Source organism: Homo sapiens, chromosome 8 (genome assembly GCF_000001405.40).
Source record: "Homo sapiens chromosome 8, GRCh38.p14 Primary Assembly".
Taxonomy (NCBI): Eukaryota; Metazoa; Chordata; class Mammalia; order Primates; family Hominidae; genus Homo; species Homo sapiens.
Window position 1 is genome coordinate 126,127,041 of NC_000008.11, and position 72,089 is coordinate 126,199,129.

Here is a 72,089-nt window from a genome sequence, read left to right on the forward strand (position 1 = left end):
CATATACACCATGGAATACCATGCAGCCATAAAAAAGGATGAGTTCATGTCCTTTACAGGGACATGGATGAAGCTGGAAACCATAATTGTCAGCAAACTAACACAGGAACAGAAAACCAAACACCACATGTTCTCACTCATAAGTGGGAGTTGAACAATCAGAACACTGGACACAGAGAGGGGAACATCACACACCAGGGCCTGTCAGCGGGTGGGGGGCTAGGGGAGGGATAGCATTAGGAGAAATACTTAATATAGATGACAGGTTGATGGGCGCAGCAAACCACCATGGCACGTGTATACCTATGTAACAAACCTGCACGTTCTGCACATGTATCCCAAAACTTAAAGTATAATAAAAAATAAAATAAAATTGTAAGCTATTTAAAAGAAGAAGTTAAACTAACTTTATTTGTAGATCACATAATCAGATCTGTAAAAATTTCTAAAGATTCGATCAACAAAATCTTCTAAACTAATAAATGACTCTCTGAAGGCTTCAGGGATATAAAGTCAGTACATAAAAATCAATTATATTTCTATATAATAGCAACAATCAGAAATTGAAATAAAAATTTAAAAGGCCATACGGAATCACATCAAAAATAGAAAATACCTAGGAATAAATTTGGCAGAGGATTTGCAATATGTACACTGAAAAATGACAAAATATTTCTGAGATAAATTAAAGAAGACCTAAGTAAATGGATAAATATGCAGTGTTTATTGATTGAAAGGGTCCTTACTGTTAAGAATGCCAATTATTCCAAAATGGATCTATAGTTTTAAAGCAATCCCAATAAAAATCCAAGAAAACTTTTTATAGAATTTGACCAGCTGATTCTACAATTCACATGGAAGTGTCAAGGCTCTAGATCAGTCAAAACAAGTTGGGGAAGAACAAAGTTGAAGACATTCCACGATCTAATTTCAAGACTTCAAGACTTACTACAGAGCTATAGAAACCAAGACAGTGTAATATTGGAATAAAGGTAGACATGTTTATCAGTGAAACAGAATAGAAAGCCCAGAAATAGCTTCTTTACTACTGAGAGCTGATGCCAGTTGAACATGTGAATCTGAGAATTCCTGTGTTCCCAAGACTGAAATGTCAAAGTCTTTAATCAGAATTTTAGTGATAGATCAAACTCTACCTATAATGTTTTCTTATCTAATGACATTCAGGAGGTGATAACTTGAGTCTCAGAGCTTTCTAAGGAGTTGCCTTTATTAAAGTTATCTGGAAAGATAAGGGGTGGAGACATGTCATGGTAGCTCTGTCCTAGCACCACCACTGCAACTAGAGTAGCTCCATTTTCATCTATTGTATTTAGTGTGTCTCCCCACATGGTTTTGGTAGACATGTCAAAATTTACAATAAAATCTTTTTTTAAAAAATTATTTTAAGACTTCCCTGGACCTGGACAGAATCATTTCTCTTACTAGCTTTTAACCCCTATTATATTATCTTTGAAAGCAATATGTGATGATTGACTTTATGTAATGCCAGGAGAATCTATAATTCTGTACCATCTAGAATTTACAATGCACTTAACTTTTTTTTTTTTTTTGAGATGGAGTCTCACTCTGTTGCCCAGGCTGGAGTGCAGTGGTGTGATCTCACCTCACTGCAAGCTCTGCCTCCTGGGTTCACATGATTCTCCTGCCTCAGCCTCCCGAGTAACTGGGACGACAGGCGCTGGCCACCACGCCCGGCTAATTTTTTGTATTTTTAGTAGAGATGGGGTTTCACCGTGTTAGCCAGGGTGGTCTCGATCTCCTGACCTCGTGATCCACCCGCCTCAGCCTCCCAAAGTGCTGAGATTACAGGCGTGAGCCACCGCTCCCGGCCACTTAACTCTTTTTATAATGCAAACATACCTGTGATGTAGACAATGTAATTAATAGCATTCCTGTTTTTCTATCGAAAAACTGTAAAGAAGTTAGGCTCCAACGAAGTTGTGGTAGAGCTAAGAATCAAACTCAAGTTTTTCTAACTCCAAAGCTAGTATTAGTCTCGGCAACTCTACCTCTAGTGCTTAGTATATTTTATTCTAAGATACTTGAGATGTACTTCCATTTTCTGGTCTGGCATGTAACAAACTCGGAAGTTGCACTCTATCCTAACAAGTAAAAAGCTGACAAACTGAAAAATTGACAACTCTTCTCATATCCTTAAGAGAAGTGAGATCATAGGGCAAAACCCTATTCCCAGAACTGGAGAAACAGACAGGCAAATACAGAGAATGACAACTTACCAAGTAGAAACCCACAAGCAGCACCTCTCCAGGAAACGGTGCTGGGTAGGGAAACCTGAACTTTAATTGAAAATTGCTGGAGACTCAATGTGGACATGTCTGAGAGAGAAAAACTCTAGGGGACCTAGCCACGGGTAGGTGTGTTGGGGCAGGTGTGGGGCGGGATACTTTTGTGAGTTTTACTATCAGGCACTCTATGTGGCCTATCAGTGAATTGGAGAAAATTTCTCTAGTCTTTCCATCCATGGGAGGGGACAGGGGACCATGCGAGAACATTCTGTTCTCAACAAGGTCTGCCCTCAGAAGAAACTATTTAACAAGATCCTAATCTTCAGGGGTTTTGAAACAGCCTCACTGGGCAAAGGGAAAAATTCAGTTCCAGCCAGCTGTAGTCTTTCATGTGGAAGAAGAGAAATTCTTAACTCTAGCCTACTCCAGCCATCCTGTCCCACCAAAGTGGAGTGAGATGAGCATTGAGAAGCCAGAGTCAAATTCACAGTCCATAACCCAGGCTCCCTAAAAGATGAGACCTAATAGCAGGACATATTACCACCACTTTATCACAGTTGTATTCATAGGAGTTCTTTTCCCTAGTATATCATGTCCAGCTATCAAGGAAAAATTAAAACACATACTAAAAGTTGAGATACTTACAGTATTTGGGAGATTTAGGAATAGGGCCTACAGAATAGGACACTGATATTGATATGGTTTGACTTTATGTCCCCACCAAAATCTCAACTTGAATTGTAATCCCCACATGTCAAGGGAGGGACCTGGTGGGAGGTGATTGGATCATGGAGGCAGTTTCCCCCATGCTGTTCTTGTGAAAGTGAGTGAGTTCTAACAAGATCTGATGACTTTATGTGTTTGGCAGTTCTTTTTTTGCTTTCTTTCTCTCCTACTGCCTTGTTAAGAGGTCCTTGCTTCACCTTCTCCTTCCACCATGATTGTAAGTTTCCTGAGGCCTCCCCAGCCATGTGAGTCAATGAAGCCTCTTTCCTTTCTAAATTACCCAGTCTTGGGCAGTTCTTTATAGCAGTATGAAATGGACTAATGCAGATAAAAGAAACTGGCTAAAGCTTACTTTGGTCTTGCAGACTTTCTGAATATAACCTGCTATGACTTAGGATCTACTGAATAGTGTCTCCTCCAAATTTTTCTCTACCCAGAATCTGTGAATTTAATCTTATTGAAGAACAGGGCTTTTGCAGATATAGTAAATTTAAGGTCATACTGGAAGGCATTGGGTTCTAAATCTAATAAGACTGGTATCCTTATAAAAGAGGGAAATTTGGACACACAGACACATACACATGAGGAGAAGGCCAAGTGAAGACAGAGGCAGAGGTTGGAGTTAGGCAGCTACAGGCTAAGGAATGCTTAGGATTGCCAGAAATCACAAGGAGATAAGAGGCAAGGAGGTTTTCTCACCTACAGGCTTTAAAGAGAGTGGGGCCCTGCCAACATCTGGATTTCAGACTTCTGGCCTTCCAAACAGTGAAAGAATAAATTTCTGTTGTTTCAAGTCACCCTGTTTGTGGGTTTTAGTAGCCCTAGGAAATGAAATAGGGTCTGTTTAGAGAGGGTCTGTAGTTCCATTCTCAACTCAATGGTCCCTGGAGTGAAGTTGGCTCAGGACTTGAAAGCTTTAGTAATGGTTTCCCTGGCATATCAAAGGCAGAATGTGCTCACCAAAGGCAGATAAGATAGGAGTGAGGAGAATGACGGAACTTTTCAGAGGACTTTAGTCACCTTTTTGGTGCAAACAGTACGGATTCAAAAACAAAGAGCGGGGATCTCATCCTCCATACATCACTGTCTAAAAACAAGACCTCCTGTGAGGCACTTACTCTCTCCAGGCCTTTTCCCTCTCCGATAAAAAGGGACTCATTTCCCTGGGTTTACTAATTTTCAGAGAGATGGTGATATCTGATAGCCAAATGATCGTGAAAATGTTTTGAGGAGTCTGGGACTATTCAATCCATTGTCGTAGAGGCTACAGAAATATAAAACAATCTTATTATTTTTACTTTTATATTTCTGTGAGCTAGAGTCTTCAAATATGAGATGAGGAAAGTAAATGGCTACTTTGCTTCCAAAGTTTAAGTGTCTATCCTTTCCCAACCTAACAGCAAAGCCTATAAAGGAGAGAATCCATGTTCTGTTTTGCTATTAATCCAGCTTGTAGTGTTCACACCTCAGAAAAAAAAATACAATACCATTATAACCCACCAAGCAGGAAATACGAATTACCCTTCATCTTCATCTCAAATGGAAGAATTAGCTGTTTAAACAATTAAGGCACGTGACCACCGTTGGTTTGTTTGCTGTCAGATCCATTTCCTGCACTTTCTTTGCTCTGCTCTGTATTGTAGGAGGGCACAGCCCTGAAAAATGCAGAGATACTAGAAGATCCAGTAGGAATCTCTGGGGGCTGATGGAAGGGAGGAAGGAAAGAGGAGCAAAGGTATTTCTCTCTCTCTCTCTCTCTGCCTTGCTGCTGCACTGTCTCTGGCAGGGGCTGTGTATTCTCTGTGGCATCAGCACCTTCCCTCCCACCTTCCAATTCCTTCCCCATGACCCCAGCTCCCATCTGTCAGGATCACTGTTATTTCAGCATCCAGTGTTTCCTCCTGGCTCTTGCTCTGGTAGTCTAACCCCCACTGATTTTTCCACCATCTGTAGGGATAAGAGTAGCTTCCTAGAGTTTCTCATTTCATATCTTTTCACTTTCCCCTTTTCTCTTTTATGTCTTCCACCATCTTTGTAAGTAACTCCCTGTATTAATGCCTCTCCATTTTAATTTATCTGGCATGGGTTTTGTTTTCCTGGATGGACCCTTATTGAATCAACAAGTTAAATTAAGTAAGTAACTCCCTGTATTAATGCCTCCCTGTATTAATTCCTCTCCATTTTAATTTACCTGGCATGGGTTTTGTTTTTCCTGGATGGACCCTTATTGAATCAACAAGTTAAATTATTTTGTCTCTTGATGGAAGAATAAATAATTATTTCCAAAAATTTTCTGACTGTGGCCTTGGAAAAGATTCACTGCCTTTAATATATACTATAGATTTGAAAAACTACAGCTGCACAATTATTTATCATGATATAAATGAGTGGAACATTTATGCACATGAATAAGTCTTTAGTTTTCTCCTTTCTCTACAATGTGTTTTGAGAACATTGATGAAAATAAACTTTGCAAAGGTGGTAGGGTTTGTTAGTAGGTAGTAGTGAAGAAGGGGTGTTCAGTATGTTAAATTTTTCTCAGGAGTTAAAAATGTTTCCGCATATAATCAGGACATACCCCCAGTCCTTCTAATTAGTAAAATCTTTCTTATCCTACAAAATTCAACTCAAATATTACTGCCTGGGACAAATACATTCTTCTCTTCTTTATGGGCACACAGTGATTTTACACATCTCAATCTTCTGTGTGGGTAGGTCTAGCCATATGCCTTGGTTCTAGCCTTGAAATGGAAACAGAAATGAGAGTACCATTTCTGGGCATGTCTTATAAAAACCTCTTGAGTTGGATTATCTGTGCTTTTTTCTCCTTCTGCCTGCTGGCAAGGAGAAACACATGAGGATTTTGAAAGTGATGTGTTTAAGATGGAAGAGCCTGTGTCAGCCTGGGTCCCTGGAATACTCCCAAGGTGGAGAGTCAACCTACCAGTTCATTTGCCCATCCAGGATGACTTTGTGAATCAAAATAAACTGGTTGTAAGCCACTATATACTTGGGCTCTACTTACAACAGTGCATATTACTAACCAATAGGCCCCTTCTGAAAGGCTTTAACTCCTGTATAATCAGTAGTTTATTGTATTTTCCCCTATTTCACCTTTTCATACCTCCTTGGCAGCCCAGATCAAACTGGATTAGAGTTTTTTGTTCATGGCACTCTTGCTCTCTCTCACCAGAGAATGAGCTTCACAATGGCAGGGAGGGTCTCATTTACCTTTGTATCCCCAATGCCAAGCATTAAGGATGGAATGTACAAGGTTTCACAAATTGTATGTTGAACTGAATGGACTGGTATTGGACTTCTGCCTACCCTGTCTTTCCTTCCCCCATCCTTACTAGGGTGAAAATTTTGTTCTTGAACCCTGATACTTTTTAATGCTCACTATGTGTAAGCAAACATATCACCCCACCCACTTACCCATCTACTTGCAGTTTTAACTTGAGACTTCTGTTTGTCAGCATTCCCCACCTTCCACTGCCACCACTGCTATTCTACTGAACTGCTGACCTCTGAGCCCCAGCTAGCTTCACTATGACTCACAGGCCTCAGCATGGCGGTGATGCTTATAATATCCTGGGGGATGAAAATAAGCATGTTTTTATGAGCACCTGATAAAATACTCTTGAATTTATGCTCTAAGCTGTTATTTATTTAATTGAAAAAATAATCTTCATACCTGGAACTCTCTTATTTCTAAATTTAAACATCATTAGCTATAATCTAGGATTAAACAAACTAATAACCTTGAAAATCCATGAGTCCTGAAGTCAGAACTAAGATCAATTCAATGAAATGTAGTTTCAGGGGGATTTCTGCTGGAGCAGAACAAGGATAATACAACAGCAGAATATGTCTTTATATTCTTTACTCAACAAAACGGTTGAGTAAACGGTGCCTTTTTAGCTTCTATTCACCTTACTGATACTCTGCTGGTAGGAATTATACAGATTCCTATGCTATTCCATTGCAAAGTAACTGAGTTAGAAAATGTCAAGGATAGAAAGTCCTTTGCAATTCATGTAGGCTGGTGATTCCTGCTATGTTGAGGAATGTGGATTGTTTGAAATATACTCTCAAAGTTGTAGACTCACACACTTTACATATAACTCCAATAGTTCAAGTATTCCCTGGAGGACATCCATAATCTCTCATTCATCCATGGATGCCCATTAATAAAATTTTTCTAGGAACTAACAAATACGTGTGGGTATCTGCTATCAGTTTTACTCCCTACAACACGAAACTGCAATACATGCCACATTCACTCATTTATCAGTTTCTCCAAATCATGTTTTATCTACTTCTAGCTCCTACACACTGGGCTTGTAGAAAATTCAACCTCAATCTTTATCAAGAAGCCTATCTCATCTATTCCCACAGGATTATGTAAAGATTTTAAGGTCTTACAACAGGCAGATCATCAAGAAAGTTTACACTACTTACAGCTGATGTGCCACAGGTACCTGTGCCATTAAGACAGTGAACTTTCTGGCTGCATTGCCAAGCTGGGGTAGGTAATCTTTTTCACTGTGGTTCTAGAAGCTCTTACTCCAAGTGTTCTATCATATCGGTGTCACCAACCTACCCCATCAGAGGTATTGTCACCCATTGGAGAGGGGGGGGATTGTGACCATATGTGAAGGCGAGAACACAGCTATGACTGACTCTTGAGGCCCCAAACTCCAATTCTATCCCTAGTTCCAGGGGAGAAACTATACGTTTTCTCATCTCCTACAGGTTTCATTCCTCTTCCTGGGAGAATTCAGCATGCATCTTTTCAATTGCTGAGGCTGTCTGCAGGATAGGAAGGAAGTCTATGAAAACAGTTGAGCACCTGGGCACCAGAAACAGACTACTTGGGTTCAAGTTCCACCTTGACTACTGACCGGCTCTTACAAATGCATCAGCTTCCTAGAGCTGTGGCAATAAATTACTACAGACTTGGTGACTTAAAACAACAGACATCTATTATCTCCCAGTTTGGGAGGCCAGAAGTCCAAAATGTTATCAGGGTCAGTTCCTTCTGGAGGCACAGAAGGAGAATGTTCTATGCCTCCCTCTGAGTTTTGCTGGCCGCCAGCAATTCTTGGCATTCTTTGGCTTGTATGTATGTCACTCTAATCTCTGCCTCCATCCTCACATCACTTCACTTCTTCTCTGTGTTTCTCTTCCCTTTTGTTCCTTCGTAAGAGCCCTTGTGTTATTTAGGGTTCACGTCCACCCTAATCCAGGGTCATCTTATCTTGAGATTCGTAATGACATCTGCAAAGACAGTTTTCCCAACCAAGATCACATTCACAGATTCTAGGTGGACATTTATTTTGGGGTACCACCATTTAACCCACTACAACAAATGTAAGCAATTTTGTTAACCTCTTTTGTCCACAGTACAATAAGGATGATGATAAAAACAGTAAACTCTCCCAGAAGTTTATTGAGGGTTAAATGAGTTATACATAAAGCATTTAAAGAATTCTTGGTAAATAGTAAATATTCCTTGAGATAGTATTTGCTATAAGGTGAGTGAACTTCTGAATAGAACTATTAATTCTGTGCTTGATCACTCAGTTCAAAGCCTCATTAACAAAACCCAAAGCCAGAGAGCATGAGTGCTAATAAACTCTTGTTTGTGAAGACAGGGGAAATGTACCCAGTGGAAAACACAAATCCCTCTGCTGCATCCTGTATCTGTACTGTTTTACTATTAATAGATAGATTTTGGTGGTGAAAATGCCAACAGCCTGGCCGGAAGACTTTTATTTAGCCCAAAGACTATCAAAATTTCTAGTGATACAGTATTAGAGATAAAAAGAAGGTATGTTAAGGAAACTAGAACCACACTAGTTTTAACAGAGAGAATATAACATAGGGAATTGGCAAATCAGGGCGAGCTGGAAAAGCAAGAAAAGGAAACACTGAGATGGTACAAAGACAGTAATGGCAGGTAACAGCCACACTCCCAGCTAAGGAAACAAAGGAGAAGTGTTGGGGTCATTGGAACTTAGAAGCTTAGAGGAGCCTGTGGAGTTAGGAACCTAAGACAGGGTAGTGCCCATGTGGTGCTGGTATCTCTGGAGCTTGAAAAAAGTACCTCAAGCTGGGACTTAGACCTCACAGGAAGGGGCACTGTCCATCTTGTACTGTGTTTCTGGCAGATGGATGATGAGGATAGTCTTGAGAGCATTGGGAAAACTAGAAATTGGTCTCATCTGCTGCTCCTAAACCCAACTGCCACTCCTTGGATGAAGAAACCTTGCTGGAGTGACAACAGCAAGCAGGAAGGAGCAAGTCCCTTCAGTCCCTTCTTTCTCCTCTAGTCTTCTGGGCTTCTTCCAGTGCCCTCTGTGAACAGAACCAACCAGGAGGCCAACAGGCAAAGGGTAAAATGATTTGCAGAATCCCAGCAACAGTGTCGTGAAGCTGAGAATAAACAGTGTACTTGGAGTCAAGAAGCAACAGCTTAATGATTAGCATTTGGTAACTATGTGGCAAGCATTTACATGTATTATTTCTATAAATCCTCATAATGGTATTACATATATCATGTAATATATAATGTAAGAGTATAATCAACCTTTGATTACACCACCACTACCAACAGCAACTAAGGTTAGAAAAGTTAAGCTCCCGATCCCAAAGAACAAGTAAGTGGCCAAGCAAGGATTTTAACCAAGTCCTGCATGACTTAAAGACCATAGTCATTTTAGTCTGAAACACCATGTGAATATTAGAGTTAAAATCTAAAATATACTCAGCCAGCCTCCTGTAATGTGTGAAATCTAAAAAAAAGTGTATATTTACCAAGCATAAATGTGACATTTTGCATATGGACTGAAAATTTGCCCCATTATCAGAGAAATAATATATGTACCTTGATGGCACAAAAAAGGATTAATGTGTTTTAGTCTATTGCAATTGTCATATTAATAACAATATGGTACTGCTACCAAAAAAAAATACACATGACTATTTTCTGCAGTGTCTAGAACAAGAAAGGTGATAACTCATATCTATTCTGCAATGGTGAAGTCACAATTGAACTTTTGTTTTTTTCAATTTGGGGAATTTTATCATCAGAACAACTTTGGAAAACTGTGCAAAAATGACCACGATGTAGGGATTAAAAACCTCTCCTGCTATCCTAACCCAGGCCCACCTCATCTGGTATCAGTATTAGAGTAATAACCTCCTGACTGGGCTCCCTATCTCAACCTGGCCAGTCATTCGTTTTTCACCCTGTGGCTGGTAATCTTTCCAAAATGCAATGTGCTGATGTCACACCTGGCTACAGTTTATCCCACAGCCCTTGCAATGACATTGAGATCATCTCATAGGGCCTCAAAAACCCTCGGCTTCTTGTACCCATTTACATCTTCAGATACACGTGCACAGGTACACAGGCACCCCACACCCCACAACTGGATCTTGCTGACTCTTCCTGTTAGACATCCTATTTTCTTGACTGGTTCACCTTCCTGCCTCTAACTTCCATTTACACTCCTACCTTATACCCACTCCTTGCCTGCTGTGTTAGTCCATTATTGCATTGCTATAAAGAACTACATGAGACTTGGTAATTTATTGTTTTTTAGAAAAAGAGATTTAATTGGCTCATGGTTCTGCAGGCTGTACAGGAAGCATGCCTGGGAGGCCTTGAGAAACCTATCATCATGGTGGAAGGCGAATGAGGAAGCAGGAATGTCCTACGTGGCTGGACTGGGGGAAGAGAGTGAAGGGGGAGGTTCTCACATGAAATCTTGTGAGAATTCACTCACCATCACAAGAACAGCAGGGGAAAATCCAGCCCCGGTGATCCAGTCACCTCCCACAAGGCCCTTCCTCTAACATTGGGGATTACAATTCAACATAAGATTTGGGTGAGGACACAAACCCAAACCATATCAGCTGCTAACCCCTGCTCATCTTTCTAGGAGTCAACTCAGGGTTCATTTTGCCTTGAAACCTTCCTGGAAAGCCCCTCTTCCAGATTTCTGGGTTTCTAGCCCCTCCTTTTGCTAAACACTGGGCTCAATAAGATCATCTTATGAGAGAACATGAAAACAAGTCTCAGCACGGGATTTAAATTCCACAATTCTTGGGAAAAGAAAATCAAAGCAAACATTTTCCTGGTGAAGGCAAGACTTGATGAACCACTCTGGATCTCTGCATTTTGTTCATTAGATAAAGATCTTCAAGGAGTTAAATAGAGGCTATTTTATTAGCCATGCTGTTATTCTCTTTTTAGTGCTGCCTTTTCTTACCATATTAATCTTTGGTGTGCAACTAATGTCTTTTCTGCATTAAAGTCAGGAAGCCTGGTTGATACAAGGGCAGTGAACTGTTAATTTCAATATATTGACTCTGATAGTTAGCCTCCACAGAGGGAAAAATAAATGGACTCCTTTCTTGCTTGTGGAAGCATTAAATGTGTGAACAGCATATATATACCTGACAGATACTAAATATTAAGCAAATGTCTGTTACTATTATAGTATTAATATTATTTTTACATGCTGTCAAATGTCAAGTCAAGGGATTTGCTCTCAAAGTGCTGCTTCTAGGACAAGCATAGGACCTTTGATTTGTAATCTCAAGGATGAATTAGCCAACATGAGGAAAGGAAGCAACATGACTTAGAGACCAAGTGCAGATTTTGGGAACACAAACTTGAGTTTGAATTCTGACTCATCTACTTATTAACTATGTGGGCTTGGGCAATTATATGGTTTGAATCTGTGTCCCTGCTTAAATCTCATGCTGAATTGTAATCCCCAATGTTGGAAGTGGGGCCTGGTGGGAGGTGATTGGATCATGGGCCTGGATTTCCCTTAAGTACTGGCATTGCAATAGTGAGCAAGTTCTTGTGAGATCTGGCTGTTTAAAGTGTGTAGCACCTTCCCCCGCCTCTCTCTTGCTCCTACTTCTGCCATGTAGGATGTTTCACTCCTACTTTGCCTCTGCCAGAATTGGAAGCTTCCTGAGGCCTCCTCAGAAGCAGAAGCCGCTGTGTTTCTATACAGCTTGGAAAAGCATGAGCCGATTAAACCTCTTTTCTTGACAAATTACCCAGTCTCAGGTATTTCTTTATAGCAATGCAAGAATGAACTAATATAGGCAAGTTATTTGCCTTCCCTGATCTCAGTTAGTGGTTGGATTAAATAAGATCATGCATACAATCAACCTAGGGAATTAACAATGCTTGGAGCAAAGTAAGTGCCCATATTTGTAAATTTTAAAAATAATTTCTTGTTATTTGTATACATTTATTTTGACTAAAGTTCCTTTCCCTTCAATCAGTTCTCCACATTATAACCAAAGATCTGTTCCTAAAGTGTCAATCTGACCACATTGCTCTTTACTTACTCCTCTTCCTTGGTTCTCCTTTATACTCAAGAAAATTATAGCAGGTCTCTTGGTGAATGCATACCAGAAGCCAGGAGCTCTGCTAAGCGCTCCATTTATATTGTCTAATTTAATTCTTGAAACAACCCTGAGAAATAGCTACTGTTATTATCCTCACTTCACATATAAATAAACTGATATTAAGAATGGCTAAGCAATTTGTCCAAGATGACCAGATATTAATTATGCCTAGTGTTCCATTATTGGAATGCTAAGCATGTGGGAGTTATTTATATCCTACTGCTCAAGGTTATCACCAAGGTCTGATTGCAAAAATTCAAAAAATTGCAACCTCAGGCATAAATGGGTTAGTGGTAAATGTCAGAATTCAAGTGTTTGTTTGATTTCAAAGAACATGTCCTTTCTAGTTGTAAAATTCTCCCTCTTAAACAGGCTCTTTTAGTGAAGAAGATTGGGCTCCTCATACTCTTGCCCTGTTGTTCCTCAAGCCTAATCCCTGGTTTCTCTTCCTTGGTGACCCTGCCCTTCACCCACACTGATGGCTTCTTACACTGTCTTGCCTCTATACCCCTGGATCAAGATTCCCTTTTTCTATAATATTTTAATTCTCTATTATACATGGTTTTCTCATTGACTCTTGAGTCTCACCATTCAAGACTCAATTCAATTCTTATCTTTCTTGGAAGCCTTCCTCAACTATCTAGGTTCCCATAACATCCTATGCATGTTTCCATGACATTTCACCTGAAGTATACAGCCACTGGATACATCCTAGTAAATGGCTTAATACTAGTCTACTAGAATTTTCATAAGAAGATATCACAAACTGAGTGGCTTAATTAATAGAAATGCATTTTCTCACAGTTCTGGAGGCTGGAAGTCCAAGATCAGGTTGCTTTCTGGTAAGGCCTCTCTTCCTGGCTTATAGATGGATGCCTTCTTGCTGTGTCCTCACATGGCCTTTTCTTTGTGCATGCATAAATGGAGAAAGAGAAAAAGAGAAAGAGAGAGAGACAGAGAGAAAAAGAAAGATTTCTGATCTCCTTCCTCATCTTATAAGGACACCAATATGTTCTTATTGGAACCCCACTATTAGGATATAATTAACCTTAATTATCTCCTGAAGGCCCTGTCTCCAAATACAGTCACATTGAGGGTTAGGCCTTCAATATATTAATATAAATTTTGGGAGAGACACAATTTAGTCCATAACAATCTGTTTTTTAAAATAGATATATAAAAATGTGTTCCATTATTGGAACACTAATACATATATATGTATGTATTACACTGAATCTCATGAGTACATGATTTCCGTCTATAATCCCCAGTTTCCAACATGTAATAATCACTCGGCATATATTTCTTGAATGAAAGAACAGAGAAACAAACAAACGAACATCTTTCATTGACTCTTAGTTGTGTATGGAATGTAATCTAAATTCCTTTATCCACACACAAAGACCTCCATTGTTTGGCCCTACTTACTTCTCCAAACGTGCCTCTATCTTTGTCCTAAAGCAGGATTCTTAAACTTTAGTCTGCATAACAATTCCATGGAAAGCATGTTGAAAATATAAGTTTCCAGGTACTAGCTCTAGGGAGTCAGCTTCTAGCAACCCCTAGACACATTAGGGGTTTCTGAATGTGAATGTGCAAACATTAAGAATGTAAGAAACACCAGTCTAGACAAATCCTCAACTCCTGGTTATAATAGATATCTATTTATATCTTGAAAATTGCTCCACTTAACTCTGGCCTTTTACCTTTCATCACACACAGTAACTTCAGGTTTGCTGAAGAATTAGTCCCCAGACAGGTACTTTTCTTCCCATTTCAGTGTGTAAGGGAGAAGTATTAACAAGTTGGTTTCCAAGGTCAGGTTAGAATTTAGTTGCTCCTTGTGAGGAGTCCCGGATTAGACTAGACTTGCTCAGAAAGACAGGGTTAATCATTTTGATCCTAATAATAATTTTAAAAATCCATCAGTCAAACAAATAATGAGCCAGATTAATTCTGTCTGTACTGTGTTGACTTTATGGAGCTGCACAGGCTAAAGAATAGGAGAGGTATCTGTTAAAATCATAGTTTGAGGGGATTTAACTCTGCATCCTCCTAAAGAGGGAAGATGATAACAGCAAAACTTTGGAATCTGGAAAGGTTCTTAACTTGAGAATTTGGATAATTTACTAGCTTTTGGGAAATCTGAGAAATGACAATATTGGCCCTGTAGAACTCCCAACAGGCTTAGAAAAAATACGTATATTAGGTTGGGGCAAAAGTAATTGTGTTTTTTGCCATTAAAAGAAATGACAAAAACCACAATTACTTTTGCACCAACCTAAATAGAAGTATTAGGTAAATCTGTAAACTCTTGACTACAACTGAAATCAAGAGGTCTACCTAAAAAGCTTCTAAGCCTAACAGTTCACTAGGTTATTCTGTGAAGTTGTGTGACACGTGAAAGGAAAATAAATCTTTGGTCCCCAAAATCACTAAGTTAAAGGGAAAAGTCAATCTGGGAACTGCTTAGGGCAAACCTACCTCTTATTCTATTCGAAGTCATCCCTCTGCTCACTGAGATAAATGCATATCTGATTGCCTCCTTTGGAGAGGCTAATCAGAAACTCAAAAGGATGCAACAATTTATCTGTCACCTCCCTGTGACCTGGAAGCCCCCTCCCTGCTTCGAGTTGTCCCATCTTTCCAGACAGAACCAATGTATATCTTACATATATTTATTGATATCTCATGTCTCCCTAAAATGTATAAAACCAAGCTGTGCCCTGACCACCTTGAGGACCTTGTCATCAGGACCCCCTGAGGCTGTGTCATGGGCGCACGTCCTCAACCTTGGCAAAATAAGCTTTCTACATTAACTGAGACCTGTCTCAGATTTTTGGGTTTCACAGACAACATTAGCAAAATAATGGAGATTTATTCTATGGAAAGTAAAAATGCAACGGATCTCTGAACTGTTGGGAAATTTAAGGAAAGTGTAATTATCCGTGTATCAGGGCTTTCATACAGACAACATGGGAATTAAGTGAGAGATTTCAAGGTGATTCTTTTACCTCTACCTCTGCTTCTCACTTGACTCTTTCAAAACGTTGGAAGTAAGACTCAAACCCCAAGCAGAACACTGAAAGAGTCTTCTCTTGGGGTGAGGGTGGGGTTGGGAGAAGAAAGATAAGGAAGTAGTTGAGAAACTACTGGTTTCCCAACTAAGCAGTCTAGGCAGATGACTCTACAATGAAACACATGGTTGATAAGCTCTATCCACATAAGAAGAGCTTCCCATTGTTTTTAGTGCCCCACTCTTAAGTCTAAATAGGAAACACAGAATCTTTAGGCAATTTAGAAAAGTCTCTGACATGAAAGTTAGAGATAAAAGCAAACAGAAAAAAAGAAAAAGAAAAAAAAGCCTGTTGAAAACAGAAACTATGCAGGGAGATAAACTCTACCAAAAATAAAAGAAAATAAAAATTGTCAATATCCCCAGAGAGCTAAAATAACATATTGTATACGCAAAATAAGTTCAGAAGATGTTATAAATAAATTTTTCAGTGGCATAAAAGAAAGAGCACTTGAACATAAATTTAATTTTCTCAGCAAGGCAATTTTTACTTCTTTAGAAGGGTGTGACTCGTAGATGGAGCAATGGCAAGAGCACACCTGAACAAGGGAGGGGAAGGGGTTTTTATTCCTCACGCAGGTAGCTCCTGCGTGTCATTAACTTATTGGCTAGGGTTGGACCGCACAGTCTAAGCTAATTCCGATAGGCTATTTTAAAGAGAGCAGGGGTACGACTAGCCAGAGTGGTGGGGTGAGTACTTTGGTAGGAAGGGGGGTTACAGAACAGGTGACTCAGGATGATTCAGGTTAGAGAAGGTGACCAGGGGTGACTCAGGATGGAGCAGGTGACCAGGGGTGACTCAGGATGGAGCAGGTGACCAGGGGTGACTCAAGTCAAAGCAGGTGACCAGGGGAACAGATGTGAACTACTGATTAGAACTGGCATGAAAGTTGTTTACCGAAACTAGAGACAAGGGGGTGAAGAGAACAAGGAAGTTAAACTTTAAAATGGAGAACAAAGAATAAGAGAGCTGAACATACTGGCATACTGATTCTTTGAAGAGAAACTTGGAGTTCACTATATTTAACAGGAGATAATATAAAAAAGGGAGAACCCAGGAATAAGAAATATCCTTAGAAAGTTAGAAAATGATTAAAATGCTACAGGAAGGTTGGAAGGTAAAGTTGATGAAATCTCCAGAAAAGTAGAAAAAAGACATAGACATGGAAAATTGGGAGAAAGGAAATAAATAGAGGAACTGTCAAAGAGGCTTAATATATTAATCAAGAGTGTCAGAAAGAAAGAACAGAGTAGATGTAAGGAAGGGAATATTCATTAAAATAATTAAATAAAATTATCAGGACTGGAGGTCTTTAGTTTTCAGGTTACAAAAGCTCACATAGTGCCTAGTACAGTGGAAGAAAATAGACCACATCAACATACATTATCATGCAAATAATAACACCAGAAACTAAATTAATATTCTAAAAGTTTCCGAAAGGAGAGAAAAAACTAAAGATAAAATATAAAGGAAAGCCTGGACCTGTAATCCCAGGACTTTGGGAGGCTGAAGCAGGTGGATCGCTTGAGTCCTGGAGTTTGAGACCAGCCTAGGCAACATGGAAAAACCCTGTCTCTACAAAAAATACAAAAGTTAGCTGTATGTGATGGCACACACCTGTGGTTCCAGGTATTCTAGAGGCTGAGAGGTGGGAGAATTGCTTGAGCCCAGTAGGCTGAGGCTGCAGTGAGCTGCAATTGTGCCACTGCACTCCAGCCTGAGTAACAGAATGATACCCTATCTCAAAAAATAAATAAATAAAATAAAAATAAAAAATAAAAGAAAAAGAATTTTAAAAGCAACACCAGACAATATTGTTTGTGGTGAATTTATTGAAAATAATATTTTAAAAGCTAAGACAATTTTAAAATAAGGCCATTATTAATATCAAAGGAAAAACATTGTGCAGGAAAGGAAAAGCAATCTCATGTTTGTAGTCAAAATAAAGTAAATATTAAGTATTAATTGAAGCAAATTATGATATAGCTATTATAGGAGGATTGAGTTGGGCGACAGAAAGCGTACTATGTGGAGTTTTGGAGTGGTGGTTAGAAATAGATAAATTCTCAATATTAAAAAATTTCAAAAGAAACAATCAAAACAGATGAAAGTAGTTGCATCTTTGGAATATAAAATGAAAGGTGAGAGTGAAGGAAGGCTGGGAAGAAAATGTTATTTTTATAATAAACCTCTAAAAACCCTTTGACTCTTTAAACAAAAACTAAGTCTGAGATTAGAGGGAGAAAGAAAGAAAGAGAAAGAGGGAGACAACAAGAGGAGAGAAACTGTCACTTGATAATTTATTGAATTTGTGATTGTTATAGAATATTTAATTTGTTTCTTTTTTTAACTTTTATTTTAGGTTTGGGGGTACATGTGAAGGTTTGTTACATAGGTAAACACATATCATGAGGGTTTATTGTACATATTATTTTATAACCCAGGTATTAAACCCAGTACCAAATTGTTGTCTTTTCTGCTACTCTCCCTCCAACCATTCTCCTGCCTCAAGTAAACACCAGTATCTGTTGTTTCCTTCTTTACATTTTAAGTTCTTATCATTTAGCTTCCACTTATAAGTGAGAACATTATTTGATTTTCTGTTCTTGTGTCAGTTTGCTAAGGATAACAGCCTCCAGCGCCATCCATGTTCCCACAGAAGACATGATCTTGTTCTTTTTTATGGCTGCATAGTGTTCCATGGTATATATGTACCATAATTTTTTATCAGACCTGTCATTGACGGGCATTTAGGTTGATTCCATGTCTTTATTATTGTGGATAGTGCTGCAATGAACAGTCGTGTTAGAGACTGTTATGTATCTTTATGTTAGAATTTATATTCCTCTGGGTATATACTCAGTAATGGGATTGCTGAGTCTAATGGTAGTTCTGCTTTTAGATCTTTGAGGAATTGCCATACTGCTTTCCACAAAGGTTGAACTAATTTATACTCCCACCGACAGTGTATAGTGTTCCCTTTTCTCCACAACTTCACTAGCATCTGTTACTTTTAAACTTTTTAATCATAGCCATTCTCATGTGAGATGGTATCTCATTGTGATTTTGATTTGCATTTCCCTAATTATAAGTGATACTGAGCTTTTTTTGATATACTTGTTGGCCTCATGCATGTCATCTTTTGAGAAGTGTCTGTTTATGTCCTTTGCCTACTTTTTAATGGGGTTGTTTTTCTCTTGTAAATTTAAATTCCTTATAGATGCTGGATATTAGACTTTTGTCAGATGCATAGTTTGCAAATATTTTCTCCCATTCTGTAGGCTATTTCCTCTGTTGATATTTTCTTTTGCTGTGCAGAAGCTCTTAAGTTTAATTAGATCCCACATGTCAATTTTTGCTTCTGTTGCAATTGCTTTTGGTGTCTTTGTCAAGAAATTTTTGCCTGTTCCTATGTCCAGGATGGTATTGCCTAGGTTGTCTTCCAGTGTTTTTATAGTTTTGGGTTTTACATTGAAGTCTTTGATCCATCTTGAGTTGACTTTTGTGTATGATGTAAGTAAGGGGTCCAGCTTCAATCTTCTGCATATGGCTAGCCAGTTATCCCAGCCCCATTTATTGAATAGACAGTGTATTCCCCATTGCTTGTTTTTGTCAACCTTGTCAAAAATCAGATGGTCATAGATGTGCACCCTAATTTCTAAGCTCCCTATTCTGTTTCATTGGTCTGTGTGCTTGCTTTTGTACCAGTACCATGCTGTTTTGGTTACTGTAGCCTTGTGTTACAGTTTGAAGTCAGGTAACATGATGCCTCCAGCTTTGTTTCTTTTGCTTAGGATTGCCTTGACTATTTGGGCTCTTTTTTTGGTTCCATTTAAATTTTAAAATATTTTTTTCTAGTCCTGTGAAGAATATAACTGCTAGTTTGATAGAAACAGCATTGAATCTGTGAATTGCTTTGGGCAGTATAGCCATTTTAATAATATTGATTCTTTCTATCCATGAGCATGGGATGTTTTTCCATTTGTTCATGTATTCTCTGATTTCTTTGAGCAGTGTTTTGTAATTCTCATTGTAGAGATCTTTCACCTCCCTGGTTAGATGTATTCCTAGGTATTTTTTTCTTTTTGTGCCAACTGTAAATGAGATTGCCTTTCTGATTTGGCTTTTGGTTTGGCTGTTGCTGTATAGGAATGCTAGTGATTTTTGTACATTGATTTTGCATCTTGCAACTTTGCTGAAGTTGTTTTTCAGCTGGAAGAGCTTTTAAGGTGAGACTGTGGGGTTTTCTAGATATGGAGTCATGTTCTCTAATTTGTTTCTTATAGGCCACCTGTCACAGAAATGCAATTTGTAAAATGGCAGCATATGTTTATGTAATTCACCATATAAACAGAATAGTAAGAATTTAATATTTGTTGATAATTTAGTTAGTTAAGCTTTTAAACTTAATTTTGTGTGAAGTACTTAACAAAATTTTAGTTAAATGTATTACTTTTGTTAAGGATATAAAATAAAATATGCAAGCATTGGTGGTATGTAGAGACTGAAGGTCAAGACTATCATTTTATATTTCATTTCATTCATATAAAATACTTTCTAAGTTCCCTTTTGATTTCATCTTTGACCAGCAACTTATTTAAAAATGTGTTTTTTTCTCTAATATTTGGATTATTTCCATATATCTTTGTGTTATTGATTTCTGATTTAATTCCATTATGTTAAGAGATTATAATTTGTATGATTGAATGCATTCAGTCTTAAAATTTATGGTATATATTGGTGCTTGTTTTATGCACAAGATAAGGTACATTTCAGTAAATGTTTCACATGCACTTCAGGAAAATGAGTATTCTGCTGTTATTAAGGAAATTATTCTATAAATATCAATTAGATCAAACTTGTTGATAATGTTGCTCAAGTTCTTATCTTCTACTTTTTAAAATAAATGATTGAGAGGAGAGTATTGAAGTCTGTGACTGTAATTGTGAATTTTTCTTTTTTTGCTGTTCTATCAGTGCTTGCTTCTTATATTTTGAAGATCTTTTATTAATTGTGTATTTTTGGATTTTTATATCTTGTTGATGAACTGATCACTTTATTAACAAAAAATGACTTTCTTTACCTCTGGTAATGTTCTTTGTTCTAAAATCTACTTTTTCTATTATTAATATAGCAACTCCAGCTTTTTTAAAAACTAGTGTTACCATGATTTATCTTTTACTATGTTTTAAATTTTAACCTATTTGTGTCTTTATATTTAAAATATGTTTCTTGTAAGTAGAATTTAAATGATTGTTCTATTTTATTCACTCTATTATATTCTGAATTTTAATTGGAGTATATGGATCACTTACAATTAATGTGCTATTAATATTTTGTGTTTAGGTCTATTACCTTGCTGTTTGTTTTCTATTTGCTCCACTCATTCTTTTTCTCCCTTCTTTTGGATTAACTGAATATTTTTATCACTCGATTTTATTTCTTCATTGAACAAGTATAACTTTTTTGTTGTTATTTTAGTGCATGCTTTATAACTTAAAGGATGCATTTTAAAAAAAATATTTCAATAGGTTTTGGGGGAACAGGTGGTATTTGGTTACCTGAATAAGTTCTTTAGTGGTGATTTCTGAGATTTTGGTGCACCCATCACCTAAGTAGTGTACATTGTATCCAATATGTAGACTTTTATCCCTCACCCACCTCTCACCCTTTCCCCCAAAAGTCCACTGTATCATTCTTAAAAGCATACATATTTAAATTACCACAGTCTACCTCCAAGTGCTATTATACTACTTTGTATGACAAAAGAACTTGATGACAGTATCTTCCATTTCTCCTTCCCTTAGTTTCATGTCACTTTTGTAATATATTGTACTTTTGACATGTTATACTTCCCACAATACATTGTTATGATATCTGTTTAAGGAATCCATCACCTTTAAACATTAATAAGAAAAATGTTGTACATTTTCTTATGGAGTTACCATTCCCAGTGTTCTTGTTTCTTTGCATGGAACCTGATTTCCATCTGGTATCATTTTTCTTTTTCATAACAGACTTCCTTTAACATTTATTCTGGTGTAGGTATGTTGGAAATTAGTTCATTCAGATTTTATATGTCTGAAAAAGTCGTCATTTTGTCTTCATTTTTGAAAGATAGTTTTCCTGGAAATAGAAGATGCTACTCCACTGCCTTCTCATTTGCATTATTTCTATGAAAACATTTGCTAACTGGAGCTCTCTCTGTTCCAGAAAGATCTCTAGGCATTCAGAGTACCTGCTTGCTTGGTCAAGCAGCCTGAATCACCCCACCCCTCCTGCGTAGAGATCTTAGTGCTGGGAGACTCTGCTTCATCCCCACGAAAATCTCCAGGCACTAGAAGCACCACTTACCAGGATCAGCAGCCTGAGCCATCCCACCCTTCCTGTGCAGAAACTCTGATGCAATGGAGGACCTCTCCACTCCAGGCTCAGGCAGATCACCAGGCATTCAGAGCACCTGTTCACCTGGTTCAGCAGCCCTAGCCATGCCCCCTTTTTGGACATAGATCTTGGTGCAGTGGGGCTTTCTCTGCTCAATGCCCAGGCAGATCTGTCAGCATCTGGAGTACTTGTTCACCTGGATCAGCAACCTGAGACACACCACCATTCCTGGACATAGATCACGTGGCAGAGAGGACCTCTCTGGTCCACACCCAGACAGATCTCCAGGCATCTGGAGCATCAGCTAACCTGGATCAGCAGCCTGAGCCAACCCACCCCTCCTATGCAGAGATCTTAATGCAAGGAGACCCTCTCTGCCCCAGGCTCAGGCATATCTCCAGACACCTGGAGTACCTATTTCCCTAGATTAGAAGTGTAGGCCATCCCCTGAATCTGGAGTGGGGAGGTTGCAATGACCAGCAACTTATTTAAAAATGTGTTGTTTTTTTCTCCAATATTTGGATTATTTCCATATATCTTTGTGTTATTGATTTCTGATTTAATTCCATCATGTTAAGAGATTATAATTTGTATGATTGAATACATTCAGTCTTAAAATTTATGGTATATATTGGTGCTTGTTTTATGTACAAGATATGATACATTTCAGTAAATGTTTCACATGCACTTCAGAAAAATGAGTATTCTGCTGTTATTGAGGAAATTATTCTATAAATATCAGTTAGATCAAACTTGTTGAGATTGCACCACTAGACTTTGGTCTGGCAACAGAGCAAGGCTCCATCTCAAAAATAAATAAATAAATAAATAAATAAATAAATAAATAAATAAATAAAAATAAAAAATAAAATAAAATAGAAGTATAGGCCATCCCCATCCCTGTGCAGAGAACTTGGAGCCAAGGATGTTTCCCAGCGTTATGCCTAGGCACACCTCTGGACATTTGGTGGCTGCCCACCAGATTCTCCCTCTGTGCTGGTGCCTGCCATCAAGGGAATTTTAGGCAGACCTGCCCAGTTCAGCTCCATCTTTTTTGGGCCCTGACCCTCATGGGCTGAACAGAGAGCATTCTAGGAATCAGCCCACTTCCTGATGCAACAGAGAGCTTCTGACATTAAACAAGAATCAAGTATATACCCAGTCAGGTTGGCCACAACTGGCTCTGATATATAAGTGCCATCTATGGGCTGGCAGTTAAAACTTCACAGCTCAATATGAAACCTGTGGAAAGAAGTGCATAGGGCTATAAAAGCAAAGCCAAAAAGACCCTACCGAGCATTTGCTACAGTCACCACACCTGGGGCAGGGGAAGGAAAAGAGAAAGAAAAAATAATAATATTACAGGGAAATAAAGAAAATGAAAAAAAATTCTACCTGCATGAAAATAATTACAAAAAGTAAAAGTGCCAGTGTCTCCAGATAAGAAGAAACCAGGACAAGAATTCTGGCACCATAAAAAAATCTGAATGTAGTGACATCACTAAAGGATTGCACTAGATTTCCAGCAATGGTCCCTAACCAAAACAGAATCTCAAAAATGACAGATAAATAGTTCAAAGCATGGATTTCAAGGAAGCACAATAAGATCAAAGACAAAGTTGAAAATCAACACAAATAATCTTCTAAGCTAATCCAGAAAATGAAGAAAGAGATAAACATCTTAAAGACAAATCAATCAGAGCTTCTGGAATTGAAAATCTCACCTAAGGAATTTCAAAACACAACTGAAAGCTTCATTGATAAACTGGTCCAAGCAAAAGAAAGAATTTTAGGGATTGAAGACAGGTATTTTGAACTAACCCAGTCAAAAAATAAAGAAAAAAAATTTAAAAAATCAACAAAGTCTTCAAGAACTAGGGGATTATGTAAAGTGACCAAACCTTGGCATTCCTGAGAAAGGAGGGGAAAAGTAAACAACCTGGAATATATATTTGAGGGAATAATTTAAGAAAACTTTTCTGATCTTGCTAGAAAAGTAGACATATACAGTAGCATATGTTAGTATATGCTAGGAAAGTAGACAGATACAAGAAATCTAGAGAACACCTGCAAGATACTATACAAAATAAACATCATCAGACTGCCCAAAGCCAAAACTAAAGAAATAATCTTAAAGACAGCTAGAAAGAAATGGCAGATCATGCACAAAGGGAACTCCATCAGGCTAACGTGGATTTCTCAGCAGAAACCTTACAAGCCAGGAGAGAGTAGAGGCCTATTTTCAGCATTCTTAAGGGAAAGAAATTCCAGCCAAGATTTTCATGTACCATCAAATGAAGCTTCATAAGCAAAGGAGAAATAAAATATTTTTCAGATAGGCAAGCGTTAAGGGAATTTATTACTACTAGACCAGCCTTACAAGAGGTTTTTAAGGACATTCTAAACATGTAAATGAAAGAATGATACCTGCTATCACAACAACACACTTAAGTATATAGTCCAACAGATCCTATAAACCTTATATATAAAGCAACCACATAACAGAAACTACAAAGCATTCAGCTAACAACTACACAATAGGATCAAAAACTCATTTCAATATTAACCTTCAGTGTAAATGGTCTAAATGTTCAACTTAAAAGGCATAGAGGAATAAGCTGGATAAGAAAACAAGACCCATCTGTGTGCTGTCTTCAAGAGACCTATCTCATATGTGACAACACCCATAGGCTCAAAGTAAAGAATTGGAGAAGGATTTACCATGCAAATTGAAAGCAAAAAAGAGATGGGTCACTATTCTTATGTCAGTAAAACAGACTTTATACCAACTACAGTAAAAAAGGACTAAGAAGGATTTACAAAACGATAAATGGTTCAATTCAACAAAACGATATAACTATTATAAACATAATGCACCCAACATTGGAGAAGACAAAGTTAAGTACTTTGTTATAAGACAAGTACTTGTTCATAAGGCAAGTACTTCTAGACCTAAAATGCCACACAATAATACTGGAGGACTTCAATACACCACTGAGAGCACACTGAGAGCATTAGATAGATCATCAAGGCAGAAAACTAACAAAGAAATTCTGGACTTAAACTTGACACTTGAACAACTGGACCTAATAGACATCTACAGAATAGTCCACCCAGCAACCACAGAATACATTCTTCTCATTGGTGCATGAAACACATTCTAAAATCAACTATATTCTGAGGCATAAATGGAATCTCAATAAATTCAAAACAGTTGAAATCATATCAAGCACACAGTTAGACCACAGTGCAATAAAAATAAACATCAATACCAAGAAGACCTTTCAAAATTACACAAGAACATAGAAATTAAACATCTTGCTCCAGACTAGCTCTTGGATGAACAATACAATTAAGGCAGAAATCAAAAATTTATTTGAAGTTAATAAAAATAGAGACAAACTTACCAAACTCTTTGAGATATACATAAAGCAGTGTTAAGAGGGAAGTTTGTAGCACTAAACACTTTAATCAAGAAAACAGAAAGATCTCAAATTAACTATCTAACATGGTAGCCAGAGGAACTAGGAAAAAAAGAACAAACTAACCCCAAAGCTAGCAGAAGAAAAGAAATAACTAAAATCGAGTGGAACTGAACAAAATTGAGACCCCAAAATACATACAAAGAACCAATGAAACCAAATGTTGCTTATTTGGAAGAATCAACTAGATTGATAGACTGGTTGCTAGATTAACAAAGAAAAAAAGAGAAAAGATGCAAATAAGCACAGTCAGATACATAGAGGTGAACATAGATATACATACAGTCAGAACATAGAGGTTATGTTAAAATTGATCCCACAGAAATACAAAAGATCTGCAGAGACCATTATGAACAGTTATACTTACAAATTAGAAAATCTAAAGGAAATGAGTAAATCCCTGGAAACACACAATTTCCCATGATTCAATCAGGAAGATATTGAAACACTGAACATACCAATATCAAGTTCCAAAATTGAACCATTAATAAAAAGACCTACCAACCAAAAAAAGCCCTGGACCAGATGGATTCATAGCCAAATTCTACCAGATGTACAAAGAAGAGCTGGTACTAACACTACTGAAACTATTTCAAAAAAAAACAAAAATCAAGAAGGAGGGACTCCTCTCTGACTCAGTCTATGAAGCCAGCATTACCCTGACACCAAAAGCTGACAAAGATGCAACAAAAAAGGAAATTACAGGCCAAGATCCCTGATGAACATAGATGTGAAAATCCTCAACAGAATACTAGCAAATCAAAATCAACAGCACATCAAAAACTTAATTCACTATGATCAAGTAGGCTTTATTCTTGGGATGAAAGCCTGGTTCAACACACATGAAACAATAAATGTGATTTACCACATAAACAGAATTATAAACAAAACTACATGATTATCTCAAAAGATGCAGATAAAGCTTTTGATTAAATCCAACATATTTTCATAATAAAATCCTCAAGAAACTAAGCATCAAAGGAACATCAAAAGAGCCATCTATGAGAAACCCAAAGCCAACATCATACTGAACAGGTAAAATCTGGAAGCATTCCCCTGGAGAACCAGAACAAGACAAGGATGCCAACTCTCATGACTCCTATTCAACATAGTACTGAATGTGCTAGCCAGAGAAATCAAGCAAGAGAAAGAAATAAAAGGCATCCAAATAGGAAGAGAAGAGGTCAAACTATTTCTCTTCATAGACAATATGATTTTATACCTAGAAAAAAACCCTAAGGGTTCCACCAAAACGCTCCTGCAACTTCAGTAAACTTTCAGAATACAAAATCAATGTACAAAAACTAGTAGCATTTCTATGCACAATAATATTCAAGCAGAGAGCCAAAACAAGACTATAATCCCATTTACAGTAGCCATACAAAAACATAAAATACCTAGGAAAACATCAACCAAGGAGGTAAAAGATCTCTACAAGGAGAACTACAAAATACTGCAAAAAAAAAAAAAAAAAGGTGACAAAAAAATGGAGAAAAGTCCATAGTTACTGATCGCAAGAATCAATATCATTACAATGGCCATACTCCCCAAAGCCATCTTGTAGATTCAATGTTATTACTATCAAAGTACCAACATTATTTTTCAAAGAATTGGAGAAAAACTATTCTAAAATTCATATGTAACCACAAAAGCGCTCAAATAACCAAAGCAATTCTAAGCAAAAAGAATAAAGCCAGAGGCATCACATTACCTGACTTCAAACTATTCTATGAGGCTACAGTAACTAAACAGTATGGTACAGATACAAAACCAGAAACATAGACCAATGGAATAAAATAGACAACCCAGAAATAAAGCTTCACACTTACATTTATCTGATCTTTGAAAAAGTTGGCAAAGATAACTGATGGATAGAGGACTCCCTGTTCAATAAATGGTGCTGGGATAGCTGGCTAGCCACATGCAGAAGAATAAAACTGGACCCCTACCTTTTATCATCTCCAAAAATTAACTCAAGATGGATTAAAGGTTCAAATGTAAGAACTCAAACTACAAGAATCCTAGAAGAAAACCTAGGAAGCACCATCCTGGAATTGGCCTTGGCAAAGCATTTATGATGAAGTCCTCAAAAGCAATTGCAATAAAAACAAAAACGGACAAGTGGGGCCTAATTAAACTAAGGGGCTCCTACACACCAAATAGACTATCAACAGAATAAACAGACAACCCACAGAATGGGAGAAAATATTTGCAAACTATGCATCCAACCAAGGTTGAATATCCAGAATCCATATGGCACTTAAACAGACATTTAAGGAAGACATACAAGTGGCCAATAAACATATGAAAAAAATGCTCCACATCTCTAATTATTAGAGAAATGCAAATCAAAACCATGAGATGCCATCTCATACCAGTCAGAATGGCTATAATTTAAAAAATAAAATAAAATAAACCCCAGCAGATTTTGGTGAGGCTGTGGAGAAAAAGGAACACTTATACACTGTCAGTGGGAGTGCAAATTACTTTAGTTGTGGTAGAAAGTAGTTTGGAGATTTCTCAAAGGACTTGAAACAGAGCTACCATTCAACCTAGCAATCCCATTAGTAGGTATATATCCAAAAGAAATCAAATTATTCTACAAAAAGACAAATGCACTCGTGTGTTCATCACAGCACTAATCACAATGGCAAAGACATGGAATCAACCTAGGTGCCCATGAATGGTGGATTGGATAAAGAAAATGTGACATATATACACCATGGAATACTACACAGTCATAAAAAGGAACAAAATTGGCCATGCGTGGTGGCTCACGCCTGTAATCCCAGCACTTTGGGAGCCAGAGGTGGGCAGATCACCTGGGGTCAGGAGTTCAAGACCAGCCTGGCCAACATGGTGAAACCCTGTCTCTACAAAAATACAAAAATTAGCCAGGTGTGGTTGTGCATGCCTGTAATCCCAGCTACTCAGGAGGCTGAGGCAAGAGAATTGCTTGAACTCGGGAGGCAGAGGTTGGAGTGAGCCAAGATCGTGCCACTGCACTTCAGCCTGGACAAGTAGGGTGAAACTCCATCTCAAAAAAAAAAGAAAAAGAAAAAGAAAAAAAGAACAAAATCATCATGTCTTTTACAGTAACATGGATGCAGCTGAAGGCCATTATTCTAAGCAAATTAATGGAAGAACAGAAAACCAAATATGAGTGATCTTGCTTATAAGTGGGAGCTAAACGTTGGGTATTCATAGACATAAAGAAGGCAACAGTAGACACTGGGGACTGCTAGAGAGGGGAGGGAGGGAGCGGGGAAAGCGTTAACAAACTAACTGTTGAGCACTATGCTCAGTACCTGCTTGATGAGATCATTCATACCCCAAACTTCAGCCTCATATGAAATACCCAATTAATAAACCTGCACATGTACCCCCTAAATCTAAAATAAAAGTTGAAAAAAATAAAGAAATCTGTTGACACCTGTGTCTTTGTTTCTCTGTGTGTGTCTCTGATTTCTGAGGCTGAGGCAGGAGAATGGCGTGAACCCGGGAGGCGGAGCTTGCAGTAAGCCCAGATGGCGCCACTGCACTCCAGCCTGGGTGACAGAGCTAGACTCTGTCTCAAAAAAAAAAAAAAAAAAAAAAAAAGGAATACTGGGAAGCTAATTAGAGTTTTGTCCTTGGAGAAAAATATTTGTATGCAAAAGAATCCTTGTCAAAATTTAATAAGTTGTCTAGTTGAAATTTCTTTTGCCATCTCAATTTACAGATGAAAAACAAACAAAGAAAAATTTTTTTAAAAGGCCAGCAAAGTTTAATTGAGTTTCCTAACATCACAGAGCTAATTAATGTTAAAGGTAGTACTGAAACTCATCTTCTGCATCCTAATTGAAACTTTTTTTCTCCTGGATTGCCAACAATTAGGTAGTTTTTTGGTGAACTATTTATCATTAATATTGTTCCTGGATGAGAACCTCCCCATACCCCACATACACATCAATTATTGTGTCCCTGTAATTTTTCTAAGCCTGACTCAGAGAGGGAGAATTTTTTAAACGAGATTTTGTAAACTACCTTCTCGAACCACCTATTTTCCACTCCTTCCTGTAACATGACAATCTACAAAGGAGACCACAGAGAAATTCTTGGTTTCTATTCTTTTTTAAAAGAACTCTTTCCTGACTTCTGAAGAGCCATAACTGCGCAAACTTTCAGGCATCATGTTCTAAAGATGCCAAGTTGCCTAATCTGTACCCATCACAGTAGCTGGGTGGCTTATACTATAAGCCAGTACATGATAAACCAATGTTTTTCAAACTTGAGAAAATGGACCTATTGGCGACTTTGATTTTCTTTTTCTCTCCATGGCAGTCTGGCTTAACATCCATATGTGCATAACTACTATATTCACAGAGTTGCTGTGATTGGCACGGTGGTGGGAATCCTAGGCCACAGTCATTACTTTCTTGATGTTTATCAAGGAAGCAGCCTCAAACCCAAGAAGATAATATATTAGGGGTTGAGCAGTGGCGATTGGTGAGTGCCCACCTAGATTAAATCCAGATATTATTCAAAGCCGAGTAAACACTGTAGTTCTCCAGCTTCTCCCTGCCATCTTCCACTTCCTTACCTGGAGTGCTCCACATTGAAAAAAATTGAAAGATGACCCCCAGTGTCTAAACGAGATGGAGACAGGGTTAGGTTCAAAACCTAAGTTTCTCTTTTGACAGCCTTTTATAGCTCAGGGTCATGATATGCCAGAGTTTCCATTTATTGCAAAGCTTCTCATATGGATTCACGGAAGTCTTTAAATTCTCAACCTTGAGAAACACTGCAGAAACACTGAAGATGGCAACAAGGGTCTGAGTGAGAGTTGATAGCAGAGCTATATTAAAGAAATTAGTTGGGATATTAGCGGGAATATAAAGCAATTATGGAATAAAGGACTACTTAAAGTTATTTAATAATCTTGAGTAAATACTAGCAGAATCCTCTACTAGACACACATACATATGCACAAATGATTCAACACATTTTTTGCCTGTCAGCTTGGTTTGTTCCTACTCTTTCTTTTAATTTTTGTATTTAATTAGGATCAATATTGGCTTTTGCAGCATCAAACATTGGAAACCTTATTCATTAATATTCCTCTAACATTGGCAGTAGCAACAATGTTATAATTGCACAAATACTAGCGATGTACTTACCTAAATCCTTTAAATCACCTCTAATCTAACAATAACCAGGTAGCTATAATTATCTCAGTTTTCAGCTGACAAACTAGCATCTCAGAGAGGGTGAGGAACTTGCCCAAGGTCACACAGCTGGCAGGTCATAGAGTCAGGATTCTGTTTGGTCCCAAAGTCCTTACTTTTGCTGTTAAAATTATAGCTGAAGTTAAGTTATTCCTCCCTGATTACTCTGTTCTCCTAACTCCAAGGGTGGTCATCATTATTATAATCTTGGAGCTGCTTCAAAGACATGGCGGCCCTGCAGATTCAACTACAGGATGAGAAAAGCAAATAAAGAGTGTTCATTTTCAGCCTTTATGTGAGCCTTTTTATCTTCAAAGTCCTTTGTGAATATTAAACAATTAATCCCCCTGGAAGCCCTCAGTATTGGGAAGAGTGAACGTTTCCATTCATGTTGACAGATTCCTATTGCTGTGGGTGAAGTTTCGCCTTTCAGACTGTGTTTCTAAAGCCTGAAAGCCTTTCCAGATGAATGAAGCACATTTTTATTCACATGTCTCTCCCAGGTGTATGAGGGAGTTGCTGAGGTGTCTAAACACAGTGCTTTTTAAGTACCTTCGAGGAGTTAAAAATCTTTGCAGGCTCTGCTTTCTGAACACGTACACATGCACACGTGCACACACACACACACACACACACAGTTTTTATGCACACACCTACACACATATATAGTTATTATTAATCAGAGAAGTTGATGGTATGTGTATGCATGTTACTGGTGCTTGTGTGCTATTCCAGACAAAATGGCACATAAAAGAGACTTCTCTGTTACAGCTAAAGTCACAGCCAAGCTATACAGTTGTCTCTGTGGTGCGCTTGCTTAGTACGTTTGGTTGTTAACTGAAGGGTTAGTTGTTCAAACTCACCCAGGGATGATTTGATCGTCTCTTCAGGAACTTGTGAGCAATGCATTTCAGGAATTCATTACTCCTTTGTGAAGCGCTGGTGCAGTGTTCTCTAAACTGGTCTGTTCTGCTAAATATCACCCCAGGTACTTGTTAAAACCACAAGTTCCAGTACCTTGAGGTTCTGATCCAGTTGTTCTGAGAAGGTGCCTGAAAATCTGTCCTTGTAAAGACATACCCTTCATTTCCGGAAAATTATCATCATCATTCAAGTTCACATAGAAGCTGTGTATAAAATAAAGGAATTGGCTCCAGAGTCACACTGTTCAGGACTGAATTTCTGCTTTTTCATTTGCCAGCTCTGAAAAATTTCCCAGCCCCCTTCTAAAGTAGCCAGCAGTGACTCTTGATCATAGCATCATGCTGTAATTCTCAACACATTGGTATCTGATGTTTTCATCTTCATTTTATTGTTTGCTCATTGTCCGTTTCTCTTAATTTGCCACCGCCCAACTCTTCCCACAGTGGTCTTGTCCTTTGTCAATTTAGCTAAGCTGAGGGTGAGTTGAGGCTGCATTTGGTTGGCCGTCAGAACTTCCTGCATGAGATTTGAGAGGTGAGAGTGAAGTGGCAGCCGATGTTCTCCAAAGGTCATCATTAGTTAGAAGAGGTGAGGGACAGATGCAAAGAGGCCAGTAGTTTCCAGCTTGTCATCTCTTTTCCTCACTACATGTCAAGGCCTCCTTCTGACGTCCAGCCCTGCAGACCAATGACAACCACAGGCTCCTACCAGGTGCCACTCTGTGAACCCCCAGAGGGGGGCAGCCACCAAGAGCCAGGCTTCTATACCATTCTGGGAGCCAGACTTGCCTATTGCCACTCTTTCACTCACTCAAGAGCTGATTAAGTTCTATTCTGATGGTTTTTAAAAACTGTATATTCCCAGCAACTCCCACAATTGTGTAAGGTTGAATAATGCCTTATTTAATATCATTTGTTGTGATTCCATCTTCATGATTAAACCCTAATGGCTTCATGTAAATTGTGTGAAGTCTAAGACCTGGACTGTCTTGTTCATCACTATTTCCTCAATTCCTAGAACTGAGCCTTACACGCATTCAATAAGTATTCGCTGAACAGCTGGTGAAAGTGACAGTTTCCTTATCTATAAAATGGGGGTACTAATGCTTCTCTCATTTAGTTGGGTAAGAATAAATGAAATACGATATAAAGAGCTCATTAGTGTTGCTGGCAGAAAGTAAGTAAGCACTGATATATGATAGTTGTTGCTGTTGTTATTGTTGTTGTTACGGCTTTAAAAATATCAAATCTGCCACATGGAATCAAGCACTTATAAGTGTGTGATACAGTCTGTCTCAAGAGTCAATCATCTCCCAATCAAACTGAATTTAGCCTTGCCTCTGCCCTAGAATCATAATGGCATCCCAGGGAACTAAAGAGCCAGAGAGAATGCTAATGAGTCCCAGTCCAACACCCATGTTCAAGAGATGAGAGAACAGAGGCCTGATCAGTGAAGAGATTAACCAAAGCTATCCACTAGTTAGAACTAGTAATACGTTTTATCAAAGCAGTAAAGAGTTCTTTCTGTGAACTTACAGAAAATAAAAGTTTTAAAACACTTTGTCCAGCTGAAGCAATCATAGCTACATATATGTATGTAGCTATGACTCCATGTGGCATGGCCCTTGTGGCTGTGTGTTATTGTTGCCTAACAATGTTTATTAACCCTGGTAATGGTGTTCTCCTTTTCCAATGGGTAGAATGAGGATGGATCCTGGTTTCCTGGACAGTGCAGTTCATGTTTATGCCCTAGTTTAATTATTAAGTCTCCCCTTTAACTCTCAAATGTGTCCAGTTTGTTCAAAAAATTATATCGTTTTCTTATCTGTAAGGAACAACTTTGTTCTTTACTTTCTGTCTACACATTCTGAATGGAGCAAGCTACAGAGGTGAACCTGTGATTTGAGCCTGATCAATGAGTACTTCACATTCACTTGGTGATGATGACCATTTTGGAGATGGTTTCATGTTGTGATCAGAGCAATAAACCTTCTGCGGGGACTTCCAAGTAAGAGACAGGCTCTCTCATCTTTTGGGTTAGCCAACAATGAAGGCACACTGTACCTGAAGCTGCCACGGGCTTCTCCAGGGAGCCTGAGCATGGAGCCAGCATCAAAATAAACAAACAAACAAACAAACAAAAACCAAGAGGGGATGAGGAGAAACTGAATCCTAAACTCTTATTGTGGATTTTTGATCAAGCTCTGTTTGAAGGTCAACCAACTCTGGATGTTTTTGCTTAAATTAGATGAGTCTCAACTAAAGAGCATCATCACTAAAATAGTGACTGAAAGAAAAAAAATAGGCCAGGCGTGGTGGCTCACACTTGTAATCCTAGCACTTTGGGAGGCCGAGGTGGGTGGATTGCCTGAGCTTAGGAGTTCAAGACCAGCCTGGGCAACACAGTGAAACCCTGTCTCCACTAAAATACAGAAAATTAGCCAGGCGTAGCCTTGTGCACCTGTAGTCCCAGCTACTCAGGAGGCTGAGGCAGGAGAATTGCTAAAACCTGGGATACGGAGGTTGCAGTGAGCTGAGATCACACTACTGCACTCCAACCTGGGCAGCAGAGCAAGACTCCATCTCCGAAAAAAAAAAAAAAGAAGAAGAAAAAGAAAATACAGGGAATGGGATATGTGTGCCACTGTCTTAGACCCAACCCACATTGTTTCTGGGCCGCAGCTGTTACTCTGATAAGTTAGAGGGGAAGACATGCTTCTGCATATCCTCACCTCCCCACCTGACCCCCATGCTATGCAACTTGGTTACACTGGACTTTGCAATACCGAACTCACCATTTATTCATTTAATAAACATAAATTGGGCACGTTATGATCTCAAAAAGTTTATATTCTATTTATGAAAAAAATTAAAAAACAAAAGGATAACTGCTAAACATAGAGTGAAATGCCAGGCCTTATGAAATGTGATTGTGGGATTATTGCTGACAGATTCGATGAGTAGGTGAGTAACGAAGGCTTCAGAGAGAAGACATCTAAAGCAACTTTAGGGTATTCACAAGAATTTACTATGTAGTCAAGACATTCTGAGGAAACCCATGAAGAGAGAAGACAGGCAAATCATAGAGATGGCATATATTTGGGGAAATAAAAATATTTGTTAAAGTGCAGAGTACACAGGAGAAACTTGGAAGAAGGGTCTAAAGAGAGAACGGGAAGTTCTGGTTTACCGCACTGAGAATTTTAGACTTTTATACCGTGGGCAGTAGAGAACAATGAAAAGGAGGCCAGATCAGGTTGTTCTGGCTTCTCTTGGGCTGCTATAATCAGACTGTTTTGTTCTTCATTTGGCCACCCTTTCAGGCAACCACACATAGAATTACATGGTCTTCTTTCCTGATATATCCCCACAAAACCTGGATCATTTCTGAGAGAAGGCACTGCCCAGGAGAGCTGGAGTCTGACCATGTGTATTGCACTTAATTCAGAACTGTTCTCTTCTTTCTGAGCCCTTTGGCTAATTTATAGACAGCCTCTGTTGTTTTTTGCATTTTACTCCATCTTCATTTCCCTTATCAATTTTCCTTTGCTTTGGACTAGCCATTCCTTAATCTCTCAGGCCACATCTCCTCCCTTTCTTGTTTTATGGATACAATGATCAGATTTGCACTTTAGAAAGACAAGAGTTTCAAACAGGGTATAAGGACAAGAGTTTCAAACAGGGTAAAACTGAAGTCAGTGAAAGAAGATGGAAGGTTGTTACAAAAATGCAGCAGACAAATGGGGGTATATCATTGGGGGAGGGATGATGGAGAGAATGATTTGCAGCCATAGCCATTCCACATGTGGGGTGAAATGAATGAATGCAGTTGGGGTCTGTGTATCAAAAAGCAGTTAGCATATGTTTCGAGAGAAATGCCAGCATGTGGAGGCTTAAACTACATTTGGAATTGAATTTCCAGGCTCAGTAAATTTACAATATGCTTCCTCAACCTCCCCACCCCCCTGCTCCTCAGCTCAATGAAATAGCTAAATAATTAAATCCTGAAATGCTTCTAGGATATGCTTTGTTGTTGAAACACATCTGCTGTATGTTGGAGAAGCCCTTCCCAGCAGATGTTCTTTTCCTTTGGCTTGTTTATCTATGGAAATGAATATCTTAAACCTTCTCCCCTGCCAGGTTTAATAAAAAGGAATTCTTTCCACACTCATCTTCTTCACTATGCTTCTTGTGGTCCTTTATCAAACCATTAAGGACATATGCTGTGCAGTTAATTATATTTTCCTCCTACTGCAGTGCACCAATCCAGGGAAAGGCCATCTTCAGCTCAGAACACAGTGCAGAAGAACTAATCTGCACACAGCATTCTCTCCCAAAGAAACAGTCTCTGTAGTTGGATAAAAAGATGCTGGAAACCAGATCTCTAAAGAGACTGTGCCCTTTCTCATTAGCCCTGGTACAGGGCAGCCTATTCTTTGAGCCATTATTTAATAGAGTTTAGTAAAAGTATGACCCACCAATAAACTAGGAGACCGAGAAAACAATAAATTGAGACAGGAGAGTTTGATGACACCAAAAACTGTATATTCATCCAGTTTGGGAAAGACTAAAAGTTGTGGAGAACAAGGAGGTAGACAGAGTTTCATATGCTCTTCATAAAAATCATGAACATGAAGAAATGCTTAACAAACTGCTAGGCGACATTATTAACGGCCTCTGAATTTATTGAAACCCCGAGTGAAAGACACACTAGGGAACTCTTAAGAGAGACATTTGCTTTCTATTTAGCATGAAGAGGGTCAAGATTATATCGATTCAATAAAAAGACATAACTAAGTCATCTTTGAAATACAGATGAGGGAGGAAGAAAAAGAAAATTTTAATTAAAGTTAAGTCTGGTACAATGTAGCAGCATGAGAGGCCATAAGGATTATTCTTAAATTATTTGCATATGTTATAATAAAAAGAAAAAATGCTTTCTTATATTAAAAGTGAGCTAAGTATTTGACTCATGAATTTCATTTTGTGTAGCATTTAATGTTACTAAGTCCTTAGAACCTGAAATTTTAATCATGGTTAATTTTTTTTTTTTTTTGAGACAGAGTCTCACTCTGTCACTTAAGCTGGAGTGCAGTGGTACAATCTCAGCTCACTACAACTTCTGCCTCCTGGATTCAAGCCATTCTTGTGCCTCAGCCTTCTGAGTAGCTGGGATTACAGGCATGCGCCATCATGCCCAGCTAATTTTTGTATTTTTAGTAAAGATGGGGTTTTGCCATGTTGACCAGGCTGGTCTCGAACTCCTGGCCTCAAGTGATCCACCCTCCTGGGCCTCCCAAAGTGCTGGGATTACAGGCATGAGCCACCATACCTGGCTTATTCGTGGTTAACTTTTCTTAACAGTATTTGGCTTATATTTTATAGATCAGTATCCTGTTATAAGAGAAGTATTGTATTATAAAAAAGAAGCCAGTCTACTTTTTCTTCCCATGGAAAGAACACTTTTTTTTCCTTCTGTGTAGGTAGTTGTGAATGTTTTTCTTCACACTTGAAATTTATGTTTCTGCCAGGGTGTGTCTCCATGTGTATGCATGTGTGACTCCGATTTTTCTTAGTGACATCCTTCCATCTGCATACTTAGGTCTTTGGCTCAGAGCAGATCTCTTAAATACTCTATCACTGCTTGTTGCACTTACTGATTTCCTTTTCAGGTTCAGGCATACATCAGAGATATTGTGAGTTCAGTTTCAAACTACAACAATAAAGCAAATATCATAATAAAGTGAATCACAAGAATTATTTGGTTTCTAAGTGCAGATAAAAGTTTATACTATACTGTAGTCTCTTAAGCGTGCAATAGCATTTTGTCTAAAAAAGCAATGTACATAACTTAATTTTAAAAATACTTCATTACTAAAAAAAATGCTAGCACTCATCTGAGCCTTCAGCAGGTTGCAATCATTTTGCTGGTGGAGGGTCTTGCCTTGATGTTGATGTCTGCTGACCAATAAATGTGGTGGCTACTGAAGGCTGGGGTGGCTGTAGCAGTTTCTTAAAATAAGACAATGAAATTTGCTGCATTAATAGACTTCTTTTTTCACAAAAGACTTCTCTGTAGCATGTTATACTGTTTGATAGCATTTTATCTACAGTAGAATTTCTCTCAAAAGTTAAGTTGATCCTCTCAAACCATACAGCTGCTTTGTCAACTAAGATTATGTACTATTGTAAATCCTTTGCTGTCATTTCTACAGTGTTCACAGCATCTTCGCCAGGAGTAGATTCCATCACTTTCTTTGCTCAACTATATGAAGCAGCTCCTCACTTGTTCTAGTTTTATTATGAGATTGCAGCAATTTAATCACATCTTCAGGCTCCACTTCTAATTCTAGTTCTATTGCTGTTTCCACCACATCTGCAGTTGCTTCCTTCACTAAAATCTTGAACCCCTCATCCATGAGGATTGGAATCCACTTCTTCCAAACTCCTGGTAATGTTGATATTTTAAAATTAATCACAAATGTTCATAATGGCATCTAGAAGGGTGAATTCTATCCTTGAGATTTTCAATTTACTTCACCTAGATCCATCAGAGGAATCACTGTTTTCGGAAACTATAGCCTTATGAAATAAATTTCTTAAATAATAAGACTTGAAAGTAAAAATTACTCCTTGATCCCTGGACTGAAGAATGGATATTGCATTAGCAGGCATGAAACCAAATTAATTTCCTTGTGCATCTTCATCAGAGCTCTTAGGTGACTGGATACATTGAGAATAAGCAGTAATATTTTAAAATAAATCTTTGTTCCTGAGTGGTAGGACTCAACAGTAGGCTTAAAATATTTAGTAAACTATGCTGTAAATAAATGTGCTGTCATTTAGGCATTGTTCTTCCATTTATAGAGCATAGGCAGGGTAGATTTAGCATAATTTTTAAGGGTTCTACATTTTTGGAATGGTAAATGGAGATTGGCTTCAACTTAAAGTCATCAGCTGGATTAGCCCCTAGTGAGAGAGTCAGCCTGTCTTTTGGAGCTTTGAAGCCAGGCATTGTTTGCTCTCTAGCTGTGAAAGTCCTGGATGACATCTTCCTCCACTCTAAGGCTGTTTTATCTACATTGAGAACCTGTTGTTTAGTGCAAGCACCTACATCATTATCTTAGTTAGATCTTCTGGATAACTTACTGCAGCTTCCATATCAGCACTTGCTGTTTCACCTTGCACTTTTTATCAGTTATGGAGCTGGCTTTTTTCGTTAAACTTCACGAACCAACCTCTTCTAGCTTCCAACTCTTCTTCTACAGCTTCCTTAACTCTCTCAGCCTTCATAGAGTTGAAGAGTTAGATCCTTGCTCTGGATTAGGCTTTGGCTTAAGAGAATGTTATGGCTGGTTTAATCTTCTATCCAGACCACGTAAATTTTATATCTGCAATGAGGCTGCTTCCCTCCCTTCCTTCCTTTCCTTCCTTCCTTCCTTCCTTCCTTCCTTCCTTCCTTCCTTCCTTCCTTCCTTCCTTCCTCCCTTCCTTCCTTCCTTTCTTTCTGTCTTTCTTTCATCTCACTCTTGTCACCCAGGCTGGAGTGCAATGGTGCAATCTTGGCACACTGCAACCTCCGCCTCCTGGGTTCAAGTGGTTCTCCTGCCTCAGCCTTCCAAGCGGCTGGGATTACTTACAGGTGCCTGCCACCATGCCTGGCTAATTTTTGTATTTTTAGTAGAGACGGGGTTTCACCATGTTTGCCAGGCTGGTCTCGAACTCCTGACCACAGGAGATCCACCCACCTTGGCCTCCCAAAGTGCTGGGATTACAGGCGTGAGCCACCGCAGTGGCTGAGGCTGCTTCGCTTTCTTATCATTTGTGTGTTCACTGGAGTAGCACTTTTAATTTTCTTCAAGAACTTTTTTTTTTTTTTTTTTTTGCATTCACAATTTGGCTGTTTGGTGCAAGAATCCTAGCTTTCAGCCTATCTCTGCTTTTGCCATATCTTCCTCACTAAACTCGATCATTTCTAGCTTTTGATTTAAAATGAGAGACATGCAACTCTTCTTTTCATTAGAACACTTCATTGTAGGGTTATAATTGGCCTAATTTCAATATAGCTATGTATCAGGGAATAGGGAGGCTTGAGGAGCGGGAGAGTGATCGGGGAATGACTCGTTGGTGGGACAGTCAGAACACACACATTTATTAAGTTCACTGTCTCATATGGGCATGGCTTATGGTACCCCAAAACAATGACAATAATAGCATCAAAGATCAGTGATCACAGGTCACCCTAACAGATATAATAATAACGACAAAGGAAATATTTCAAGAATTACCAAAATGTGACACAGAGACACAAGTGAGCACATGCTATCGGAAAAATGATCCTGATAGACTTGCTCGACGTAGGGTTGCCATAAACCTTCAATTTGTAAAAACATATCTGCGAAGTGCAACAAAGCAAAGCACAATACAACCAGGTATGCCTGTATGGCAATTATACAAATATTGGCAAGATATTTCTCTCTTTCTTAGACTTGTGCAATCATCTTCTCTTTTGGCCCCTCTCTCTATTTTCATGTCTTTGATTTCTCAGGATTTTCTCCACAATCTTGATTTGATTTTTTCAGTCTTATCTTTTTTTGCCTCCATCTGTCTTCAATATGGTTTGTAATTTTCCTACTATAATTTTGGTGTTTTTGAATTTTTTTTAGCTCACCTAACTTTGTTTTTACCCTATTCTGCTGTTCTTTTACTTCAGTCTATTTTTTCTTTGTGACATGACTTCTATTTAATAGATACTTTTTTTGGTTTATTTCATTGAAACAATGTTTAAAAATCATTTTGAATTGCAAAAACATGCCCAATATTTTCTTAGCTCTCTCTACTCAGGCTTGAATAAAATAAGGTGTCTCTAGATTGGATGTTTGCCAATAATACATGGATTTCCCTTAACTCTGCTACCCATTTGTCCAATGTTGGAGTCCCATCTCCAATCTTCAAGTGGAGATTCGGTAATGGGCAGAGTTCCTAGCCCATTTCCTGATCTCTGTAAGATATCTAGGTTACATGGGTCTATTTAATTGAGCTAGGAACTTCTCTAGCCCTGATGCATATGATATAGTCTATCCACTCTCCAGCATGCACTGCTTCTACATATTATTTAAATTGTCTTTCACTGTTTATTATTGAGAATCATACTTTCTACACACTGCCCCACCTCCATCAACTCCTGACATTTTCTGTTTTGCTATATGTTTGAGGGGTCGAAGACATAGAAGAGAGATGGATGACTGATTGAAAAAAATCGGTGCCCATGAAGTAGAAGTATAGCTTCCTGGTTTTAATCCAGTAGAGACCTGTGTGTCTTTATCAGGTGGACAGTCTGAGATGGAAAAATTGTCTTTCAATTTCCTTTGAGGAATACTTTGGACATGAGTAAAACTATTTGCTGAAGACTGTGTAGATGGTTTTTGAATTTTTTATCGCAACATATTTGATTGGATTCAAAATTATTAAAAATCTTTCCCAAATTCAAGTCTTAATCTCAGGAGAGGTAAATTTTTGCCTTGTTCACTGTCTTCATGGGCAGCACGACAATGGATGGAGGAGCCTGTAATAAGAGCTGCTAAAATGCCAGATGCCTTTTAAAACTGGAAGGCACCCAGCAATTAGCATCTGTTCAGTGATTGGAAAATAGTAGATGGCTTACATACAAATGAACCTTTGGAATACAACCCATTCATAATGTGGGGACTAGGTGTACTCTAAACATTGCAGAATAATTATTTTAAAAAAGAAAAAAAGCTAAGACTTGGAAGAAAATCATTATTGTCATCACAAGTTTGAAGATGAGAAAAGAAGATAAAGAAGAAATAAAACTCCATCCTGTCACACACATATAATTCATTTTAGATGAGAAAAATAATGTACAGCAATGAACTAATGTGTTCCAGGTGACAGAAACTGCAGGAACTGCAGTTCAGACCCAAGTCTGTCTGAATTCAGAAACCAGATTTCTGCTGCCATGTATATCATTTCTCCATGAGCTCAAGAAATGCTGAAAGGGTTTCTCTCAAATTTCTGGCCACATGTAAATGACCACATATACATATAATGCAAAGAATTTCTGTTTTGGGGTCCTTAATGTCTTCTGTTCCTGCTAAATAAAATTTCTTTTTCCCTTGAGGCCTGGCATAAGCCCAGGGAGGAAAGAGCTGCTGGAGACCAAGCCAGTGGAACTCTACCACACTTGATCCTTTCTCTCTCCTTTAATGTCCAGTCCTTATCTTTGGACCAGGCAGGCACTAATGTAATCAAGTGCTTGAATAAAGCAACCTACATTTCATAAGTGTTGTGAGTTTTCTGGCAGTAGATACAATGTTTTCTGCATTATGTCTTTCATTCCACCATGCCTTTAACATTTGGAGTTCAGTGCTATCTAAATGATGGGCAGGCATAGAGGAAGGGTGGATAATTTTTGTTAGGGAAAAGAGCAAGTGTAACAGATTCATAACTCTGTCGAGGTAACGAAAGTAACTGGTACATGGAAAGTAATGTCAGGAACCCTCTGCCAGCACAGCAGCTCTGAACCAGAGAGCTGACGATTCTTCCCTCTTTTGAATGGACTGGAGGGTAGGAAAGAGAGGGATGTACACTCATATTGTGTACATTGGCCAGTCACATTGTCTGCCACCTGATACTGTACAGTGTACTCACTGAAATTTTAAAAAGACAAGATCTGTTCCCATGACTATCTTTTATAATTGGTATTCTCATACCAATTTTACAACTGGTGGGTTTTAAAGAATCTGGTATCATCTATCTTGGTGGATGTGAGAGCAATAAGTAGGCAAAAACCATGGAATAGTTCTGGCAATACTAACATAAACAACTAAAATTCCATTTCCTACTCACCTTCCTCCTCCTCACTCCTCATTTCCCTGCTTGTCAACTTTTTTTATTTTATTTTATTGTTGCCATGCTTACAGGTTTCTATAAAAGTCTTTCACCTGTATTCTCAAAGCTGATTTTAGAGCCTGGACAAAATAAAGATTAAAGCCAGTTCTGGGGATGAACCACTAATTCTTATTGAACAATCATAGGAAACCTTTCATGGGTAAAAGAGAGCTTCTTTATGTGTCTTTAAAAAGCGAGTGTGTCATCCATCTTCCTCAGGCATTGTTTTAGAGAAAGCGCTTTTAAGAACTGCACCTTTATGAGCTGTGTTTACATAGCATCAAAGAGCAAAAAATAAACAAGCAACAAATCAAAACAACAACAAACGTCAATTGTCTGGGTACTGGTTCCAAACACATTAAACAGTGGATGTTTGATTTTTTATTTTTGAATCTAGATGTTAGATGCACATATCTGATTCATTGTTTCATGCCCCAAAACACCTAGCTCTCTGTCTTGCACCTGGCATATATATCCAATACATATTTATTGAATGAATAAATGCATGATTGAAGACGACACATGAATGTGGGTAACTGATGGCATTATATTGAAAGGAGTTGAAGAGATAGTCTTGAGACTCTCTTTTGTATTGAGAGAAACACAATTTTAAGAAAATAGAATTTCTCTGTTGTTTTTGTGTATTAGGACTCTGAATTCTCTAATGCAATATTCTCAGTCATTGCATGCTAGACAAAAGTAGTGGATGAGAGACAGTCTTTCTTTAACTGAGATGACACTTCAGCTAAAATTGCAGTTAACACTATAGCCTTTGTTAGCAGTTCATCCACATATCTGAATCTACAATTGTTATACATAATACAATGGGTCCAAAGGTGAGTATGCCTAGGTTTATTCTGTGTGATAGATGGCAGAACAAGAGTCAAAAGAATGAAAAAAGCAAAGTAGTAGATTTTAGCCAGATACAAGAAATGATAGTCCAACAACATGAACTTCTACTCAATATAAGAGCAGCTGCATAAAATAGCAGTTTCTACCAACAGTGGGAATATTTAGCTCATTGATATGCATAAAGTGCTTAGAATACAGTTTTGCATATACAAACATTACATAAACATTTCTTAAAAAAACCAAGGTGAAAATATCTGAAGTACTGAATAGATGAACCCTGTGTTTTATAAAAGCTTTGAATCAATGAATTTTGTAATGGCTGGGATATTTTGGATGAAAGTGCAGAAATTGACTCTAGAATTTTTATGCCAAATAGAATTTTACTGGAAGAATGATGCAGGGACGTAGATTCATAATAGTGAAGACAGGCTGAAGAACACATTTGGAATAGGTTTCAGGAAGTCACAGAGGTTCCAGGCACCATCTCCTGGATGAGTGAGAACTCAATTATTTTCAGAATTTTTATTGTTCTAACTCATAACTCAAGTTTCATGAGACGGGCATCTGATAGACCTTGCCTCTTGGGTCACACCCCTGCCTCTTGGCTAGGAAAAGGTAGGTCATTCAATTAAACTGCCAAACCAGACTGTATGCACTGATGAGAGATTCCTCAAGAGAAAAAGGAAGTGCTCTTTGCAAGAGAAAGTGCAATGGATATTGGATAAGCAAAAGCAACAAAGGCCTACAATATCCTTTAAGCCCCTTCCAGACCTATGATTCTGGAAAACTCTAGCCATATGATACTGGAAATTTCAAATGCATGAGCTCCATGACCTCCTCATTTGCTCCATGAGTATTTTGGCTACAGGCACATCGTTGCTTAATATTCCTATCTGATAATGACAAGAAACTCACACTCCCGAACACAATGGTTATGCATGCTGTCTCCTCCCACATGTGCTTAGCCACTCTGGGTAAGAGAAAGACAGACTGGAAAGTGGAATATTCTGGGCCTGACAGAATGGACCCTGCAGCCAGCCATCTTGACTGTGAATCTTGAGTCAACCACTTACTTATGACTTTATGCAATTAATTAAACCATTATACATATCTCAGTTTTCTCATTTTACCAAACTTATAGGCTTGTTATATGAAAAGATTAAATTTGATAATGCATTCAATGCAATTAAACAGACTGGCACCAATTTGGTTTCCACAGTAAAGGACTGCTGACATTTTATTAATGTTAATATTATAATTAGTACTATCATCAACCACTATTACTTTATTGTGAAGGATTCATCTCAGACACCAAGGCTGGTACAAGGCAAATTTGCAAAGATGACCAAATTCTTCTTCAAGCCATTGTGCTTCCTGAAGGGAGGAAAAGTACTGAAGGTAGAAGCAAAGTGTTACAGGAAAAGCAGAGAAGGAGAGCTCAACGCCTGCGATTCTTAACACTTAACACGCCTTGTAATGGCTCTACCACACAGTGTAGACCAGACACTCTTAGACTTTCAACAGTAACCACAGTTAAAGCAAAACAGAACAAAACAAATGAGAAACAAAACAAACAACAACAACAACAACAACAACAAAATCCCTTATCTTCTCTCTCCAGCCAGGGCATAGCTTTTTAAAAGACATTTTTTGGGGCCGGGCACAGTGGCTCATGCCTTTAATCCCAGAACTTTGGGAGGCCGAGGTGGACAAATCACGAGGTCAGGAGATAGATACCATCCTGGCTAACACGGTGAAACCCCATCTCTACTAAAAATACAAAAAATTAGCCGGGTGTGGTGGTGTGCGACTGTAGTCCCAGCTACTTGGGAGGCTGAGGCAGGAGAATCGCTTGAACCTAGGAGGCTGAGGTTGCAGTGAGCCGAGATCACGCCACTGCACTCCAGCCTGGGTGACAAAGTGAGACTCTGTCACAAAAAAAAAAAAAAAAAGACATTTTTTGGTCTCATTAGAAAAATACTATCCATTTGTAAGCAGAGAAAGTATGACTGTAAACTACCTTACTCTGTATTACACTAACCAGTTGCTGTTGGCATTCAGTACATATATTCTTGCAGTACTGATTTCCATGTAGACGCTTTTTATAAAAACAAATGAAAATAAAATATAATTAAATGATACTGAAAATTAAGAGAGTACCAGTTACAGTACTGAATGGGATAGCTCTGCACACCCTGTGAAGTAAAAGACCCTTAGGACATAGATCCCCTTTCAGGCTACAGAATAATTTAGAGGAAACCCAGTCCCTTGGGATCAATGTGGCAGGAGTTAGCCAGAATGACTCTTCATCCAGGAAAGCCAGAAGCAATACTACTGCCTTGATTCACAGAACCCTGAGCCACAGGGTTAACACATCTGCGTATGCTCTTTACTTGTCCTCATTTAATTGGAGTTTTTATACAATTTTGAAGTGAGGTGTTTCAGTTTCTTAGGGGTCATTAAAATATTTGGTTCCTGTGACTACTGACATACTAATGTGTATTATATGTCGACATGTTTTTTATTCAGTAGTTTCTCAAAAAAAAACTGTGAGAGAGAAGTTAGCAAGCCCATTTTATAGATGAAGAAACTGAAGCTCAGAGAAATGAAAATATTTGCCCCATTTTACACACCTTCTAATGGCATAGTAGAACAAATTTCACATTTTGATATAAAATTTTATTCTTTACTCTCCAGGGTTGCTATTTCATTGTTTTGATACTGAGGTTGTCATTTGCCTCTTTTGAAAAAACATGTTGGGTCCTGAAATAGGGTTTGTGGGATGTCAATCCCAATAACTCTTGTCTGAAAGTAGAAGCCAGTGAGATAGACTTAGGAAACCAAACAGCTGAGATGGAGCAGGCTCAAAGATGATAGAAAAACAAGGCATTCCTCTGGGCTTTTGGCCTGTTCTCTGAAGCATTCAGAGGGGATCATGAAGAGTAAAAGCATAGGTAGATTACATTTCACTGTTAATGGATTTTAACTCACTTTTAATTCAGCAGCAAATGGAAGCATCTCTCGTTCTTTGCAAATCTAACATCCCATTATTCCTCTGAAGTATCATTGGCTGACTGTTTTAGTCAATGTTGGCATGGATACAGATCTAGTAAAAGTCAGGGCATTCTAATACAATTTACATTTTTTCCCAATTACCATTTAACTCATCTGATATTTGCCACATGGTAAACTTGTCCACAATCCAGACATGAGATATCTGATTTTTAAAAATTTTATAAATAACATTTAGTGTTATTTTTTCTTAATTGAAAAATAATATATTTGCATTAAAGGGCTTTTGGAAAACATGAAAATACATAATAAAAGAAAGAACACTATGGTCCAACCAACCAGAGACAAAGACAATTAACAGTATATAATGTATGATTTTTTTCACTATCCATATGCACATATGTTTTAACAAGACTGAGATCATATTACCTGTATCAATTTATAACGTACTTTTCTCAAATTTAATAAAATACCATGAGTACTTTTATAATTCATTAATAGTCTTCTAAAACCTTATTTTTGAAAGCTGCTTATGTGTTTTATAATTTTAAAAGCTAACATTTTTTGTTCTGCAAATTTAAAATATTTATTGGAATAAAAGTATAAACATAGGTTCAAGAAAACAACACGACACTACTTCATATTTGATACGCATTTTTTTCCTGATTAATATGAGTAGTGTTCAAAATTCTCTAAAGGACTCATATTTTTCTTCTATACCTTTGTACTGTAAGTGTACCCAACAGAAAAGTTCCCTCCTTTGGTCATGAGCTCACAATAGATGTGGTCATGACAGTTGTGCTCCTACAGATGTTTCTTGGCCTTGTCCAGGATATACTGCAAAATTGTCTATGGCATTATCTATTAATCACAGGACAGACACTCAAGTACCCTTGATCATCATGAATTGTATCTTCAGGAGCAAAATATGGATGCACTGGCTCAGTAGCAGATATTTTAGTGAATGCAAAGATATGGGATCCATTACCAACATTACAAAAGGAAATGATCCCAATATCCATAGTCAGGAAAAATCCCACTTGGTGTAACTAGGGGCTCACCTTGAATTCCCATGTGTTATGGGAGGGACCAAGTGGGAGATGATTGAATCATGGGGGCAGGTCTTTCCTGTGCTGTTCTTGTGATAGTGAATAAGTCTCACGAAAACTGATGGTTTTATCAATGGGAGTTCCCCTGCACAAGCTCTCTTTGCCTGCTGCCATTCACATAAGGTGTGACTTGCTCCTCTTTGCCTTCCACCATGATCCTGAGACCTCCCCAGCCACGTGGAAACATAAGTCCAATAAATCTCTTTCTTTTGTAAATTGCCCAGTCTGGGATATGTCTTTATCAGCAGTGTGAGAACAGACTGATACATCCAGAGACCAAAGGCATAGTGCTGGCAGTAAAGTATTGCCCTTCTCTTAAACCCCCAGTCCAGAAGCCAAGGGCTGAAAAAAATAGAATTTTCCCTTGCGGATTCACAGATTCTACGAAAAGGTCCATATCCTGGTCTTTGCTTGTGCCCAGGTAATGTTCCCAGTGCCCAGTCATGGCGGCTGGAAGTGAACAGAGGGGAGCCCAGATACAAAAAGCAGAGTTGAACCTCTCAGCGGGCTCTTTCCTATTCTGTTTGAAATGCCCGCAACTGACATTCCTCAGGTCATCAGAAATGATAAGCTGGTTATTGGCTATCTTAGAAACTTTTTATTATTGGATACTCATGTTTTTCTAACTTTTTAATTTTTATAACAGCATTGTTACTATCTCATTGTATACAAACCCTTTAAAATATCTTTATCTGTGACGAACTCCGAGTACAGAAAAGCTAAGTAGCCGTCTTAAACGATACAGATGTGTTCTCCATGTAACAAGACATTTGGAGGTAGAAAACCAGGGTTGGGGCCATGGCTCAATGATAGCACATATTCAGCTCTTCCTGTCCTTTTCTGCCCTGGCCTGAGGTTTTGCTTTCTGTTTTTATTCTTTTGGACCTCAGTGTTGCACTATGGCTACCATAATTTCAGGCATCACATCTGCACTCAAGGCAGGAAGAAGCGAAAAGCAACAATTGTAGTCACCTCTAGCAGACTGCCACTGATACCTTAGGGGCTATTTCTGTGACATGTGTCTACTCTAGATGCAAAGAAATCTAGGAAAGCAAGTGTTTAACATTTCTAACCTCCCCATAGGATGTGGTCAAGGGAGAAATGAGATGAAAATAGGTGTTAGGCTGGCCAATGAACAGTGTGTGTATCTCTAATACAGAATAAAAATGTTCTGCTATAGGAAAAATTTCTAGAAGAGTGAGTTTAGAACTGTATTTTTTCTCTGATATGTTCATTGCAGAAACTTAAACCAAAAAATCATAAAATCACAAAGAAGAAAATGAAATATTTTATAATTTTACAAAACAAGAAGACATAACCAGGGAATTTCTAGACAGTGTCATATATATTTCTACTCTTTAACCTGTACAAGCTCAGATAACTCTATGTATCATAGAAGCAGGAATTAGGGGGCTTTTATAATAGACATCATTACTGGCCCTAAGAATCTTCCATGAAGGCCTGATAGACAAAGGTACTGAAGTTCAATCCAACTGACTGTTCCTTAGTTTGTGCTAAATAAAATTGTGTCTACCTTGAATAAATTCATTGGCTATTAAGGGGTACAGGCATTAAAATAAGTAAATATATATTGTGTTATATTTCATAATATAATTACAAGTAAAGTATTGAAATAGCAGAGAGCAGGAGTAGTTCTTTCTGGGAGAAAAATCAAGAGACGTTTCTTAGAAACAATGATTCCGAAACTCAGTTTTAAAGTTTAATTGTAATTTTCCATGTGGACAAGGGCAGGTTGCAGTGATGGAAATGAATGTTTTAGATTCAGAAAAACCAGCATGTAGCAAGTATCAAGGAGTAAAACCAAAGAGTACATGCTTGAAATTACAAGTAAATGAGGAATTAACAGATTGTAAAGTTTGAGAAATGGAGGTTTCATAGGAGCAGAAAATGCTGGAAAGATCAACACGAAGCAAGACCCTAAAAGTTCTTGTGGCGCATGCAGCAAAAGGGCCACTCTCTTCTGCCCTGGCGCTAATGAGGAGTCTTGAGATGGGAAGTGAGGCAGGGAAATGTCTTAATCACATTGTTTGTTGGAAAGATCACTGGGTCTGCAATATCTCTTATAAATGCACAGGAGAAAAACCTCAAGGCAGGCAGCTAGTTTAAGAAACAGTTGCAACAATCTATACTGCCTCCTTTAGAAACTTCTCTCCTGGAAAACAAACCCCTACATAACTATTGACGTGCTCTCATGGGAACTTCTTTGACCTCAGAATTCCAAGGATAATCATTGTCAATATCATCATCATTCTCATATCGGTAACTGTAATATCTTGAATAATGTCTACATTCGCATCATCAGAACTAGGAACTTTATGTATGTTGTATCACAAGAATACCATCAACTGCTTTTAAAACTATATTCTTGGGTGTCAGCATTCTGATTTCTTGACTATCAGTCTCAGTCACAAGATGGGGACTGAGCATGTCAAGCTCAGTTTTCACTTCTTCCCCATCCACCAATTTTAAAGAAACAGTTCTGCATTTATTTAATTAATGTTGTCAAAGATAAAGGGTTTCTCTACCTCCACCTCTTCTTACCTGAGTCCAGTGTAAGGAGTTTCTCTACACTTACATCCTACCTTTCTACTCTCTTTGTTGGCCAAACATATATCAAATTTAAAAAAAATAAAGGAAGTCTTTTGTATTAGAATTCAAAGCATAAAAAAGAAACAGAATTTCTTAGCTTAATAATACTAAAGAGGTATGGAAAAAAGAAACTGTAAAAGCCTGATTGCCTTATGAATGTTCGAATCTGCAAACCAATATTCCCTTCACCTCTTTTTTCACCTGCATACAACTCAAACCCTCTCAGTTATACCCAGGGAAAAATCTAATGGGCTGGAAATACTCCTGAGGCCAGAAAGAAGAGTAATGAGGCAGAGCATCTGAAAGTAGTAAAAAGATGAGAGAAGAAGAGTCAAAGCATGACAAGAGAGGAGTAGAAGGGAGGAGGAGCTCAGAGAAAGGTAGCCGTTTAGGCCAAGCTAGTTAAAACTAAAAGACCTACAAGCTACCTTATAAGCTGGTAGGCTAGGTAGACTAGAACAGAGGTCATTTCCAATTCCCTGCTATTTCTTAAACTCTATGTGGCTTATAATAGGCAAAATAACCCTGAAATCAGGACAGGGCTTCACAGGTGCTAGCTTAAGACTATCAGAGACTGAATCTCTTACTAAATATGAGATTTGAGACAAACTACTAAATACTTCTATTTCTCAGTTTTCTCATCTATAAAATGAAGATAAAAATACTACATATTTCCTTAGTTGATGAAGGGAATAAATACGATAAAACATGTGAGGTGCTTAGATTGGTGCTTAGGGTTCAGCAAACTTTTTTCTACAAAGGGCCAGATAGTAAATGTTCTTGGCTTTGAGGGGCACATGGTCTCTGTTGAAACTACTCCACCCTGCTCTTGTATCAGGGAAAGCAGCCGTAGACAATATGGAAACAAATGAGCGTGGCTGTGTTCCAACAAAACTTTCTTTGCAAAACAAGTGGTGGGCCAGATGTGACCTGCTGCTGTAGTCTGTGGGTTCATGACTTCAAACATTACTAGACACACTAAGTGATTTCATAAATATTAGCTATTTGTAGGCTATTATTATTAACTGTATCCTTCTATATCCTTCTACTATATCCTTCCAGATTTTTTGTTTGATAATTAGCCAAAACTAATTTCTACATTAATTTTCATGTTAATGTCCTATCCCACTCTTCCAAAGTCAAAATCATAATAAAGAGATTATATCATATTGGAGTTTCCCATAAAATTTATATTTAGAAAGAAATCCTGCTCTCTCTCTCTGCATGTGTGTGTGTGTGTGTGTGTGTATACATCTAGACTAGATTTTGCAAAGCTACCTTCTGCCACAAATTTTTATAATCTCAAATGTTCACAAATCCTTTCCATGAAAATTTGAGTTTTGAGACTTCTTTGTAGGGCACAGGCTTTTGCACAGCTTGCAAATGGGTAAGAGCCAATTTTTAACAAGGCTAGTTCTCCTTGACACCGTCCTCACTGCCATCAATGTTACTATCATCCAGAAAGTCCCCACTTCTTAAAGGGAGCACCTAGGTTCCAGGAGCAGCTTCTGCCAGCATCTTGGCACCTTTCCAGTGGGCCCATCTGTTTGCACTGCTCAGTCAAGGCCTAATGGCTCAGAACATATGGCTGGGACTTCTCATCTTGGAGAGTTGGAGCTGACAAATACTTGAGAACACATTTTCTACAGGAAGTAAGTTGGCCCAGGAATCTTAGTCTATTAGAAAGCCTTGGCTCATAGAGATATTACCTGAAGTCCTTGAAGAGGAAGAAGAACATTTCCATTTTCACAACTTACAAGCCAGGAGTTAAGGGATATGAATATACATTAGAATGATACTGTTCAATCTATACAAACACAGAAAGTGAGGCTCAGAAAATGAAGGACAAGCCCCAGTGATTGATACTGGGATGAAGTGACAGAAACTGAACTAGTTTGTAAATATGTTGTCTGTCACAACAGGGCTCTGTAGATTTACATTTTACATTTTATATTCTTAACCAGAATATCTCATTTTACAATCACTCCAAATAAGTGGAATTTTACCATACATTGGTATAGTAAATGGTTTTGGATAGAAGATGATGCAAAATTAAATCTGAGCACAAAAACAACTGGGCAAAAACTACCCGAAAAACCCTGTAGATTGGTGCAAAGAGGGCAAATGGTTTACATCTAAACTTGGATACTTTAAGCAATAGGACTCATTTTTATGAGGCTCTGTGAGACCATGCAACTAGTTTGTAGACTTTTTTTAAGATCTAGTTATTCTTGAGGATGAGTCAATTAACAAAACAATCATGGTTGCTGTTTTCCTGCAACTAACAATGTAGTGGACGTTACCCAATCAATTAAAGTCCTAGCACACACAAAACCAATGGCACGCTCAAAGAGTTTAGCTGGAAAGAGTTTAATTAAAAGTGTAGGAGTTATAGGCAAGACTAAGGAAACCAGAAGAAACAGGGAAGCGTCTGAAAACTGGAAATAGGAGCTAGCTGTTACCACCTCTAGCACTGAAGAGGCAAGGAGAGGGAACTATCCCATCAGAACCTAGTGAGAGTCTTGGAAGAGGACTTCCTAAAAGGACCTGTGGTTGCAAAGGACACAGCCACTGACAGAAAAACCACAACAAGGCAGGGAAGGAGTAAGTGTGGAAAATCAGTTTTTCTGCTCTCTGAACTCTTTCCCATGGCCCTCCATGGCCGAACCCCACCAGAAACCAGAGTGCAGCAAGCCGGGTTGATGCAACCTGTGAAGTTCAACTCCCCAAGATATAGAATGCGGCTGAAAAGAGTGGAGAATGAATCGGTGGCAAGGAGAGGGTTGAAAATGAAGATTAATACTCTTCCTTGCAATATCTTCTGAAAGTCTAGAATCCATGAAAGGCACATTGTAGGCCTTTAATGAATGCTTATGTAATGGAAAATGGTATAATGGAAATAAATGAGTTTTGGGGTCACCTAAATATGGGCCACAACTCCATTTCTGTCATTTTATAACTGTGGTATATTGGGCAATTTTCTTAAATTGTTGGCTCCAATTTCCACAACTGTAAGGTGAAGATAATATTGCTTTCTTCTTAAGGTCTTTGAAAAAATTAGGAAGTTTTTTTAACAACCTGGTTTGTAGAAAACTTTCAAAGAGTATTACGTTCTTTCCATTTTTCTTTTATGTCAGTGCATCCTTATTACTATAATAATTCCTGGAATTTATAACCCAGTAAGTATAAAATTCAATGTTGAACATAACTGGCAAATATTTTAACAAAGTTAAAAGTGGTTTTTAAAAATCCCTCAAAATAATAGCATAAGTAAAATAATGTTGGTCTTAAAAGAGATTAAGGAACCCAACCTAAAGATTATAGCCATCTAAAATTCCACTCCCTAAAATAGCTTTTTGATTTTTCACATCAGAGAATTCTGGACAATTGTTTAAAACTGTTGTAAAAGTTATCATCCCAGAGGTGATATGATGTGATTCTAATCTCTCCCTATCCCACTTTTATCCTGCAAAGTTACTTGTTCAAACACAGAATTGTTTATATCACTTTCTTCTCTTAAACCTGTCTCCCACATGCCTATAACAAAAAGTTTAAACCCCTTAGCAAGACAATCTAAGATTTTCCCAATTTCCAAAGTATACATCTAATTCAATCTAGCACTCTGAGTACTACAGATCAGCTTCACTGAACTATTTATGCTTTGCAATATATTTGTATACCCCTGTTCATTATATTGTTCTCTCTGCTCACATCTCTCTTCTTGGCTGGGTGAAACCTTATCCATCTTTCAAATCTTGGCCCCAATGTTGTGTTGTGTGTTCCATGGAAAGTAAGTCACTCCTTCTCTGTTCCTATAATGCTTCGTTATAATTCCTACTTCTGCCTTATGTTATAGCTAGTCATATGCCTAGAATCCTAGTTGTATTATGAGCTCAATTCAATCTATATTCAAAGTATAGAGCCTATATTTACCAGATACAGTGAATACCTTATGATTGCACAAATATGTTGAAAATAAGGAAGATTAATTATTGTGAGCTTCTAAAGGAAGATAAATGTAAAGTGAATGTTAAACTTGTAAGGTGGAAAATATATGTGCTTTAATAAAAGATAATGAAAAAGTTGTGTTAGTTGGTGTGAATGCCAAGGCCAGTGCTTTGAGGGCTTGAAAAAGCAAAAGTATCAGCAAACCAGAACAAATGGGTAGAGACAATCTAGGGAGAGGCAGTGGAAGCTAAAGAAAGCAGGAACAACTGATCCTTAATCTCCTATTTTTCCCACATGGTCTTTCCCAGCAAATTCAGTCCCCAGGAAACAGCTCCTAATTTGATTCAGTTCTGTAGCACACACAGTCTTTAGCATTTTGGGGATGCCTAACTAAAGTTCTTAAGGTTGCCTTTCCTTCCCACTAAACTATAAGCTTCCTGAAACCTGAAATTACATCATTGCCCTCAATCCATGTATATACATCAGAAAGTTTTTGTTGAATTAAATGACCTAAAAAAGTCCTTAAATCCCTAACCCTGAGTTTGACTTTGTTGGAACAGACCATAAAATGGTACTACAAAGGTGAGGGTCTTTATTATTCATCTGGTCCTCCCTTTTATCTATCTCTCCCTCCAGAAATACTTCTTTATTCATTTATCTTATTTTCATTGAGCCTGCTAAATGGTGGTCCTGTCAAGGTGCTTGGATATAACAGAGAACAAGACTAAGTCCTTAACTTAATAGAGCTTACTTCTTGCTGAAGGAGACAGATAAACAATGAATAAACAAATACAAAATAACATATCTTAAGGAGTGATAACTGCTGGGAAGAAAATGAAAGCTCAGTATGGGTCACAGAGTGATGGAGTAGCAACAGGAAATGATTTTCCCTAGAATTGTCAGGAAAGGCATCACTGAGCAGGTGCTCAATGATCTGAGGCACACGTATTGTGAGGAATAAAGCCACGTGGTGATGCTGCAGTTAGAATATTCCGAGACTTTCTCAACTAATATTGATGCTGTTCTTAAGCTCATTTGCCACATTACTTGCAGTGAAATCTGATTCATAGAGCATAATTTTTTCTTCGTAGTTCTTCAGCATCCATTACGAATTACTTTGTTAGTCTCTGAACATTTTCTTTTAATAGTTATTCAATTACTCACTAATATCTGAAATGAGATATGGTCCCTGTTAATTTTCGGGTTATTTTTTCCATAGACACATTGAAAATTAGAATCCCCTTTGCTTAATTTTCTCTGTTCTTTCTCCCTCTATAAAGTCTCATTAAGTTTATTGCCCATCCACAGGTTTGATGGCTGGCATTGACAGCCAGCAGCAAAGTGAAGATTGTCTCATATTGGCTTCAGTACATGGCATTCAAGGAGCATTCCTCTTGGTCGGGTGCAGTGGCTCATGCCTGTAATCCCAGTACTTTGGGAGGCTGAGGCGGGCAGATCACCTGAGGCCAGGAGTTTGAGGCCAGCCTGGCCAAGGTGGTGAAGCCCTGTCTCTACTAAAAATACAAAAATTAGCCAGGAATGGTGGCACATGCCTGTAATCCCAGGTATTCGGGTAGGCTGAGGCATGAGAATTGCTTGAACCCAGGAGGCAGAGGCTGCAGTGAGCCTAGATCACACCATTGCACTCCAGCCTGAATACAGCAAGACTTTGTCTCAAAAAAAAAAAAAAAAAAAGGCATTCCTCTCAGGTTCATTCAATTCAAGACACATTTATTGAATGCCTACCATGTGTCAAGTGCTGCGTTACCTGTTTAGGATCTATCAGTGAGCAAAATATTGAAGATTCCCTCCCTTTATGAAGCTTATATTCTTGTACGGGGAAACAGGTGATAAACATAAGACAGACACTAATTACAAAGTATTAATAAAGTCTGATGAGTTCTATGGAAAAAAGACAATATTGAGCCATATGTGAAGGAATTGCTGCCACAGGGTTGCTGGTGCTAAGGAGCACTTTGTACTTTACAGCTAAAGGGCTGCATGAAGAGAGATGCCAGGTGGGTTTAGATGTCCATTGTGGCTGGAGTGCAGGTTAACTCAAAGAAGAGTTGTAGAGGAACAGAAGAGACAGACAATTGAAACTGATCCTGTAAGGCCTTGGAGGCCATTGTGACGTCATTGGCTTCCATTTGGAGTGGCTTTTACTTTCCCTGGAATACAGATAGCCTCTATGGCTTTGCTGTCTTTCAATACTAGTCTGAAAAAAATGCAGTTCTAAAGTAATTAGGGCTAATCATCTTCATAATTGAAGTTACATGCTACTTTGGAATTGACATTGTGTTTTTACATACATTCACCCATTTAATTCTCCAAAATCCTTAAGTTAATATTATGTCAGTTTTTTAATGAGAAAACTGATATTTGAAAATGTAAAGGAACTGCCTTAGTATCCCTGCTAAGGTATAAAGGATCAGAATGCAATTTCTATTCAGAAACATTTCATTGGAACAATCTCTACCACCCTCACTATTACCTTTCTATATTCAGTGACACTCTTCTTTTTCTGCAACTACTTCACTAGCCATTGACCTGATACACTCTCGTTCATTCTTTCCTTACCTTGGCAATAGTCAGTCTGACCATATAGCATCCCTGTTTCAATGAGTTCCCAATGACTTTAGTGGTCTGCAGGACTCTAAATGAGTGAGCTTCTCTCTCACACACACCCTGGCACATCGTTCATCTCTCTTCTTTGTACAATAGTCACATTCATTCTCTTTTATCCTCAGTCTTGCTGCAGGTCTATTGCAAATGGTGTTCTTTCTACCTTGAAAAAAGAAATCTCCATTTCCCTAATAATTTCTACTTTTCATATCTCAGCTCAATCGTTTCCTCATATCACCCTTTTCTGGCATTCCTGGGGTTTCAAAATCATTTGTTCAATGAATGATGCTCTAGAATCTCAATAAATATTTGTTAAATAAATGGATACACAAATGTGTGAAAGTCTGGGACTAAAGCCTACATTATTTTCATGATATGCACTGTTCTCACATAACATCTTATTTTCTGTTACTATAACAGAATACCTGAGACCAGGTAATTTATAAAGAATAACAAACCATCATGGCACATGTATACCTATGCAACAAACCTCCACATTCTGCACATGTACCCCAGAACTTAAAGTATTTTTTTTAAAAAAAGAATAAACGTTTTTTTAACTCTGAGTTCTGGAAGCTAGGAAGTCCAAGATTCTATGTGGCACCTGGTGAGGGCTCCATGCTGCTTCATAGCATGGCAGAAAAATGGAGGGAATCACATGGTGAGAGAGGAAGTAAGAGGAAGCCGAGGCAGCCAAGTTTGCTTTTATACCAACCCACTCGTGTGATAACCGACCCCCTTCAAGGAGAACTTACTCATGCCCTGAAAAACAGCATTAATCTCTTCTTGAGGGCAGACTTCCATGACCCAACACCTCTTAAAGATCCCACCACTACTCAATACCTTTACATTAGGAACCAACTTTTAATATGACTTATGGAGGAGACAAACCAGATCCAAACCATAGTACGTAAATATTTTATGCAGATCTATGATTTGTATGGAAGAGTAAATCAGCAGAAATCTACTCAACAGCAAGAATAGAACTGTGTATGGTTAGGCAAATAATGTGTCATTTATTTTGATGGTACATATGCGAATTCAAGTACTCAACACATATTTGCTGATTTGTTTATTAAGGGTAAGGTTGCAATTATCCTCTCTTTAACCACAAATCCCAGCTATTAATAGGCAATTGACAGCTTGCATTGCAAGTTCATTTACCCTAGCTCACTGAAACCTTTTAAGGGCCCTGTGATGTGGGCACTAATACAGCATATCTCCGACTGTCACTGGTTTAAGCATTTTGTCAATGCACTGGTGACTCAGACAGTACAAAACTTGAAGACTTTTCTAATTTTTCTGAGAAACAATCTTGAAGCTCATTTGTCAGTCATTTAACTAGTCAGTGAGTCGATTAACCATTTAGTAGGCTTATGTCATCATGTTTTTTTTTTAATAAAAGGAAATTTAAGCCAAATGCTTGTGAGTAAGTGAAGAGAAAATAAAACTATCTAACAAAGTAATGGTTCTTGGCTAGGGACACGTGAGAGACTATAGTGACATTGGCTAATGAAATGCTTTAAGAGCTTCTTTGCATGTCTTTTAACTATCTCAGAATAGTGCCAGAGTCAAAAAAAAATAGCTCATAACAAAAAAAATTGTCAATATTTTACCTAAATTTTGTAAACAGAATAGGGAGACTCTTCAAAGTTCTTAATATTCCTGCTTTTCTTTTATGAACTACTGTCACATGTCACAGCTACTTCTATAGCTCATACTCCAGTCCTTTCCTGCTCAGATATTTGCCAGCCCAAGTGCCTGAGCAGGAAAAGACTTGAGTATGAGTCAAGGCAATTATTTGATTCCTCTTCCCATTTTGTCTGGGTTCTGCATTCAAAGACTAGAATAGAAAATTGTCTAGTTATCAAGCTTTTGGCAACTTGGAAAGCAAAAGAAGGAAAGATATTTTGTAAGCCCACCCAGAATTCTCTTTAGTGAACAGAGGGGTAAGCTGTTCTCAATAATTTTGTCTCATTTCCCCTGAATTTTTGCATTCACAAAAGTGAATATTTTCTTGATGAATGTTAAGTGTTTACATACAATACTCCCTAGTGTGTAGTGGAAGAAACTGATGCTCAGAAAAAGTTGTAAATCTGAAATGGTTTTCCTTTAATGTTAATGATAAGTTTATTACTGCCTTATAGCAGGATAGGAAAGATAATTGCCTTGACTCATCTTGTCCTTTCATCCTACTTGCTTTTGACCTTGAACTTGCTCAAGCCCCAGGCTCTGCTTCTGTATGTTGTCTCTCTCTTTTCATACAAGTGACCTCTCTTAATGTATCTACATCCTACTTGGTTTTTGTCTTTGCTGCCCCTGGATCGGTAACGTCAGCTGTTCATGGACGTTCCAACTCGATGTTCAAGAAGGGACAGTGCTGTATGTCCAAGTTTCTGGTCTAGTACAATGCAAAACTCAGGTTTGAATTTGATACCAAATGTTTTTCAGAAAAGCCAGGTAGATTATCTCATGAACTCTGGGCAAAACAAAGTTGTGGGTGAGTCAGTTTAATCTTTGGGGAATTTTTTGCTTTTCCTTTTATCATATACTTTTGCATCTTATCATTTCCTCTCTCCTGACACTAAATTTAATGCCTCCAGCTGTTTTCAGGGCAAGGTCCCTGCTGTTTTGTCTCAAGCTTTGCCACATGCTAAAAAACCTCCCACTCAAGGTTCTTCTAAGTTTCTGTCACTCCTGCAGCTGCCAGAGGGCACTGAATGTAGGCTTGGAATCAGAAAACCCAGGGTTTGGTTTTCAGTTCTATTACCAGGTGATTTTGAGGAATAAACCTAAGTCTATATGCAGTGTCTATCACATAGTAGATGCTGGTTCACTTTACTAACCCCTCACCACCACCCCTGATTTCTACCTGGTGTTAATTTATTTTCATGGATTAAACTATTTAAATTTAATTGGAAGTCTCTGGAAAGGTCTAACAAAGGACTCCACTTTAATCAGAGCTCTCGAATAGACCTTTCCTCATTGATAAAAATATTCTTCATTTACACTGTTTCGTGTTCCTTCTGTTTAGTAGAGAAGACACTGACCATATGTGGCTATTTAGTACTTGAAATACCGGTAATACAAATGATAAACTAGATTCTTTCTATTTAAATGTAAATTATTTTAAATTTTAATCTAAATAGTCACATGTGTCTAGGACCACCATACTGGATAGCACAGTCTTAAATGATAAAATCTGAGACATTTTAACAGGCTTGTGGGGTTCATATTTATGTGAATTGGTTACTTTCTAACACCTCTCAACTATGGTAAATTTTATCCATTTTGCCTATTCTTCAGCTTATTACTGCTACATGACTACAAAGCTCCAAGTTGTATATGTTTAAGAACACATAAGGTTATTATCACTATCAACTTTTAAAATATGTCTTTATTACTTTACAATTATCCAGATTGCTGTTTTATTTCCTTTGTTCAAGGCAGATGCTAAAATGAATTCAGGAGAGAAGCCAATTTAGAGTCATCATTAATTTCATTTAGTAGGTTATCTCTTCAGTCCCTATGACTGATACTCTCTCCTGCTTATAAATGCATTTTCATTCCTTTAATTCTCTTGGGCAAGGTTTAACTCATTATTGATGGCCCGATCTCAGACCTTTATTAAGTCAGAATTCGGCAATTTGGAAGTTTTCCCCTGTGGCACATTTGCTTTGAATGAGGACTTCATTCCCTATATTTCTTCTCCTTGGATGGGATATCATTTAATAAATTACTGTTTCTGACTTTATATATAGAAGCCCAAATAAAAACTGAAATAAAATAAGTCAACTTTTATTTAATTTTCTGTATATATATTTTATTGTGGTCACAAATCGTTTACCTGATATGATAGTAAACTCCATTTCACCGGAATTATCCAAGCAAAGGTCAAGTTGTGAAGATTCTAAGGATATGAGCCTTGACTCCAAGTTCTTGGCAGGTAAGTGGTTTTGATGTTGTAATGATAAAATACCTGGAAGCTTGCCTCAATTTCTTATACTTTGTCCAGATACTAGAAACTTTCCTACAGTGATGTTTCTGATTTCACTCCTGGATATTTTCTGCTACCTGTCTGCTGCATTTTTCTGAGTTTCCTTCAAGAAGTTGTCTTCCCCTGCCAATTGAATGAATGGTTAGTTCCCCAGAGTCGTCTATTCAGCCTTCTTTCCATCCCAGTTCCTATAATCTCTTCTGTGTGAGATCATCTACTACCATGGCTCTACCTGTATCATGGGTATTGATGACTGCCAGACATCCTTAACATAAGCTGCTCGTGTACATGCAATACTGTCTACTTAGAAGTCTCTACCTGGATGTCCTACAAACACCTCATAAACAAAATATCAAAAATGAAACTCATTGTCATTTTCAAACCCCCAAAAGATATATATATATATATATATATATATATATATATATATATATATATATTTTTTTTTTTTCTTACATTCCCTATGTAGGTCGATGGTACTACCATGGAACCTGTTACTTTTTCTCCTCCTGGCCTGTCTCACATCCAAAAGATCAAATCCTGACTATACTACTACCCATCATTCAATCAGATAATGTTGATTGTGTGATTTCTATAGGCCACGTACTTTACCAGATGCTGTGAATGGAGATGTGAACAAGATGGACACAAACCTAGCCCAAATGAAGCTTAGAGTACATTAGGGAAAGACAAAATTAAAATTTTTAAAATAGATATATAAAAAGTAATTTTCAACCCGTTCTGTAAAACAGATGGACTCAAACAGACTGAGCCCTTCATGCATCTTTGCTTCTAGAAAAATTGCCATAATGGTCCTGAACTCATACTTGCACATAAAAAGGACCTAGATTCCAATATTCTGCATTCTTTCCAAACAGGTGATTACCTGTCTATATAAATTGCTTGGGGTTTGAATCATTTGCACACTAAAGAGCTTCTTCCTTAAAAACTCATTTTACTTGTAGAATTCACTTAGTCCAACCTCTAACTTAATATGAAATTCACTTTTACAAGGGTATGACCTGCTTTTGAACTATCAAGCTTTGGGCAAGCTCACACTCTGATGAGGCAGTCTACTTCATTTTTTAATAACTTTGCCTGTTTGAGAGATTCCTCTGAAACTTCTCTCCACTGCTGTTGGTCTAGAGTTATATAACATATCCCATATTTTCTCTTGTGACTGCATCTCAAACACCAGAAGATAATTTTCTGAAATTTATGTTCTAAATATTCTTAATTCTTTCCTGTGATCCCCATGCAAATTATATGGTCCTTAGACCTTGCACTGACCGAATCCTGATGACACTCCAATTTTTAATTGTCCATATTAAAATGTAATATCCATAACTGAACACAAAGCTCCAAATGTGAATGATGACAAAAATCATAAACTATTTATTGTATGCTTTCTCTGTGTGAGACACCACAGCAAGAACTTAATTGTCTCATTTAATACGATAACTTTATAGGATGCAAACTCTTATTATCTCCTTTTTTGCTGATGTGGAAATTGAGACTCAGAGTGGTCACATGGCTTACCAATAGTAAATGGATTATAAGTGGCAGAAGCCAGTTCTTATACTCAGCTACATGTATCTTCGAAGCCTTGCTCTTAGTCACTTCTTTGTTCTGTTTCCTCTGTGTAAATAAAACAGGTACAACAAATTTTCTTTACTTCTCTGTGCCTCTGTAATTTTAATCTGTATTTTATCACAGATCTTAATCTATAATCTTGGAATAAATGATGATACCTACCTCATAAAGTTTATGAGGAATAAATTATGAAATAAACATTTAATGTGCCTTGACTAGCACATGAATTTAAAAATGTGAACATTTATTAGTATTGCCACTATCATGCCATACAATACTTGATAATAATTAATAATAAATGATTTAGTACTGAGACACTGGATCCTAAGAAAATCAGAGTTATAGCTAGTGGCAGTTATCAAGGGAATGCAGAGGTTTCTGTATTCTGAGCATGTTCCTGTAATAGGATAGATAGGCGATGTGGCAGCAACAACTCCCAATTCGTAATGTCTTAAAACAAAAACAAGTTTTATTTCCCATTTATGCCATGTTTCCAGCACAGTTTCTCAGAGGGCTGTGCTCCATGCATTTACTCAAGGTCTGGGAATGATCATGGCTACACTATCTTGCAGCCACCATATTTGGAACCTGTTGCCACTCTGATGGCAGCAGAGAACAAAAGAAACCCAAAGATCATGTATGAGCTATTCACTGCTCCAGCCCAGTAGTGGTTCACTTTTTACTGGCCAGAACTAGTCTCCCAGCTCCACCAAACTCCACGGGAAGTTCAGGAGCCCAAGAGGAGAGGAAAACAACATGGGTGGAACCAGGAATACTAGTGTGACCACACAGAATTGCTTGCTCTGGACAGTCTCGGTCTGAACCCATTGTCCTAGCATCTATTATCCTCACAAATGCCCTGGTTTGGATGATAAGCTATATGGTTACTCTGAGTAATGTCAACTTCTAGCTTCCTAGCTACTTCATTAAAAGTTATTTTCTGAGAAAGGCCTTCCCTCTCCACCTAATCAAAAGTAGACTTCCATTTTCTTTCTATCACATCACCCTCCTTTATTTTCATCACACCACAGATCACTATTTCTTTTTTTTCTTTTTTTTTTTTTTTTTTTTTGAGACGGAGTCTCGCTCTGTCGCCCAGGCTGGAGTGCAGTGGCGGGATCTCGGCTCACTGCAAGCTCCGCCTCCCGGGTTCACGCCATTCTCCTGCCTCAGCCTCCCAAGTAGCTGGGACTACAGGCGCCCGCCACTACGCCCGGCTAATTTTTTGTATTTTTAGTAGAGACGGGGTTTCACCATTTTAGCCGGGATGGTCTCGATCTCCTGACCTCGTGATCCGCCCGCCTCGGCCTCCCAAAGTGCTGGGATTACAGGCGTGAGCCACCGCGCCCGGCCACTATTTCTTTGCTTATTCATTTGTTTCCTTATTAGGTTGATGCAAAAATAATCATGGTTTTTTGCCATTAATGTATATCTACGTTATGCATAATGGCAAAAACCGTGATTACTTTTGCATGAATCGAATATCATCTATGGTCCTTCATTAAAATGTAATTAATGAGAACAGGAGTCTTTTTTTGTCTTGCTCAATGCTGGCTTCCCAGTTTCTAACTCAGTAAATGTTTGTTGAGTATATGAGAGAATGTGCCTTTTTTTTCGGTGAAACATTAACTGGAAAAGGGACATGAAAGCTTCATTAAAATATTAAAAATTCTTCCACCTGAAAGGAACATTAAAAATATTTTGCAATATCAAGTATTGATGAGGATGTGGAAAAATGGAAACTCTCATCCATTGTTGTTGAGAATATAATTTGGTAAAACCACTTTGAAAAACAGTTCAGCATTTCCTAGTTGAGCAGATCATGAGGTATATTTTCTACCAACCAGTGATCTTATTCTGAAGTATGTGATCTAGAGGAAATTTTGAACAGGCTCCAGAAAACACGTATGGACTATTCTTAATATGAAGAATTATGTTAATCTGAATATCCATCTACAGTAGCATATACAAATAAATTGTGGATATTCATATAATAAGATATTAAATAGCAGTGAAAATGGAGGTACCACAGTTACACACATCAACATGAATGAATCTCAAAAGTCCAATGTTGAGAGAAAGAACAAAGCCAGAAAAGAGTACAGAAAGTAATATGCCATTCCTTAAAAGGTGAAAAAGAAGCAAAATTTAACACAAATCTTTTAAAGAAACATGCAGAGTTGGAAAAACTTTGAAGGAAAAGAAAGGAAAAATCAATAAGAATACCAAATTCAGAACCATGGTTATCTTTGGGGTCAGGGAGTGAGGTATCCTTGTGGAAGTATACACAGAATTTCAAAGGTCTCAGGTATATTATTTATCTTGAATTAAGTGATATGGGTCAATGGCAGTTTATTATTATTATTTGTACATTCTTCTATGTGAATGATCTATTTCACCATAAATATCTAATCAAGGAAAAGGAGTGGAATTGACTATTTTGGTTTCTGTGTGAATCTTGGTTACAGCTAAGTATTCATCCCATTGCGTAAGGATTCACATGAGTTTTCAGAAATGAAAGAGCCCTCCAACCCCCACTTCACCTGCAAAAAATTAATCCCACTTGTTATAATTTTCCTTCTTTTCCTTGTGTTTGATATTTTTCTCTCTTCATCTCCGTTTTCATCTTTTCATCTTTCTCATTTGTTCAAAGATGTAATTTACATAAAATTCTAAACTAATCTCAGTTTGAGCTGCAGTTTAATGACATCATCCAAGATGAGAAAATTTAGATTGGAGAGATTTATGTCTTCCCTTTATAATGTAAAGGATTTATGTTCCTTTTAAATCAAAGCTCAATCTTGACTTAATGTACTTTGGGGCTATATAAACACACACATACATATATGCATATATCCATGTATTGGGATTAATTATATCTGTACTTATAACCTCACACAGTATTGGAGATGATTAAAAGACACAGAGTATATAAGAGAACCAAAGAAAGTATAAGGTGCTAGAGCCATTTCTGGAACCGGAGAGGCAGTGTAAAGTCAAGGTTACAGAAGCAGACTCTAAAATGAGACAGCTTGGGTTCAGTCTTGGCTTTGCCCTGTACCAATGTCAGTTATTTAAACTTTCTAAATATCAGATTCTGCCTCTATACAATGGGGATATTGTAAGTAAAGGTACTTCACAGAATTGTTGGAATAATTCACTGTGATAATATGTGTTCAATGCTTAACACAAAGTCTGACACATGGTAAGCTTTTAATAATATAGATTGTCATTAATAATAAATAATAATTAATATTGTTATTATTATCTCAAGGACCTAGAAGAAAAGCTCTGGGGTCACTGCACCAGTGATAAATCTAGACTGGGTTCCATGTTTGTGCCTTCTGTTCAAATGAGTGTGTGGCAAGTGGGTCTTGAAAGGTATAGAATTCTCAGCAATGGCTGAAATAAAACTTTTTCTAATGCAGTGTTTGCAATGCAAGATATTCTATGTAGAATGAGCTTTATTACAGTCTGGCATCCTAAGGCAACCTGATTTGGAGTGAGATTTCACTAAAAGAGAGATGTCAAAAGAGAGAAAGAAGAGAGGGATGAATGTGATAAGTGGTAAGCAAAGTGAGGAGAAGGCAAAAGTAGGTAGATGTCACAGTGGCCCTGTGATACTTTGAAATCTGCCCACCATCAACAGGTGCATGCCTTGTGGAGCTAGACATGCAAATGTGTTGAGACCAGAGCTTTCTCTAGCAGTCAACAACAGGTGCAAATGACATTCTCTATTTCATGGAAGTGCTAGAGAGAGGAAGCGGAATTACTGATATCTCAGCAAGTGCCAGTACCCTAGAAAAATCTAGTGAAAAGAACAATTGTCCCAGAGTGCAGCAGCTTGGGTGGCGGGGAGGGGGGGGGGGAATGCTCTGAATTGTGTTGGCATTGATTCCTAAGATATAAGAGCTTAGAGGCAATCCAGAAACCGGCTGATTCAAACCTTCATGGTCCAGAACATAGGCAAGTAGAGCAGTAGTGGCACAGAGTCACTTTATGAGCTTTGCTACACCCCAGTGCTGTTTCAGTCTATCAGTTTCCCATTCTCTCAGGTTTCTAATGTCCCAGCCACTCACTAGACCTTTTTCTCCCAATACCTCTAAAAGATGACAATCCCTATAAATAATACAAGGATGGAAGGAAAAAGAAAACAAAGAAAAGGAAAAATCAACAAGTTTCCTTTAGAAAGCTGCCTATCACAGGAGAAAGAAATAAAGGGTATTCAATTAGGAAAAGAGGAAGTCAAATTGTCCCTGTTTGCAGATGATATGATTGTATATCTAGAAAACCCCATTGTCTCAGCCCCAAATCTCCTTAAGCTGATAAGCAACTTTGGCAAAGTCTCAGGATACAAAATCAATTTGCAAAAACCACAAGCATTCTTATACACCAAAAACAGACAAACAGAGAGCCAAATCATGAGTGAATTCCCACTCACAATTGCTTCAAAGAGAATAAAATACCTAGGAATCCAACTTACAAGGGATGTGAAGGACCTCTTCAAGGAGAACTACAAACCACTGCTCAACGAAATAAAAGAGGATACAAACAAATGGAAGAAGATGCCATGCTCATGGATAGGAAGAATCAATATCAAGAAAATGGCCATGCTGCCCAAGGTAATTTATAGATTCAATGCCATCCCCATCAAGCTACCAATGACTTTCTTCACAGAATTGGAAAAAACTACTTTAAATTTCATATGGAATCAAAAAAGAGCCCACATTGCTAAGTCAATCCTAAGCCAAAAGAACAAAGCTGGAGGCATCATGCTACCTGACTTCAAATTATACTACAAGGCTACAGTAACCAAAATAGCATGATACTGGTACCAAAACAGAAATATAGACTAATGGAACAGAACAGAGCCCTCAGAAATAGTACCACACGTCTACAACTATCTGATCTTTGACAAACCTGAGAAAAACAAGCAATGGGGAAAGGATTCCCTATTTAACAAATGGTGCTGGGAAAACTGGCTAGCTATATGTAGAAAGCTGAAACTGGATCCCTTCCTTAAACCTTATACAAAAATTAATTCAAGATGGATTAAAGACTTAAATGTTAGACCTAAAACCATAAAAACCCTAGAAGAAAACCCAGACAATACCACTCAGGACATAGGCATGGGCAAGGACTTCATGCCTAAAACAACAAAAGCAATGGCAACAAAAGCCAAAATTGACAAATGGGATCTAATTAAACTAAAGAGCTTCTGCACGGCAAAAGAAACTACCATCAGAGTGAACAGGCAACCTACAGAATGGGAGAAAATTTTTGTAATCTACTCATCTGACAAAGGGCTAATATCCAGAATCTACAATGAACTCAAACAAATTTACAAGAAAAAAAACAAACAACCCCATCAACAAGTGGGCGAAGGATATGAACAGACACTTCTCAAAAGAAGACATTTATGCAGCCAACAGACACATGAAAAAATGCTCATCATCACTGGCCATCAGAGAAATGCAAATCAAAACCACCACGATGAGATACCATCTCACACCAGTTAGAATGGCAATCATTTAAAAGTCAGGAAACAACAGGTGCTGGAAAGGATGTGGAGAAATAGGAACACTTTTACGCTGTTGGTGGGACTGTAAACTAGTTCAACCATTGTGGGAGACAGTGTGGCGATTCCTCAGCGATCTAGAACTAGAAATACCATTTGACCCAACCATCCCATTACTGGGTATCTACCCAAAGGATTATAAATCTTGCTGCTATAAAGACACATGCACATGTATGTTTACTGTGGCACTATTCACAATAGCAAAGACTTGGAACCAACACAAATGTCCAACAATGATAGACTGGATTAAGAAAATGTGGCACATATACACCATGGAATACTATGCAGCCATAAAAAATGATGAGTTCATGTCCTCTGTAGAGACATGGATGAAGCTGGAAACCATCATTCTCAGAAATCTATTGCAAGTACAAAAAAGCAAACACTGCATGTCCTCACTCACAGGTGGGAATTGAACAATGAGGACACTTGGACACAGGAAGGGAAACATCATCACACACCAGGGCCTGTTGTGGGGTCGGGGGAGCAGGGAGGGATAGCATTAGGAGATATGCCTAATGAAAATGATGAGTTAATGGGTGCAGCACACCAGCATGGCACATGTATACCTATGTAACAAACCTGCACGTTGTGCACATGTACCCTAGAACTTAAAGTTTTATATATATATATATATATATATATATATATATATATATACAAACACACATAAAGAAAGAAAGTTGCCTATCGAATTTCCTTCTTGGAAATTAGCACACTTGGAAACATGCACACTAGCTCCTAAAACATGTAAGAAATCCTGCACATTCATGTTAGATGTGGACATTTGTTATCCACATAATAGCAAGAATAACTTGTGGTGCACATTTTGGAAAATATAATAGAATTATGGTTTTCTGTCTGACAAAGTTTTATAGCTAGGATTCTCGGAATTGCAGGAATGAAACAAGGAAGAAAGGAAGGAAGGAGAAAGGAAGGTAGGAAGGAAGGAAAAAAGAGAGAAAGAAAGAATGAAAGCAGAAGGAAGGAAGGAAGGAAGGGGAAATGAATGAATCAGCTGGGTTCAAAGAAATATTCTAAGTCTCCACATCCAAATGTGACTGATATAGTAAGTCTACAGAGCAGTCCTAGAATGCACATTTTAGTAAGGACCCTATGTGATCCCAGTTTAGGTAGTCCCTTAACCACTTTTGAGAAATACTATTCCAGAGTCATAAGAGAAATTGAAGGAGAAAATGATTTTATAGTATTCGAGAACCAAGAATAGTCCATCAATGGTCTTGTCAACAAAGATCACAGAACAGGTCTCAAAGTGTTGTCCAAAATGTGATGTGCTTTTTAAAACTCAGGTACCTGGACTCTACCCCAAAGATACTGAATCAAAATTTCTGAACTGGGGATAGAAAATAGGTTTATTATTCAAGCTCTCCACATAATAAGAAAGCATGGCAACACTTGAAAATCATTGCCACATATAAGATAGGAAGACACTGAAGCATGATTTTCCCCAGAACTCTGAATTCAGAGGTTAATGAGCATTAATGCAATTTAGCATATGAGGTCTAACACTGACCACATAATAATTTATTTCTAAATAAACTCACAATCACTGAATCAAAAAGTGGCCTGCCTTTCCATTTTCATATATACATTTGGGAACAATAAAAGCTGCCCAGGAGTAGCCATCTGAAATAACATTTTACCCTGTTGCTAATCTTAAATCTAATTGCCGAAGAATTGCCTAGAAGATACAGTGAGATAATCCCTGTAGAGCTGAACTCTAGGAGAAATACTTGCCAAATTACTGTAATGATAAAAGTTTGAAGTGACATTCTATTCCCACAGTGGCTGCAAATAAATCTGCTACTATACTATGTATTGACCTTACAAAGACATCCAATAGAACAGATTGTTACATCAGGAAAAATTTTTGTGCTTAGAAACAAAATGCAGTGTCCTTAATTTATTTGTATACCAGAGAAAAGGATTGTTATGGCAAACACTTGCTGCTCTAGTTTTAAAACAAATTGAAAGGGAATACAATTGTTTCAATATCGTGTTGTTTACTATGCCTATTAAAAGCTCCAGATGAATTTCAGAATTTTTATTCCAGTTTTTTTAAGATTATTTTGTTCTCCATCAAAACCATTACTGTTTTGCAAAATCCATCTGCCTTCACTGATCCTAAATGTAACTACATTAACCCAAGCTGATAACTGCATGTGAATACATACATAGCTGAGGCCATTTATGAACAAGCACCTTAGCATACCGTTTTAACAACATATTCTTCTCAGCTTGACAAATATAAACATTGGTATTCCAAAGTAATTTACATTTTAAAATCCTATGCCAAGCTGATAAGATAGAATATTGAATTTCAGCACATAAATAAGCTTTTCCAAAACAAAAAAGAGTATTCTAGTAACGGCTTTTATTTAGACAGCATACTTTACCTATTAGAAATTCTACCAGCACACTTCACAAAAATAGAGTGGGAAAGTTTGTACTCTTTATAAATAAAAATATGATGAATGTATGCCGCATTTACACTGATTTTGTCTGACACGTCCCTCAAACTCAGAATTTTAATTGGCTAAGTTCTAAGGTCTCATTTTCAGGAACTTATGTATGGAAGTATAACATCACAGCTACTTCTACTGGAGCTTGAAAGGATAAAAAGAAATACGGCTTTATAACCAGGACAATATAAAAATATATACCTATAGTTACAGGATTACACCTGGAGTATGACTTTTTTTGAAAATGGCTAAGTAGCCCTGTCCAAATGCAGAATATTATTAATGGTTCATTTTTTCAAAAGTTAGGTAAGCATATGGAATGGGAGGATGAGGTTATCAAAATTCTTGATAAAATTAGCTATCCAAGCAGTGGCAGCCATATCCTAGTAGAGCTGTGTTCGTAAATAATTTAATGAGTATCGTCTAATGCTTCAAAAGCACTTTTCAACAGGCAGTGAAATCTAGTTTAAAGTGTTAAGGTTTTAAATGAATCAAAACTTACCTCCAATTTGGCTTAGCCATTGACATTGTCATTACAAGCTATGGGTTGTATGCCAATGAACTTCTGTGACCTTAGGAAAGTATTTTATATCTTTAGACTACTGTTTTTAATCTATAAAATAAGAATAATACTAGCAAAAATAATATCTATTTCAAATACCTGTGTCATAATAAATAACATAATACATTCAGACAATGTCTGGTATGAAATAAACTTTCAGTAAAAGGGAGCCAAAAATAAAAGTACTGGCTATCTAAATCTAACCCAGAACCTGTTCTTTTTAAAATATAATAATTTTGAGGAGATACAAAGACACAGAAATTACTTCAAAGCAAGAGGTAACAATAGGAGGTAAGAAAAGTTTAGGGAAAGAAGAAATTTAAACAAAGCAAAACAAAGCAAGAATCTCACTAAATAGGAAAAATTAAAAATTAAAATTAAAAGTATTCTTAAAAGTGGGGTGCACTCTTAGTGAAAATGTAAATGTTATTTGGAAAATAATTTTACCCTATTTTAAAAAGTCAAAGATGTACATACCCCAAGACTTACTAGTTTTACTTCTAGGCATATATCTGAGAGTTGTGTACCAGTAGACATGTACAGGAATGTTTGCAATAGCCATGCTCATTGAAAAAAAAGTAGAAAACAAAATATCTTCCATGAATAGAACAAATAATAATTTATGGAAAATCCATATTATGAAACACTGTGAAAAGTTAAGTGTACGTTTTTGAATATCTTGATTTTGTTGTCTTGCTTTAAAGAGTGTTGGGCTTTTTGCAGATGAATTTGATTCCCTTAAGGCCTGTTTTGTTATGGTGGGTCTAGAGTAGCTTTCACTTCAGGGATAATTTAGCTCTACTGCTGAAGTGTGACACTCTTTCCCTCTAAAGAGAATTCACTAAGTGTACTCTGTGATCACCAAGGATACCCTGCTCTAATTGGTTGATGCTCTAACATCTCTCCATTTGTGTGAGCTGCAGACATACGAAGAATAAGAAAAAAGCAATTCACAACCAGAGAACAAATTACTACTAGAAACAAACCCAGAAATTGCAGAAAGGATAAAAAATACAAGAAAAGAATGTTTGTTTACGTGGTACTTTTTTCTTTAAAAAAAAAAAACTTTTATATATGTCTATATATTTGATGTGGATTGCTTATAGACAGTATATATAGTTGGGCCTCGTTTCTTTTTTTAAACTGAGTTTAGCAATCTCTGCCTTTTATTTGGAATGTTTAGATATTTATATTTAGTGAAATTATTATTGTGGTTATGGTTAAATCTATCATTAAAATAAATTTTAAAAAATCAAAACCAAGTGTATGAGAATGGATGAGATACACACCTTAAAGACTGCA

General features: G+C 37.7%; 1 pseudogene, besides 1 other annotated feature; it reads right to left on the reverse strand.

Moving 5' to 3' along the window:
- Positions 15,940 to 17,139: an enhancer, noted in NCBI's record as "P300/CBP strongly-dependent group 1 enhancer chr8:127155224-127156423 (GRCh37/hg19 assembly coordinates)". NCBI's record gives its function as "activates an origin of replication core promoter dependent on BRD2, BRD4, P300/CBP, MED14 and CDK7 cofactors, with strong dependence on P300/CBP, by STARR-seq in HCT116 cells {active_cell/tissue: HCT116}" and the evidence as "EXISTENCE:reporter gene assay evidence [ECO:0000049][PMID:35650434]".
- RFPL4AP5 (ret finger protein like 4A pseudogene 5) lies at positions 47,146 to 48,049 on the reverse strand (annotated as a pseudogene).